The 70,364-nt window shown below is 50.0% G+C and overlaps 2 protein-coding genes across 3 annotated transcripts in view; one reads left to right on the plus strand and one right to left on the minus strand.

The window, feature by feature from the left end:
• The window catches only part of EN1 (engrailed homeobox 1), a 4,143-nt gene extending 371 nt beyond the window's left edge, over positions 1-3,772 (minus strand). Inside the window, exons 1-2 of the mRNA XM_063341364.1 lie at positions 2,772-3,772; positions 1-80 (exon numbers count right to left, since the gene is read on the minus strand). The exon at positions 1-80 is cut by the window's left edge and continues 371 nt beyond it. Of these exons, the coding sequence (XP_063197434.1) occupies positions 1-80; positions 2,772-3,447 (756 nt within the window). The 5' untranslated portion in view covers positions 3,448-3,772. The remainder of the gene's footprint in view (positions 81-2,771) is intronic.
• A 34,945-nt stretch (positions 3,773-38,717) lies between these two features.
• Positions 38,718-51,510, plus strand: MARCO (macrophage receptor with collagenous structure). Of its 2 annotated transcripts, none has more exons than XM_063341360.1 (15): positions 38,718-38,972; positions 40,944-41,045; positions 41,409-41,639; positions 42,060-42,095; positions 43,343-43,387; positions 43,754-43,861; positions 45,156-45,263; positions 45,382-45,426; positions 45,994-46,092; positions 46,188-46,241; positions 47,268-47,312; positions 47,461-47,568; positions 48,826-48,867; positions 49,211-49,387; positions 49,722-51,510. In XM_063341360.1, the coding sequence occupies exons 1-15, from the start codon at positions 38,792-38,794 to the stop codon at positions 49,850-49,852; spliced, it is 1,512 nt and encodes a 503-aa protein (XP_063197430.1). In that variant the 5' UTR covers positions 38,718-38,791; the 3' UTR covers positions 49,853-51,510. The 2 variants fall into 2 exon arrangements, with proteins under 2 accessions (XP_063197430.1, XP_063197431.1); XM_063341361.1 differs by lacking the exon at positions 38,718-38,972 and adding an exon at positions 39,685-39,879.
• The last annotated feature ends 18,854 nt before the right edge of the window (positions 51,511-70,364 follow it).

Genomic DNA, 70,364 nt, shown 5'->3' on the forward strand with positions numbered 1-70,364 from the left:
CTGCTCGGCCGTGAACGCCGTCCGCGGCCGCTTGTCCTCCTTCTCCGTCTTCTTCTTCTTCAGCTTCCTGGTGCGGGGGCCTGCGGGCAGGGCACACACACGCCGCTGGGCAGGGCCGCGCCGCCGACCGACCGACCGACAGACCGACCGCCGCCCCCGCCCCGCCGGCCGCCGGAAAAATGGCCGACGGGCGAATTTCTGCCGGTCCCGTGTGTGCCCCCCCCATCCCACACCCCACACCCCCCCCCACCTCAACCCCGGCACGGCGGAGGGAAGGATGGGCAAGGAGAGGGGAGGCCGGGGCCGAGCCGACACCCGCATCCCCCCGCCGAGCTGTCCCCGCCGAAGGGAGAGGCTCGGTCCCGCTCGCCCCTCGCCCCGACACACGTCGGGGCGCCGCTCCGCTCGCCCCGCCGGGACGAGCCGCGCTCCCGCTGCCCGGCCCCGGGCCGGAACCCGTGGGGTGGGCAGCGGCTCGGCCGGGAAGCGCGGGGGACGAGGGTCCCCGCGGCCCGGCACCGGCGAGCCGCCGGGAGCAGCAGCCTGCCCGGGGGCTGCCTCGGTCTCTTTTTGTGGGGGCAACAGCCCCCTCCGCAAGGCCAGCCCAGCCCCGGGGGGCCCTTCTACGCCGCCACCCCGGAGCCCCGCCGCTGCCCGGGTCGTCCGGGCTCTCCGGCGGCCGATCCTTGCCGGCGACCCCCGGCCCCGCCTGCAGCTCCCTCCATGAACCCCCTCCGAAAGCGGTGGCCCCCATCCACCCCGCCGCCCCGTCCCCAGGCCGGGATGGGGCCAGGTGAAGTGCCACAGGGCTCGCCAGGGGAAGAAGCCCGGCACCGGGGCGCGTCCAGGGGGGACAGCGCCCGGTCGGGGGGCTACCCCCGGTCCTCTGCACGTCAGCCCGGCCCGGGGGGGAGCGGTGAGGGGAGGCAGCGCTGGAGAAAAGGATCTGGCAAAATCCCCCGACAGCTGCCGGGCTCGGCGGGCGGCCCCGGGCCCGCAGCCCCCCGCCAGCAGCAGCCGCAGCCGGCGAGGCCTCCCGGCCGCCGAGTAGGCCGAATGCTCCTCTTCCCGGCGCAGCCCTTCCCCAGAGCGGGGGATTTTCCCCGCGGCTCGGCGGGGAGAAGGATGGGGCCCGGCGGGATGCTGCCGGGCTCGGCCGGCGGAGGGGCGGAGGGCACGGGGAGTGAATGGCTTTGCCCCGGCACCTTGCAGCGGGGAGCCGGCGCCTCCGACCGCCGCAGCTCGCTCGTCCCCGGAGCCGGGAGAAGCTGCCGGGGCCGGGTGGGCAGCTCTGAGCACAACAAAGAGAGCGGCCGAGCCCAGCTAGCCTCCCCTCGCCCTTCTCCCCTCCGAGCCGGGGCGAGCAGGGAGCTTCGGGGAGGATGTGCAGAAATAATCCTCTGCCCGAAGAAAGGGGAGGAAAAGAAATAAAGGCGCAAGTGTAAAACGCCTGGCGCACGGCGGCCCTGGGAATCGGTAGCAAAACACCCGTGGCCGGGCCGGCCGGGAGCGAGGGCCGCGCCGTCTGACAGCTCTATCACTCCATCAATCACCCGAGTCAATCAAAGTGGCTTTTCTGAGTTTCAAGTCGCTGGACGTGTCAATAACGGGGGATGGAGATGGCTCGAGCCGATCGCGCCGCGTTGACCGCCAGCGGGGAGCAGCCAGGCCGGGCAGCGCGGAGCGGGGCCGGGCACCGCCGCCTTCCCCGCGCCCCGCAACCGCCCCCGTGCCGGCACCGGGCAGCCCACCCACCCCGGCCCCGGGCCGCGCCGGCGGATCCCTGGCTGCTGGCCTGGGGTGTCGCGGGGGGAACCCTCTCTCCTCGCCCTCCGCTTCTTTCAAAAAAAAAAAAAAATTACAATTAAAAATAGAAACTAACGGTGATAAAATAAGGGGCTGCCGGGGTCGCTTGGGAGAGGGGAAACAGCGTGGAAAGGGGCGGCAGAACGGGGCCGGGGGCCGGCAGGGCCGAGCAGGCGGCTCTCACCCGGGCGGCCCCGGGCAGAGGCACGTCCCCCCCGCCTCGAGAGCCGGGCCCCAAACGGCGGCAGGGAGCACCGGCTCCCGCGGCAATGCGCGGCCTAAGGGCCTGCCCGGCTCTGCCTCACTGCCGCGGCCCCCATGAACAGCCCCTCCGCCACCTTCCGAATAAAAAACCCCTTTTTCTTCACCCTCCGAGAAAACACGCACCACCACCACTCCCCGCGCACCTCCAGTAGCCGCTCAACATGTGTCTCAGGTCTCTTCCCCCTCCCCCGCCACCCCCGAAAGGCCACCAGCACCCAGAAAAAAAATAAAAGAAAGGGAGAAAAAGCCCCCAAACGAGGGAACGGCCGAATCCACTGCCTATTTTTTTTTTCCTTTTTTTTTTTCGCAGCGCTCCCACCCCCGGCCGCCGCGCTGCGGAACACCCGGGGCTGCGGCAAAGGAGGGGAGGGCAGGGTGGCGGGGGGGGCACGGCAAAGGGGGTCGCTCCGCATCGAAACGCGGCCGAATCGGGGCCCGGCGTCACATTCAAATTTGGGAGAATCGGAGGAAGGAAGGAGGGGGGGTGGTAGGGTGGGGTGGGGGGGCGGGGTGGGGGGGGACGCGTTTCCTCTCGCCCCGGGTGACCCAGGACACCCCCCACACACACCCCTACGCGAGGTCCTCAGCAGGCCGGGAGCCAAAGCACGGGGTGGGGTGGGGGGGGAAGGGAAGGGGAGGAGGTGGGGGGGGGCGACCTTGTCACGATTTTAACAGCTCCCAGATGCGCCGCGGTTCCTTACCCGAGGACGGTCTGTCTGAATACCTAGTGCAGTAGACCCAGGCAGGCCACACCAGCGGCTGTTGCGAGTCGGGCTTTATAACAGGTCCTCCATTATTAGAGCCCATGAGGAGGATGGCGGGGCTGCCGTGCTCCCCGTACTTCGCCGGGTGAGTCTCGCCCCCGTCGGCGGGGGGCTTGGCCGCCCCCGACGCCGCCGCCGCCGCTACCGCCGCGGCGGGGCTGGCTTTGGCGGCGGCGGCGGCTGCGGGCGGCGGCGGCGGCGCGGAGCCGTCGGGACGGCAGTTCGAGTCCGGGCAGAGGAGGGAGGGCGGGTTGGGCGGCCGGGCCAGCAGCGGGTTGACGTTTTCTCTACCTGAGCTCTGCCCCCGGTCTCCGTCCCGCTCCCGGCTGCCTCCTCCTCCTCCGCCGCCGCCGGCCGGGGCGGGCGGCTCCTTCTTGCAGCCGAAGTCCGGCCTCAGGATGTTGTCGATGAAAAAGTTGGTGGTGCGGTGGGGCGGCGGCGGCGGGGGCGGCGGGTGGCGGCGGCGGGGCAGGGGCAGGGGGCAGGGGGCGGCGGGGGAGGCGGGCGCGGGGCTGGGGGAGACGGGGAGGCTCTCGCCATCGCTGCCGCTGCCGCTGCTCGCCGGGCCGGGCGCCGCGTCTCTGTGGCCGTGCCCCTCCGGCGGCTCTTCCATGCTCAGCCCCCGCCACGGAGATCGCTGCCTCTTTTCCCCCCCACCCACCCCGGCTTTTACGCCCACCCCACTTTGCCGGTGGGTGGCGGGGTGGAAATGGGGGAGGAAAAATTTAAAAAAAAAAAAAAGAGGAAAAAAAAAAGACAAAAAGAAAAAAAGAATAAAATCCACTTGTTGGGCTGGAGCTGAGATATTATTTTTTTCCTCTCCCCCTCGCACGGCTGGATCCAAAACCAGGGAGACACTCGAGGGCTTCTTTCCCCCTTCTCCCGATCAGCTTATATTTCCACCACCAAAAAAAAAAAAAAAAGAAAAACCAAAAAAAAAAAAACCACCAAACCCAAAAAGGTCTGCGGCGACACCGCGCCTCCCTCCCCCCCCCCCCCAAAAAAAAACCCAAAAAAACCCACCAAAACACCCGCCCCCCCGAAAACCCGTCAAAATCTGCCCATCTCCCGCCGGCGCGGTGGCTCCGCGCTGCCCCGCTGTCACGCTGCGCTCTGCCCACGCCGCGGGCTGCCGGAGCCCGTCCCCGCCGGCCCCGGTGCTGCACGGCCCGGGGAGTAAATTTATTTTTTTAAATATTTTTTTTTCCCTTTTTTTGGGGGGGGTGGGGGTTGGTTTGGTTTTTTTCCTTCTGAAAAAAAAAATATAAATTAAAAAAAAAAAAAAAAAGGCCAAATCTCTGACAGCTCCGGTCCGTGCAACAAACTCTCCCTAAAAAATCCCTCAGCCACACTTTTTTCACTCGCACCGGAAGCACGTGAGGCGGCCCCGCACGTGGGGGCGGCCAATGGGGCGCCGCCGCCGCCGCTGACGCCCCGCCGCCGCGCCCAATGGGCGCCCGCCGGGCCGCCGCCATAAAAACCCGCGTGGGGACGGGACGGGACGGGGCGGACGGGACGGGGCGGGCAGCGGCGCGACGGGGCGGGGGGGAGCCGGCGCCCGCACCCCCACGCGTGTCCCTCTGTGTGTGTCGTGTGCTCCCCCCACACACACACACACACCAGCCCCGCAAGCAATTTCTTCCAGCCACCCCGTGAGCCGCCGCGGGTGGCGGGGGTTCGGTCACCGGCCGCTTTCCTTTTGCCCCCCCCCCCCCCCCGCCCGGACCCCCAATAATATCCACCCTCCCCTTAAAAAAATAAAATAAAAATCAGTGGGTGCTCGTTTTCCTCTCTCTTATTATTTTCTCTTCCCCCGCGGCGGGGGAGATGCCGGGGGGTTGCCCGGCATCAAAACTTTATTTTTTGGACGAATAAAAAATAATAATAATGAATAAATAAATAAATAATAATAAAGGCAGGAGCCGCTGGCGGGGTGAGCTGGGCTCAGGGCTGCAGCCGCTCGGCTGGTTTATTCCTTTATTGGGGTTATTTGTTGGGTTTTTTTTCGGGATATGAAGCAGATCAGCCGCCAGCTCACAGCTGAATTCGTATCGTGTTTCCTCGTCTGCTTTTTGATGTCTGTTTGTTTGTTTGGGTTCGGTTTGTTGCTTTTTTTTTTTTTTTCTCCTTTTTTTTTTCCCCCTGGTATTTTCTTTTCTTTCCCCGGCAGAGAGCGAGCACCTCGGGACGTGTGTTGAGCCAGAAGGGAAAATTTAAGGATTGTAAAGGGTGGGAAGAAAAAGGCACTTTTTGAGGACTGCCGCGGCTTTCTAAAAAAAATAATTTACAGGGAAAAAAAAAATTAAAAAAATAAGACTGCGTGGCTGCAGTTTTGATTTTGTTGGACTGCTGGGGGCCGCAGCCCGGCGCCACAAGGCGGGCGGCTCTCCCGCCGCCGGTGCCTTCTCCCCGCCGCCCCGGGAGCTCCCGGTCTGCTCCGTGGGAGGGGAGTGTCGGTGCTCACACGAAGGGCCACGGTGGGGGGTGAAGGGCTCCACGACACCTCACGATTTGCACGACGTGGGGGTCCCGGCGGGTGCCCGGAGCCACGGCCGCTGCCCGGCCGGCCGCAGGCACCTGCTCCGGGCTGGAGCCGCACTCCAGCCCGCCGCCCTTTCCCAAGGCTGCGGGAAGGGGAGTTCCCGGCTTTTTCTCCTCCTGACCTAACCCAAACCCCTCGTTTTCCCCCGTCAAAACAGCGGCCGGGCCGCGGGGAGGCCGCGGGGCCCCGCGTACCGCTCCGCGCCGCTCCGCGGGGCCGGGCCGCGTCACGTGCCGCCGCCTATATCTCCTCTATATGCATGGGTGCGTGCTCAAAATAAACCTATAGATATCTATCTGCACGTGTCTATATCTGCGCCTCTCTTTGCGGGCTGAGCTGCGGTGCCGGCCGCGGCGGGGTGCGCTCCCCTCGGCGGCTCGGCTTTCGGGAGGCCACCGGCACCGGGAATGGAAGGAGACACCTCCGGGGGTGTCCGGCAGCAGCTCCCCGTGTGTGTGCCAGCACCTCCGAAGCACGCTCGGTTATTTTCCGTACCGGGGAAACGTTACCGAATTGTTACCTTCAGCCGCACAATAATCCCCTAAAATAATAGCTGGCGGAGCACAATCAGCCCTGGAATCAAGAGCTTCATCCGCAATTAAATGAATGTTAAACCCCCCCTGCATTCACAATATCATATCATTTACTCGCACCGAAATTGGGTTTATTTATATTTAAGTTAGCAAAATTGAAATCTTTATCCCAAAAGCGAGCGTGGGTACTTAATTAAATTCTAATTAGGACACTATCAATATCCCATTTAGCCACGTAGCCTTTGTGAGCCGCGGTCCCTTTCAGAGCTGTAAATGGGGGCTCGCTGCCTTATCTCTCCTGCAAGAGACGCCTTGAGAAGGGCTGCAAAAGATAATTTATAGGTTTTAATTACTCTTCATTCCGCCTGATCAGCTTGGCGTTCATCACAGGACGGCGAATAAAACCTGGTCAAAAGCACTGTCACTATTCCCTGGCAAGACGCTTAATCAAAGTAAGCAGGGCCATATTACACGCTGCGAGCTTCTTCACGTAATTTCCCAGCTGCTGATAAAGCTAGTTGAATAATGCTGCAGTCCTTCGGAGACACCATTTACAGAAATGACTTTATTGACGGCTTAACGTCGGTAATTCATTTTACCTTTCATGTATTGGGAGCCCGGATTTGTTACAGTAATAGGATGATAAATGTCCTGGCGGCCCTATAGCTTTTATTATTGAATACAATACACACACCCATCCTTAAATGTTCCAAAATTGGGTAACAAAAGGGAGAGAGAGAGAAATCGAAGCCTTTAACTATTTAATTTGCCTTCCTGAGCGCGCGGGGGGGGGGGGGGGGGGGGGGGGGGCGGGAAGTGTGTGTATATGTGCGTGTGTGTGTATGTGCGTGTGTGTGTGTGTGTGCGGGGGGGGGGGGAATTATTTCATCCGGTGTCCTCCCTTCTTCTAGAAACTGTTCTGGATTTTAAAAGCTTCTCTATAAATTGAGTAGGTTTGTGTTCGGAGGGGGTGGGGGATCGACTGGATGAATGAGGAGGGGTTAAAGGAAAAGACGATGTATATTTCCAGGCTGGATATTTTTTCCACCGCGACCCTTCCTATCTAAATAGATAAATATTACTCGCCGGCTAGCAGATAGTTACAGTAATCGGGGTAATATGTCTACACCGTGTCTTAAGGACGGAAGCTTAAATAAAAAATAAGCCTTTCTTAGGAAAAAGTTCCCTCTGCAGCTTGTGGGTGCCGCTGGGTTTGGAGGCGCCCGTCGGGGGGGCCCGACCCTGCCGAGCCCCTCTCACGCTGCCGTCGGGGGGTCCCGGTCCCGCCGAGCCGTCGGTGCGTCCAGCGGGGCCGGCGCACCCAGCTCTCCCCGGAAAGGGCTCCGGTGTCCGGGGCCGGTCTGCGGCGCTCGCTGCCCCTCGAGAGTGCCCCGGTGGGGTCTCTTGCGGGGTGATGTCCCCACCGGCTCTCGGCGCTGGGGCTCGGGTTCACCCATCCTGGCGTGGGGAGGGAGAAAATGAAATCCGGGAGGCGGAGAGCATCCGAGGGCCGGCGGGGCCGGGGAACCGTGCTGGGACCCCCGGTGCCCGCCGTCGAGCTGCGGGGAGGGCGCCCGCATTGCTCCCGCCGCACGACAGCAGCTGCGGCGCCCGCAACCTCTTCGGAAATCGGGGAAATAATTGCTCCGATTTCGTTGTATTTGCTGTCTTTTTTTTTTTTTTCTTCCTTCTTCTTTTTCTTCTTCTTCTTCTTCTATTTTTCTTCTTTTTGAGGAAGGCCACCGAAGGGAGGAAGTTTTAAAATTGAAATTAAAATTAAAATCGGATACAAAATCCTTAGCAATATTTTTTTTTTCCTCGGCGCCCTTATAGGAAGGAGGAAGTATAGAAACGTGGTTAATATACGCTGTGGTAATCCTATTTCTAGGTCTAGATCAGATCTCATTGGGGCCTTTGCTGAAGGACATAAATGAGTTGTTCTAATACAATAGATTTCATCCTTCCTACAGGGACTGGCTGACCAGAGGTTTTGTTAAAAGTGAATGCGAATAGATTTCTGCTACAAGTGCAGCATTATTATTATGAGCTGTAAGGTCAGACTATACATTCCGGGTCCCCAAAGCCTATAGACCCTGGGAAATGCGCGGGATATACCACGTCATTGTACCTGACAGTCTCTTCAATAGACTAATTCAATTATCGCTTGGGGATTCAGTCTTCATTGAAAGCAATAATAGCAGTGTAATTCGTTGGTAAATAGGTATTGGAAGCAGCCCCGCTCGAAACTTTTTTCGGGGCACAGGTTTACATCTCCGGGATTCCAAATCTCTCCCGCTCCAAGCGCGGGGAGCGGGGAGGGAGGAAGGGGAGGTTTTTATCGAAGAGGAGGGACGGGCTGTGGGGGGACCCCGGCGCGGGCGGCGCAGCGGCAGCTCCCGCACCCCGGCCCGGGCGGGCAGCGCGGCCGCCCCGCTCCCCCGAGAAGTTCCCGGGGCGCCGGGGATGTTGTGCCCTGGTGTCCTGGTGTACAGTTATGAATCAATTACCATCCAGGACCACCCCCACCCCAGCCCGGCAGCCCGGCTCGCAAGTCACAGGGAACTGCAGGAAAGATTTAGTTTTATTTACTTCATTGTCTGTCCCCGCTTCCCGAGGGGGACGGAGGCGAAAACACTCCGCAGAAGTTTCTGGGGAGGGCAGAGAAAACTGTCTTTCTTATTCTTAGTGGTATTATTGGTTTGTTTCTTTTCCTACAAGGAAAAAAAAAAAGAAAGAAAGAAACGAAAAGAACGGGAGAGATAAAAGGAAAAAAAATAAAAGGAAATACAAAAATGAAAAGCAAAAGAAAAGAGGAAAGGGAAAGAAAAAAGGAAAAGGAAAAGAAAAAGAAAAAAGGAAAGTGAAAGGAAAAGGAAAAAAGGAAAAGAAGATACAAAATGGAAAATAAAAATAAAATGAAAATAAAAAAGAAGATGAGGAAAGAAAAAAGAAAAAGGCAAAGAAAAAAGAAGAGGAAAAAGAAATAGGACAGAAAACCAGAAAAGACAGGAAAAATAGATAAGAAGCATAGAAATCAGGAAAATAAAAATGAGAAAGAAAAAGAAAAAAGAAGCAGGAAGAAAAAAGAAAAGAAAAGAAAAGAAAAGAAAAGAAAAGAAAAGAAAAGAAAAGAAAAGAAAAGAAAAGAAAAGAAAAGAAAAGAAAAGAAAAGAAAAGAAAAGAAAAGAAAAGAAAAGAAAAGAAAAGAAAAGAAAAGAAAAGAAAAGAAAAGAAAAGAAAAGAAAAGAAAAGAAAAAAGAGAGAAGGAAACAAGGAAAGAAAGGAGAGAAGAAAGGAGAGAGAAGAGCTCGCTTCTTTCCAGTGGCCTGGCTGCAAACCCCTTTCCATCTGCTTCCCAAGCCCCCTCCCGCCTCCCACCCACCTCTGCAGCCCACCCTACCTCTCTGCGAGCAGCACAAGTCACCTGGATCGGCTGCCTTAAAAACGTCCCGGCTCCCGGAGCTGTTTCTGGCTCTCCGGCCGGGGGAGGAATACATCCGAGAAGGGCAGCGACATCCTCTCGACAGGCGAGCAGTCCGAGCGCCTTGCTCCAGCCCTGTCTGCCTCCTGACAATCTGGTTTAAGTTACAGTGGATGTTTCTGAGCGCTGGTTTACCCCACTGCGGGGCAGATACTCCTGTCCCCTCGCTAAAGACGTTACCAAAAGGGGCTGAAAGTTTGTGGCAGGGTCGGGGTCCGCACCCGGCTCCGCTCCACCGGGCTGGTCCCGGCGTGCGCCTCCTTCCCCCCCTCGCAGGGTGTCGGGCTGGCTCGAACCCCATTTACATTTCTAAATATGTTTCCAATTTCCTCCGTCTCTCTCTACCTACGTCTCGCCCTGCTTCTGTCTCCGCTCGGGGAGCCGTGCAGCCCGGGGAAGTGTCGGGGATATTTTCGCCGCCCGGGGCCGGGGCTCCGGCGAGAGGGAGCGGGGCGGGGGGGGGGTCTCCCTGCCCGGGCAGGGTGCCGGGGGTCGGCGTTGGGAACGGCCCCCCGAAGACGTTCCCCACCTCGAGTGGGTGCAGGGTGCTTCATGGCGGCAAAGCCTTGCCCTTCCCCGGCTGTTGGATTTTTGGCTGACAAAGGGGCACCCGCGGGACGGCCGCCCACCCGTGGGTGTGGGTGCTGGGAGGGTGCGCGTCCGGCTCCACGCAGACCCGCCGTGTCTCCCAACCCACGCGGTGCAGCGCTTCTCCGCGTGTATTTGCGTGCGAGGGTTTGTGCGCGCAATTCTGCGTGGGTGCAGCGGGCGTGTAAGGGAATATTCCCCTGCACACACGCGTGTGCAAATAGATGTAGTTGTTAGAGGGTGCTCACGGCCACGACACCCCCCCCCCGCCCCCGTCCCCGGCTTCCCCATCAGCCCGAGAACCGCCCCGAGGGGCTCCTCCTGCGCCCGGGAGCAGGGGGACAGTCACCGTGGGAAGTTTGGTCAACTCTCTGCGTGGAAGGAAGGATGCTCCCCGGGGTCCTCTCCCCGGCTTTCAGGTGCACGCCTCCAGCAATGACTTGTGCAGATACAGCCCCGGGGTGGGGGGGGGGAAGAGGGAAGAGGATCCAGCCTTTATTTTTTTTACTCCGAGGTCTAAACAGCAGCACCGGGGCCGAGGGACATGGGTGTCACCATTTCTCCCCTCCCAGTCTGCGGGCAGATCAGGGTTTTCTCCTTACCAGTGCCTCGGAGGAGAGTCGGGCCCCGTTCCCCTCACCCCAGCGAGCCCTCTCTGTCATTTCACACCCCCGCCATCTCCGGGACATGGCTCCGGGCCGGGGCCCGGGCCCGGGAGGCGATGCCGGGGTGTGTGTGGAGGTCCCGGCCTGCGCCGGGCCAGGGTGCAAACACTGGGGAAGTTTAAGACAGGGAGAAAGAAGGGGGGGGGGGGGTGAAGAGAAATCCTTTGTGTTTTTGTCCTCCTTTGTTCCGGAATTAACTTGACCGGTGGGGCTGGGAAGCAGCACGATTTCGATTTGAAAAACCAAGGGAGCGGGGGGCTCTTTTGATGCTCATCGGGGAAAGCGATGCTCGGGGAGGTGGCTGGAGGCTCAGGCACCGGCGCCGGGGTCCCTCTGCGGTGACTCACAGCAAAAATTCGTTGAAGGCACTATTTCTGCCTTGCACGGGAACTTTCGGCGCTAATTAGCCATGTTGCTCCTCCGAGCCGGGCTTGCTCCTCTCTGCTCATCCGTTCCCAGGGAGAGAAAACACTGTGTGTAGGGCTAAAACGCAGCAAGACAAAATAATCATCTTTAAAAGTACGTGTTGGCTTGTGGGGGGGCAGGGAAAGGGGCAGAGAGTAGAGCAAAATAAGTCTATTGCCTGGAGAAATGATGCAATGTTACTGCTGCCCAGTGGCAGTAACCGGAATTGGGTCATTTTAGGGACAAACGTCGGCAAAATTCAAGTCACGTCCACTTTTGATATAAGGATGTGTCCTCTTTAAAAATTGTTATGCAAAAGACTCTCGTACGTGATCTTCTTGCGATAAAAAGCGGCAAGCCAAATATTGGAGCCCGAGTCAATAATGTATGAACAGATTAAGCAACCTTTCTCCCAGGCAATTATTTCAGCAATTGAAAACCTCGCTCGCTCCAAATTTCGAAAATAATAATAACAATAATAGCAAAAGTAAATAAAGCCCAGCGCAAGTGCTATGGTCTCTTGCTCTTTGCCCCTTGCTCGGGAAGGGTGGGCGGGTTGGTTGTTGGTTTTGGTTTTTTTTCCAGTTGGGGAGAGTAGCTGAGAAGGTATTTAAAACAGCAGCAGCCTGAAAATCACAACAATTCATAATTATCTATGGATCGCGGGAGTAAATAGGCATATCGCAGGGACACCGGCCTGCCTGTATTTATTTGTCTTTAAAGCTCCGGGTAAATTAAGTTTCCGGCTGTGTAATTCTAACAAAAGGTGATAGAAAACGCACTGGGGGAGTAATAGACGGTGGCACCAGGGATCAGAGGGGGAATGGGTTTAATGCTGATTTATCTGCCGAGGGCCGGGGCGCGCCGCCGCCTCCGCGGGAGCAAGGCGAGCAGCTCCGCGGGTGCGTGGGCTCCGCGGGTGCGCGGGCTCGGCTTGGGGAGAGGGGGGCGGCCGGGCCGAGCGGAGCCCCGGGCACGGCCCGGAGCGGCGGCTTGTGGAGGAGCCGCTGCCGGGAGGCGGCTTGTCCCTGCGCTCCTCCTCGGGGGGCCGCTTCCCTGCGTGGGGAGGGACGCGCGTCCCGTCCCCGACCCGTCGTCCCCCCCGCCCCGGCCCGGATCGCCTGGAGATCACGGGGGGGAAATGAATTCGGCTACAGGAGGCGAGCGGCGGGTGCGGGCAGGGGGGCTGGCAGGAGGGAGCCGGCTGCCTTTGCCCTCCCAGCGAAGGGCAGAAGGCAAAGAGCTGGGAGGGGTGGCCCGGAGACATCCTTGTCTCTGAAGTCGCCGCAAAGCTTTGAGAGAGAAAACGCTCCGTCACTTGCTGCAGGCTACTTTTTTTTTACCCCTCTTTTTACTTTGCATCCCTTGCCCTGTGGCTGCCGGGCGCTGCTGGCCGCGCAGCGGGCAGGTTGTCCTTTGCCTGCTTATCTCTGGCTGCATGATAAAAAACTTTCCCCCTTCTTCACCAGTTCTGATCTTGGTCTTGAATTTGGCCGATGGTGCAGCGGCAACACCTAGCCATTTGTTTCAGTTGCACAAAAGCAGAGAGCGGGTCAAAAGCAAATAAACCCAACTTTCTGGAGGCAGGCGGGCAGAGACTGGGGTCTGCACCCTCCAGGAGAAACCATGCCCAGGACTGAAGCGAGGGACAGGACTCTGGACCCATTTGGGGTCTGGGTGGCAGGAGGATGAAAAATTATTTTGGGAGAAATGATTTCTCCTGCTGCGTACAACTGAAGAGGTCTTGAAGAAGGACCAAGATGTAGGAGCACCCAGCCCCACCGACCTGCTACAGCCGAGAACCTTTTCCAAGACATGCCAGAGTACAATAGAAATACTCTGCTAGCATGGCACTTCACCTGCACACCCAGCCCTGCAGCCAAATCCCACATCCCTCTCCAGACAGCAGCCTTACATTCCTGAGCTAGACAAATGATGAAAAAGTTCCAGTTACCGTCTAATGAAAGGCCTCCATCTCCCTTCCCCCAGAGGTTTCCGATGCACATATAATTAGCTCTCAATATTTCATGAATATGGGGTTTTACTAATTCCTTTTCACTCAGGAGATTTCGCATTCGCCGTTTTACCCTCTCTGTCATTTTGCACAAAGCCGTGGCTGTGGGAAGGGTGGTTATGGGTTGGGGTGGGTTCTTCTAGCTGGATACACAACATCCCTCAGCTGCCCGAGGCCTCAGCCCAGACATCCTGAGAGACACAGATCCCAGATGAAGGACCACAGCTTTTTTTTTTTTTTTTTTGTGCAGAAAATTAAATGTGCTGTGGGATTTCGTTCCTTTGGGGCAAGCATTTCTTTGGATGTGTAGAGATTCAGGAACAGGCCTTCTGCTTCTGAGTTATAGCGTGTTTTGGAACGAGATTGGTATTTTCTGACCAAAGAGAGCAGTCATCTTAGACAAACCAGGAGGTAGAAGTCAATATTAATATCATCAAGAAATGTCCCACTAAATCTTGGTGATCTTCCACAATAACAGCTCCAAATCATCTGATTACTACACAATCATATTAGTAAGAACAACTCTCAGCTCCCTATCTGTTTAATGAAGGGAAAAACTAACCCAGCATCATCTTCTTTAGCATCATCTTTTTTTTTCTTTTTTTTTTCCCCACCTGGTTCACTGGCAAGCAGTGAGGTAAAGGTTCGCGTGTTCATAGTCTGCATGGAAAAAAAATTGGGAGTCTTATCTGCCTCCTCCAGTAGCAGACCTGCGACTATGAGGAGGCTCTGGGCGCAGATGCCGAGGATGCCCTTCGCGTTCAGTGCTGTAGCACGGTTGGTCGGGTCTGCCACGAAGCCACCCTTTCCATGGTGATTCCCCTACTAGAGCTGCCTGGGTGTTGCAGAAGGTCTGACCCTGTCACCCACGTGTCACCCTGGCATCCAGCATCCTCTTGCCTCTGCAAATAGTTGCACTAGGCAGAAATCTGCTGGCCTCTGTGTGAAAAAAAAGGCTTTAATCTTGTTCTTCAGAGGCTGAAGAGGACCTTCAGCTGCCGCAGGGCAGGCTTTGCTGGGCCAGTTGTGCAGCAATAGCCATCCTTCCTCTAATCATGCCATAGATATTGACTACATCTTTTTTTTTTTTTTTCTTGTCCTGCTCGGTCCGAATGTACGTGCCGCGAGTAAAGTGATGTAACAATAGCTTGGTCCCGTGGGAGTTTTCCTAAACACGCTGCAAGAACAAAGTTTGGTCCTTTCTGTTCAAGCAGATTTAGACTAATGGGCTTTTCACCACACCGCCTTAGTGCCAAACACTGGCATTTGCAATGCAGTAGACGAGTTTCTGTAAAGGCAACCCCCCAACCAGAAACAGCTCATTAAAATTCCCATTATCCCCATAACTTGCTTATTATTAATTTAAATGACTGTCTTGTGATTTGTAAGAAGGAAAACAAGTCCTAAAACAAACGATACTTAGAATCACTGAGCCTGGTGGGCAATGGATTTTATTTGCCACACATTTTTAGTTGGATGTTAAAAGAGGTTTCCCAGTTTACAGTAACTGCTGTCTCTCTATGTGGTCCATTGAAGGATAGCTTTGTTTTCTCACATTAAACTTTGTGAGTCACTAGTTACTGTGCTTTGCCTATTTCTTAACAACAACTTTACACTTATATGGGCCTTTTCCACCCTACAATTCTCTAGTCGTTTACTAGGAAGCCAAGGGGAGCTGGTGAAAGGCAGAGGTGTTCCCTGAGTGACTGACAAGGCTGCAGGATCAGGACCTGCAGGCGTTTTGCTGAGCTCTGAGTCACGTTCAACAGGATTTTTCCCTGTGTCAGGGACAGCCAGTTCATTCCCATAATGTCTGTCTGTGGGTGTGCCGCAGCGGGATTTTTCTGTACTCATCAATCCCTGGGGGTGTCAGCGCAGGTAGTGAAACTCCATAGGAGTCAGCACATTTGGAAGTATCACTTCCCAGGCCTATGCTGCCTACAGGGAACATCTCCGAAGCTGAAAATATCTCCTTTATCTCTCTCAGGAGTAACCTGCAGCAGAAGCAGGACCCTAAGGGAAAAAGGGATTATCCATGGCTGCTCTGGGCTGAGACGGCCAGCGCTGAGACCCTGGCCAGCTGCGGGCACCGCTGCACTGTGCCCCATGGTGCCCACGGACCCCGAGGGATCCAAAACCATGTAGACACTGCTCTGGTGTGCTGGGAACATATGGCAGAAGGGCTCCCAGAGACGACTGCTCCTGTTTTTACTGTTTCCTGCTGCGCTGTGATTATTCTTTAATCTGGTTTTCAGTGTGCACTCTTTGCCGTTTGTCCCACAACTTCAGAAGCCAACACAGTTTTTAATCCACTGGTGATTTACTGATCCACAGCTCTCACCCGTGCGGTGAGGAAATGCCACGGGTGCAACCTCACGGGCCAGATTCTCACCTGGAGTAAATGATAGCGAAGAGGGGGCTTCGGCAAATGGGTCCGTCCCAGCTCCGGTGCCCGGAGCACAGGCTCACCGGAGCGCACATCGCCGGGGCTCGGCGCTCGCTGCACATGGAAAGAGCCCGGCCCCGTTCCTGGGGTTATTAATGCCTTTTTTGTCCAAATGCTGGTTTCCAGAGACATCTTGTGGCTCTCGCCAGCTATCACAGCTGAACTGCTCCACATCCCAGCACGCTGCTCCTCCCGCAGTGCTGGGTAGCCAAGCTGCTCCCGGAACTGCTTGCTGTTTGCACCCTGATTAGACTTTTTTTTTTTTTTTTTTTTTACTCCTCGATGAGTATTTTCGGCTTTGTGGGACTCCCCTTCTCACATACAGCTCAGGTCAGGGTACGGGCGTAAGCATCAGTCTTGCAGAAGGGAAGACCTCTGCAGAAGTGTCACTGGTGTGAGAGCCCTCCCAGGCTGGTGTCACCGCAGGAGATGACTGTTTGCTCCCTACACAGCACCCAGTGGTGCTGCATCAGCAGCTAATCCAGCACAGGGTTGGTTTTGCTAGCTCCTTTGATGACAATGCTACAAAGGCAAAGAATTATAAAGCAAAAGTACTTTCTGTGAAAACAGGGGAAGGGCAGGGGCTGCGGGTTGGCTGTGCATCCCTGCGCACTGCAGATGGGAGGGCTGTCTCCAGCCCTTGCGGCAGAGACTTCCAGGAGCAACTTCTCAGCTGAAGTTGGAGGGACAAACCCCATGGGTGTGTGAAAGGTGATCCTTTTCGGAGAGGAGATGACAGGAAGCAAATCGTGGGGGTTGGACCCCATGACCATGAAGGTCCTGTCCATCCCCATGTTGGCTGCACAGGCGGCGGTGCAAAAGCAAAGCGCTCCCTGACAGCAGAGAATGAGGCACTGCTGGGCTTTTAAAACCTTTCCAGAAATAATGCATTAGCAATAATTATTCACTAGATAAAAAAAAAGGGCATTTAAACCAGTCGATGTCAACAGAACTTTTCCAGACCTGTAAAGGTCTACTTTAGCCAGCAAGCCCATCATTTTGTCTACCAGGGTGGCTTGTACCAGCAAGCATGGGCAGCCTCGCATCCCAAGCACATGCAGTGCTGCCAGCCAACTCCTCACTCACAGCCACACGGCGCAGGAGGGAGCTGCCAGGTTCAGGCAGGGAAATGAAGGCTGTTCCTCAAGCCTCAGGCACCCCAAGGATCGCTGCAGTGCCACGCTACGCGGGATCTGTCTGTCCAACACCCAGTTAACCCTCTTTCCTTTCGATGGGGAGATAGCAGCCATGGCTATGGTGTCTGAGCTGGCAGATTTCTTGTCTCCATCTAGCCGGGGATTCCCTTCCCATTGCACAAAGAAACCTTCATAGACGGGGGTGATTTTTAATGTGTATCCCACAGCCACACAGGCTCTTGCTGGGTCCAAGCCATCTATGCAATCTACACTTTCCCACTGGTGTATAATTTTCTTGGCACTTTCCTTGCAACAGGTGGGCTGCAATATAAGGAAACGTAATGTGACTGCTTCACTCTTGACTAAGAAGAAAGATTTACTGCAGAAGACACATTGCTTACAGTTTTATGGAGATTTCTTATCTAAAGCCATGTAACACCCTATGGCGGGGGTCCACAACCTTAAGAAAGTCTCAGACCATCCAAACAAATGTTTTCAAGCAGGAAAGGAGCCAAGTTACCATGTCTGTGTGCAACATCAGGACGCTGGGCTGGGAACCGTAACTGAGATCACATGGTGTTATAACCCTGTTTCGCCTGTCTGAGGTCCAAGGAACTTTACGTAATTCATCCAGCCCTGGAGGAGAGGAGATATCGCAGATGAAAAATGACTTCCCAGGTGCCCTGGACAATGTGCTGGCTGTGCTGGCTCAGACAGCCTGCTGCACTCTGTCCTCAAGCTAATCATCGGCGTCTCCATCCAAGAGGTGGTCAAACCCATAGCGCAGCCTCGTAACAGCAGCTACGGACTTGAGCACAGAAGTGGGTGAAGAGATCTGTCTCCTGGCCTCTTACGGATGCGAGACACCACATGGAGAGGAGAAGCAGCCTGGTAGAGACACGGATGACCTGCGTTGCTGCTTGAGATGGTTTTCCTGCAGGGGGTCACAGTTCGGTACAGTGGAAACGTCTGCAGCAAGAACTGGCCCCTCCGTCACGGCTACGGGTGCAACAGCAGCGCCGCAAAGCAACAAGCACGTCGTGAGTTACGACCACTAAATAGCAAGGCAACACTAATAAATCTTAATCCGAAGGCTGATAAACTGTAAAACACAACATAAAATATGATGCATGCGTTGGGCTTGAGCTGGCGAGCCTCTGATCTCTTCCCACGGGGGCAAATTCTGGCTGGGTTTTACTGACGGAGCTCAAAGCGGGCCAGCTGCAGTCACCCAGGCTAAAGCCGGCCCCATGGCTCTTATGTAAATAATTCCTAGTTATTAATAACTTTTATAGTTGATACACGGGACTGAATGGCGTGTGCTTTTTCAGTGAGGATAAGCCATTCAATCACATAAAGCCTTGCCTAAGAGATGTTGCTAGATGAATCATTTAGCTTGATTGAGGGCTGTGTAAGTGATATATTAAAGATGTGCCAAGCAACATTCCTTGATGGGGAAAATTATGTGTTTTCTGGCAGATTCATAAGCTGAGGAATTCATCTGTGGGTTGTTAAGGAGATTATTGTCTGGTATGTGTGTATATACGTGGGAATGGGAATACCAGTCAGTCCAGTTTAATAGACATCCGAAATAATCTGATATTCCTGAAATGAAACTGTCAACCTGGGCTGATGCTGGGTAAACTTTTGACTCCTCAAATCAAACTGATCCTTTCTGTAACTCTTATGCCAAGGAAGAATTTTGTCCGTGGGCTTCAGAGACTGGAGCTGGGTGGGACACAACCAGCAGAGCTGACTCTGGGAACATGTTCCCCTTAATGTCAAGAATATCGCTTGCTAGGACCGCTTAAAGAAATGCTAAATATTTCTATAACTGTAGCTAAGTTTAGGATCAAGCAAAAAGTGCAATAGTCATGGCGTCCAGTTCAATTCCTCTTATTTTGATCGATACATCAAAAAAATCCCAACAACAATCCTCTTTCATTTAAGGTGATCCAAGCCGGGACTTAACGCTAACTAACTCCAAGGAGGGAAAATTAATTCTAACTCCACAAGAAATGTTTGGTGCTTGTGATGCCATCCCAGTGCAAGCCCAAGTGCCTCCAGCTGCTCAACCATTCTTTCAGGAAGGTGTCCATCCAGGCTGGCAGGGCTGGGGACAGGGTCTGGCCGGGGGTGACATCCAACCTCATGCTGCCACCAAAACAGCAGCTTCCCGAGGGAAGCACAAGACAGCTGAACTGGTGGCAGTTTGCCATCCGCCAACACTTGCATCAAGGGCAGCTGAAAGGAGAAAAAAACATGATCAGAGAACACATTTTTCAAAACATACATCTTTTTAAACCTTTTTTTTTTTTTCTTTTCACTTTGCTGGAAATCCAGTGTGTCCCTCTGCCCCTTGCTCCCACGCTTTCTCTTTTCTGCTGAATTCTTTCTTTCTCTACATGCTCAGTATGGTCACGGTTTGGGTTTCCATTCAGTTCTTCGGGCTACCTTTTAAAAACTACTTGTTTCAGTTTTATGCAAATCTGTATCTCTGATTCTGAAGTTCACGTTTTAGACATTAAGACAACACTGAAAACAGCGGTGTGCCGTACAATCTGAGCTTCGTGTTTATCGCTTTCATCAGTGACCTAACTTCATATCACTTCCAAAGCAGAGTTGATTTCTTGTCTTGTGATCTGTTTTTTTAGAATTTCCTGGTTTATAGTTTTTACTTTTCCATGCCTTCACATCGTACTGTAATTTTACCATCCTCTAGTGAAGGATTTTAAGTCACTGCTTAGTTTCTGTCCTGTATCCTCCATCCAAGGACACACGGCACTCGTGCCTCCTCTGAACAGTCGGAAAACGAGGGGAAATCCCACTTTGGCGTGTTTCTCCCTAATATTTTGCCTCCCTGTTTTATTCTGCTTCTGCCCCCTGTGCCCGGGCTGCAGCCGATGACTGGAGGGGCTCTCCTCTGCTCTGGCTTGGAGAGTGCTGTTCTCCCCGGAGATGAGAGAGACAATAATTAATACTATTAACCATGTGTCACGGGCAAACCCAGCTTAGGAAGAGCCCAGAGAACTTGCAGATGGGGAGCTTATGGTCTCATCAATCAGCTGAATAAGCAAATGAGAGAGGCAGGCTCTTAAACCCATTTACTCCGTGACTCGGTACTCCGCAGTACTCAAGTACTTTGGCTGTCTCTCTGTGTGCTTTATAAGGTTATTGTGGCCATTATGTATCTCACCTTCATATCACCCATTATGGCTTTGAGAGATTTTTAAAATGAACTTCAAAGAATGCCTAGAGTTGCTTAACGCTGCTGAGGAAACTTTAATAGCCTGTAGCTTATGCGAGGTTTAATCGGCAGGGAAGCAGGCTGCGCTCGGGTACGGCTCCCAGACATCTCGCCTTACGCCAGGAGGATGGGCATGGTTTGATACTGCTCCAACAGAAAAACAAATCCTGGTATGGATGCAGCCATGGCCACCGAAGGGAAATTTTTCTGGCTTATGGCATGGAGAGGACGCAAGGTGCAGATAACAACGTTGGATGTGCCTGGCTGCGGGCTGTCTGCACAGGGCTCTGCCAGCTGGGGGTGGACAAGCCTTAGGTGACAGGTATTTCTTTATGGCGATATAAATATAAACATACTGATTAAAGGCTTCATGTCTGGAAGGCTATGACTATCTTAATGTCTTCCCAAGCGATACTTGGTCCTTTTCCACCATCACAAGGGTGATGATGCTGATGCTCCCTGCACCTCTCTTCCCAGCAGAACATAACCCAAAGGACAATCAAGTTCAATTAAACATATCAAACTGCCCAGCGTTCAACTTGGTAAAGAAACTAGTAGTACTGTCCCAGCTAGTCTCCAAAAAGCCTCTGCTGATCTAAGGAGCCCGAAGTCCTCAGCTGGCTGAACCAGATAATATCTTTCAGCTACTTGTTGGGAGCACGCATTCCTCGGGAAAGCTATGATAAACCCAGCACTTAACAAGGCTCACAAACCAACTAAACAGCTGTGGGAGACATTTGGTGCGTTCGACAGTAAAGACAGGAATGCTTTGAAGACTGGGCTTGTAAGGCAGAGCTCTGTCAAGTAGCTCCGGAGCAACCCGGCGAGCGGCCGAGGCGTATGGAGCAAGCTCAGCCTTTACGACTCCGCAGCCCCGCGACTCCCCTCCCGGCCGGCGTGCCCGTGATTTATCCACCCCACACCCCCGGGCTGCTTTGCTCCTTCTCGCTCCCTGCATTTTCCAGGCCTCTGTTTCACATTAACTCATCAGCAGGTTGCAAAGTCAGCGTGCCCGGGGAGAAGCTTTTTAAGAGAAACCCTGCAGATCGTCATCTCTTTGCCACAGAAGGAAGCGGGAGGGAGGAGGTCGCCTCCTGCTCCTTCTAGCCTTCAGCTTCTCCATCGAGTGGATGAGAACAGCCTTCTTTCCTTGATACACAAGGAAGAAGCACAAGAGAGAAGGGGTCTCTGGGCTAGTCAAAGTCACTGATGGCTTTATGTTTTTATAAATTGTTTCTGTTATTCAGAGAATGCTGAAGAGCACGGGAGACAACATAGCCCCGGCGATACCAGGCATCTACCTGGATCTGTCATAGTCAGTGAGTGCAGCAATACACAATTTTTTGTATTTTTTTAAATATTTTTTTTTACAAGATATAGTATCATGCCACCTTCCCTCAAAGATCAAGGACTGAAACCGTTTCATCTTAACACAGGGCAGGAAGACGCTGGGTTCCCACCCACGTTCCCACCTTGCCAGGTTTCCATGTCTGCTGCTGGGAGGTGATGAGCATTTTCTGTGCCCACGGCCATGGGGCACGTGCCAGGGAACTTGCAGCATCAGAGCCGGAGGGGAGAGGCTGGGCTCGGGTTATCCTCCTGCAGAGGCTCAGAGACTGAAGAACATCCAGGTCTTTCAGAAAAATATCTATGTTTCTCTGAACTGTTACCCCTAAAAGGAGGTCTTTCACTATCACCTCGTTAGAGGTGATGGATTAGTTCACTGAGCCGATTAGTAATCAGTGGGGTTTAGAAATATCTGTTTTTTCCGAAGACTGGTGACGACTCACAGCACTAACTGAAGAATCACAAATGGCTACACCTTTTTCGTTTGCAAAATACACTTTCAGTAAAGCTCACAGATCACCTCTGAGACCCTTTCCTGCAAAAGCAGCAAAGAACGAGATACTGGTCGGCTGTGTAACACCTCTGGGAAATCTTTAGCAATATTTGGAATTCTCATGATACATAGTTAAGCATCAGAACCACGAATTTCATCTTTCCAGAGGGAAAGATTTAAGCAACATCACACAAAAAACAAAAACCCAACAAACCTTTCCTCGTCTGTCCAGGACTTTTTCCATACCTTTCAGCACCTGTCTAGCGGAAGAGGCAGGGCGCACGCTTATGTACCTGTTTGCAACGAAGGTCTACGGAGGGCCTGAGGTGGGTCCACACTGCAGCCTGATGGCCGAGTGTCCCTAAAGCCCCGGGGGACCGCAGAGGGGACGGGAAGCTGCGCAGCTTGCAGTCAGTCCAGCGCCGCACCACAAGGTGGGGATGCTACAATGCGGAATGGCAGGCGGCTCCGGGCAGGGCTAATTGCATTCATCTCTGTATGATATGAAGCTTCTAATAGCCAAAAGCCAAGCCGTCACTCCGTCACTTAGCCCCATACACCTTGCTCCGCGCCCTGGGAAGTTACTTTACACAGCATCTCCTGCATAATCACAGCAATAAAGGCTTTAGAAAATGTTGGTGCAGGTACAATTTGGTCCTGGGGGCCCCCAGAGCTTTTTCTATCGCCTGGAGAACCAGCATCAAGTCTGCTGCTGGGCTGGGGTGAGCCGGCAAGACACAGCAAGGCTCAGGGGAGAGAGGGAAAATCAGATATTCCTCCTTTTTTTTTTCATGCAGGAGCAAGGTGACACCACCGTCACAGAAAGGTGATGGATTTCAAGCAATTAAGGGAACCTCTTGCTGTAGAGGCTGAGCTGGGCTGGAAAACTCAGCGCTTCGTGCTCCCGCTCAGTTTTACCCGGTTTCCAAAGAGGCAGATGCCACAGTGAGAGCAATTCCTGCACAGGGGCAGTGGATGATTGCTCCTTAAAAATTGTAAGACAAGTTGTGGAGCCCTGCCCTGCAGGGCAGGGTGCTGCCAGCGGGTGACAGGGAGGTGTTTCCCTCGTGTGCATTGACCGTCATTGACCATTCCTGCTCTCAAAGACCTGCTGCCGGGACTGCCAGCAAAAGTGAGGCAGGTTCAGGGCTCTGCCTGGGATTTTCCCCAGCAGCGGTGGGCACCCTGCCCTGCCTTCACCCCCACAGGCATCACGGGCTCCCCTGGATTTCAGGCTGGGCGAGCATACTTCCCACCAGCTGGGAACGGGACGTCTGACATAACAAACATGGGCAAACAGTAGCTGCGATGCTTCTTGGATCTAGCAAAGTATTTGACAGCTTAGAAAAGCGAAGTGGGAACTTGATTATAGCCTTCAAATAGGCAAGAGGTTATTATGAAGAGGGCAGCAGTCAATTGCTCTCCATAGCTACCAAGGGGAGGACAAAAGGAATGAGCTCAATGTCTAACAGAGCTCAGTCATAGGCATTTGGGGAAAAATATATCCTCTCTAACCGTGAAGGTAATTACACATTAGGACAGGTTATCTTCAGACGGCTGGAAGTCTTTGAGCTTTAAGAGTAGATCACACAAACGTATGTCAGGAATCATCTTAAGACTTCCCCAATATTTTTTGCTTTTGTGATTTTAAGGTTGCTCTGCCCCAGGTCTTGCCTTCCCATCTCATATCCCCAGGGACAAAGCTTGCCAGAGAGGATCTCTGTGTCTGGGGAGGGTTTTCCCTTGTCACCACCCATCTAGACATGGTCCTGGGAGCCTTTTTGACATCACTGGAGGTGTCTCAGCCTCTCCATCCAATTCTGTTAGTTCATACATTGCCCCAGCCCATCCTCACTTTGCTGCCCAGGAGTTCCCTCTGCTCGGAACATCCCAGGTCCTTGCCCCTCTACCTGCAGGCGCAGGCTTGGGTTTCATTTCAAGGTTTCTCTGTACAGACCTGTTCCTTACTGGACTAGGAGTGCATAGGGGAAAGCACTAAGCCTTCGTCTTGTCTTAGTGCGGCCAGTGGGGACTTTGCTTTTGCTATAAAGGAGCACAGGATGGGGCATGGCCTTCCCTAAGCATCAGTTTAGCATCAGCCTCGGCCACCCCACTAAAGGTGTGAGGGCGAGTATGATCCCCCAGCTCTGCGTAACCAACTGATTTCAGCCCAGGGTTAAAACAGGCTTAGGAACAGTGAAAACGTTCCCCGAATCAGAGCTTCATGGAGCAGATGGGCACCCCCAGGACCATGGGGACAACATCACCCTGGGGCAACTGGACTGGGATTGCTCAGCCAAAGGAAGTAGATGGTGAAAGCTGGCAGGATTCAAGCAGTGACAGCGTGAGTTCATTGAAAAAAGAAATATGCCGAGAAACAGCAGATACCTGTCAGTAACATCCAGCCAGATCAGGAAATCCCCGAGCTGAGAATGACTAGATGTTCAGAAAATGGTTAGGAAACATCATAAATACATTTTTATAGCCCAATCTTCTACTCTTTCCTAGGCACACGCTTTTGGCAAACCTCAGGCAGGGTAGTGGGCTACCTAAGGCTTTAGGCCAATGTGTCCACTCATATCCTTCTGTCAAGAGGGGCGCTGAATGGGACTGACCCCTAGTCAGCAAGTTACAGGATTTATTCCTCTAAATGAGCTGGTTTTCCTCCCACAGGCCCCAGTGGGAGGTGGCTGTTTCACCCTTCTGACAACACATGATCTTTGCTTAGTTGCCTTTCAGAGATGGTAGGACGTGGTCCACAGATCCCCAGGCTGAACTCTGCAGGAAAAGAAAATGGATGAGCGCTGCAATAATTTACTACTGTCCCTGGCCATTTTTAACCCAGCCGAAGAGCTGGCAGCTGACATTCGACAGTAGTGGCTCTGAAGAGGAAGGCAGTGCTCTGCCGAGGGGAAGCGAGCTGAGTTACAGCCCAGGGTGAATCAGACGGGGTCAATAAGGAGAGCTTGAAGGCACAAGAAATAGGATGGGGGATGTAGCAGAAAGGTCATGAATATTTTCACACTGATAAAATGTCCATAGTTTGGGTTTTTATTGTTGGGATGTGATAGAAAAGTTGCATTCAAACAGCAAGGAAGAAAGTTAGCTCTACCTGCAATTTTATCTATACACAGCTGAGGAGATGAAGGTGTTCGTCTGTGACTGCTTTATCTCTGGGTCCATCCATCCCCAGATGAAACATCATGTTCAGCGGTTTATTCTTTATCTCTCTATTCTTTCTCTCACTTGTGTGGTATGAAACAGTAACGTCATGGCTGGAATTAGTGTCATTGGCAGGAGCTGGAATTTCTTTGCCATATCGCTGTAAAGCTATCCCAGGCAATTTATATAGGTCAGAAAATTAAAGGTACTTTTTCAACAGAGAACTCTGCCAAGGAGGGGCTCCTGTGAGCATGTACAAAGAAAGGGCACCCTCAGGTTGAGGGGCACTGGCAGGTCTGAGCTGCACCTGCCTGAGACGGTCGCCATCCCTGGGAAGTCCTGTCCCACCCAAGGCCAGACATTGCCACGAGGGGCCACAGGGCTACAGCTCATCCCCTCCAGAAACCTGGGGCTTGCGCAGATCCCAAACAGCCTGGTTTCCCCCAGCCCTGGTTCTATCCCACAGTGAGCAAATCTCTGAGGAAACCTGACAGGAGCGGTAGGACTTTGCTTCTGGCTCGACCTGGCCAACTGAGGGAAGAGGATGCTGAGGGCAGAATGAACCCATTTGCGTGGTGACTGCTGCAGGGCTCTTGTCATTGTTATAAAAGTTCAATTATTGCTCCCTTCCTTCGAGCTGCCATGAGGAGGTTTTATTGTTAAATGTACAAAAAATCAATAATGGAAATATGTCAGGAAATATGTCCGCTTGCACAAAGCAGAACATGACTTGATGTGACTTCCTTACAGCTGGGCTGGCCAAGAGACCAGCAGCAATGTGGTGGGTTTGAAGAGCTTCCTCACAGCGGCCGGCCATGGCCGGGCAGCACGTGTGGGTGGATGTGAGTAACCACCACCCACTGCGGCAGGAGCGGAGCTCAGAAAGTCATTTTCACTGAAATGTCCCTCATGCCTCTATGCCAACCGTGGCCAGGTCCACTGTGGCTTCGTGGCTTCATGCCAGGGAAACCCCAGCCCGTGGAAAGCTGCTGGGATGTTTCCAGCCTCCGTGTTGCAGCCTCCCACCCTGGGCTGCAAGATGCGGCAAGTGAAAGCCACAGCTTCAAGCCATAAACCCAGAGCAAATCTCAGCATGGCAGCTGCGCGGACACGAGCAGGCTGAGCATTTGACAGAGAAAGAGACAAGCTGCTGCTGAAAAACAACGGCAAGTTCAGTTCTCCTTCAGCTCAGGCCAAGTGGCACCGAGCTAAATCGCAGTTAGAGACCGTGCTGTGGCCAGTGCTTTGAAAAGTGCCTGGCTGTAACTTGTGCTCGTGCCTGAGTTTGACCTAAAGGATATAAAATGGCAAGTCTGAAGACTGTGCCTCAAGGCGGCCATTTGCAAATGAGCCCAAATTGTCACCTATGGCTGAAAGCAGTTGCTGGTGTTCAAGAGTGTCATTTATGAGGGAGGATTTATGCTATGAGGTCACCTTTTTTGGTTTGGGGTTGTCTTTTTTTTTGTTTACAAGACAGCCTCAAAAAGCCAAAAAATAATCCTTCAACTGTGCTGCTAGTTTATTTTCAATTCTTACCATTGTGGCACTGCAAAACTTACCAAATGCCACTGCATTGTGGCAAAGAGCTCACTGTGCGTCTGTGGATTTGTAAACCTGCGATGGACTTTCTCAGGTGTCCTGGTTTCAGCTGGGATAGACTTAATTTTCTTTCTAGGAGCTGCTCTGTTTTGGGTTTAGTAAGAGAATAATGCTGATAACACATATTGTTTTAGCTGCTGCTAAGTAATGTTTACATTAAATCAAGAGCTTTTTCAGCTTCCCATGGAAGCTGAGAGGGAGCACAGCAGGACAAGCTGGCCAAAGCAGTATTCCATACCATGGGTGTCATGCTCAATATATAAAGGGGGGTTGGCTGGGGGCAGGAATCCACAGTCACTGCTTGGGCTGGGCAATCAGGTGGTGAGAGTGACTTGTGTTGTATCACTTTATTTTGTGTATTATTATTACTATTATTGTTATTTTCCTTTTCCATTAATGTTCTATCAAGCTGTCTTTACCTCAACCCATGAGTTTGGGTTTTTTTCTTTCCTCTCCTTTTCTCCCTCTTCTCCCTGTCGTTCTGGGGCGGAGGAAGGGGGAATGAGTGTGGTCCAAGTTGCTGGCTGGGGTCAAACCACGACACCAGGGAAACAGCGTTCCAGAGCAGCCGCTGCGCTGTGGGAGCCTGGCAGAGGTCTCCTGTGCTCCCAGCTCGCGCCTCGGACACTCACGAAAACTTAATGATGTGAAGGAGCACAGAAGGAAAACGAATCTTAATTGCTCCAAAGAAGCAAAGGGCTGCAGAGCTGCTCAGAGGAGCCACTTACCCGGAGGTAGCACCAAGCAGGTGCCACGCTCACCCCATGTCCCGAAAAGAGAACTGTTTTGTGTTTTTTTTTTCCTTACTTCTCGCTATCTCTTTTTTTCTGACGGAAAACAAGACTTTAGCGAATGTCCCACCAGTGACTTCTGCTCATCTCAGCTCTTTTTCTTCCTCACGCGGGGCCCGAGGCCGCTCAGGACAGTGATCACAGAGGGTTTCCTCCTCTATCAAAACTCTCAGCAGCTAAACGGGGAAAGAACAAGGAATACCGGCAAAATGTAAATTTTACTTATTTCTTTGCACCCCAAATCCTTGTCCTTTCTGCAGCTCCAGTAGAAATGCTTTTCTCCTACCGCCTTATTGATTATCCCTGCAGGACTGAGGGATACCCAAACCGCAGCCACGATCACCCGGTCAGCATCGCACTCTTGCTGTCCAGTGACAGACAGAAATGCCCATCAGACAGACCTTGGTGTTAGAAATCCAATGGGACTTGCTTTGTCTTTGCTGAAAATTGGATTATAAATTATACCCCTTTGTAGCCAGATTTTTCATGGTGTGCCTGTAAAGGTGCATCTTCATCCCTTAGCCTCTTTGTGCCCTTTGCACCTAACTAAAATGTATTTCAAGGAAGTTTTCTATTTTGATATTATTTTAAAGCAAAAAGGGTCTTGGCAGGGCAGGCAGTATAAAAAAATAATAGTGTACTAATGAAGAGTGGGAGGGAAGGTCATTCGCCTGTTATTTGTAGCACAATACTTGATAAGAGGTCGTTAGTCATTCAAAGCCACTGAATGACTTTAATTAAAATTTGAGCTTTAAGAGCTGGGTAGAGTCTACTGAACAGCCTTTCAGGGCAAAAAGACAGAGACAGGGAGGGAAGGAGAGCGGGAGTTGACCAAAATGACAATGAGCTTAATTAAAGCCAGGAGGAACGCTGGCAAACTCTCATTTCCGGGCTCCCCGGTTGTGTTTTTATCCTGATGCTCCAGACCTGCATCTTCCTCTGGTCCACCTGGCGCAGAGGCCACGGGTCTGGGCACCACGGGCTCTGGGGGCACGTTCCTGGGCTCTTCCCCATGGGACTGTGTGATTCAGCAGTCTGTGTAAGACACATTTTTTTTTTTTCCCAAAAAAATATTCTGTATTTTTTTAAAGTAATTGCATTTTTTAGAATGATTTTTCATTTGGAGACTTTATGCTTTGTCCCCAGCCCAGGACAGAGCTGGGAGGTATAATTGAGCCTTTCACTGGGGAAAAATAAAGACAGGAGAACAGGAGCGTGTGCCTGGGATGCTCAAGGTCAGACTTCACAAAGGTGTTGAAGTTTCCTGGCATTTTTCCCTTCATTGTCCACATAATCCTGCCTGGTGGCCATACAGCAGCTGGTTCTCCTTGCACCAGGTCCAGGATGGTGACAGGGCAGAATCGGTGCCAGCGCAAAAGGGCAGCTGGTGCAGTAGGGGGAAAAACCTTGCGAAGAACTATAACCAAATTTAAGTTTAAAGAGAAGGAAATCAGCTTTTGAAAGGAAGAAGACAGTTCTGCACTGTTCAAGGGTAAATTTGGGACTTCCCCGCCCCAGCTTCTCTCTCTAGGGTCACATCTCCAGCACCTCTGCTTGCACTGGGGTGCTGAGACCTGTGGACATCTGTGCTCTGAACAGCCGCGAGGCAGACACGGCCGCGCTAGACTCTGAGAATAAAGCAAGGGGTTTTGTCCCCCGCTATCTGGTATATTCAACATATCATACTTAAGTAACGTGAGCTTGCTGCCAGCCTGGGGCACTGCCACAGGACTGGGATGTGTTTATGTCCTAGGACAGGAGATATTTCTACATGTTTTTTCTAAATATTTCTCTTTTGTGTGTGTGTGTGTGCGTGTGTGACAAATGAACCTCAAAGGCACTTATTGGTACATCGAGAACCCAGTCTTTGCGTGGAGGCTCCACACTGCATCACCCACCGTGAGCTGCCAGCTGTTGTCTTCTCCCCGCACTGGGTCACTGGTGTGACGGAGAGCTTTCCAGGGATATCATTTATGTGTCAACAAGCTTTAGGGCTCGCTGAGGGCTTTATCTACACCAAACAAGACAAAAGGGCCCATGTCTTGCCCCATCGCCCCTGTTGGTACCAGGGGACAGAGCCGAGAGCCAGGTACGGTGGTGTCCTCCCTCCTCCTGCCACCAGCTGCTCAAGCTCATCCCCAGCTAGATGCTGCGTGCGGACCACCAATGAAGAGCTTGTTGGCGTGATGTATCCTCTCCTGGTGAGGCCATGCCACTGGAGACATCACATGAGACATTGCCATGTACCAATTTAGGATTTTCCTTGCCAGCAGTATATCATCTCTACTAACAACGTTGCTAGGCTGACAAAACACTATCTGAAACAAAAGTTTTCTTGGCTCAGGTTTCCGTCAGGAGGTGCGATGGCTTTTTGCTCTCCAGCCAGCATATCTCCACCAGAAACACATTGCACTATAGACCAGGCCCTACTGCTATTACAGAAAGCAGCCAACTTAGACCAGTGCCTAACTTTCCATCTGGTTGTCATTAGTCTGGATCTTCATGCTCTCAAGCTGGAGAATGAAATCTGTGACCTTGATCCACTTTCTTTTCATTTTGCTTTAGGATTTTGCTATTCTTGTTGGTCTGGGGAAAAGTTTTGGGACAAATTCTCAAAGGCTGCTTCTAATTCAGAGTTTCAGGCTCCCTAGGAAGGGAAAGCAATGGACAGTTATAGAAAAATGTACACCCAAGTCTCTACGCAGAGTTGAGATCCCCCTTGGATCATATTCATCAAATATCTGGCCCTTGACTGGTTGAGGGAATGAACTCTGAAGGTCAGACGACATTCGGAAACTTGAGCTCATTTCTGCTTTGGTCATTTTTTTCCTTAATGATGTGAGCTACCGGACTGCCTCTCTCCATAAAAGAACACCTTTCTCTAGCTTGCCCTGTCGGGCTAACATATAATGCATTTATTTCTGGCACATACATTTATTGGCATGTTGACCTCTTTTTTAATATTCTTCCCACCTCAAGCCACTCCATCAATCCGCAGTCCTTAAGCAGAGACTTTTCAATGCACCACAAAAGAGAAGTCAGGTTATTTTTTTTTCTTTACCTGAAGCGGGGCCATCTCTCCCAGGTTTCTTCAGCCCTATTCAAAGGTTCATGCCAAGCCAATCTGAATTCCCTTTCAAAACTCAAACTGTGTTTAATGGGAAAGGTATGATTTCATAAGCAGATCTGTGCAAGACTGATGCTGTGCAGACAAAATCCTATAATGATTAACATGTGGCACCTTGGTCCAATTCTCTCAGCTATGCGCTTACATCGCAGTGAGAACTGCTTCACCAGCTTGCTCGCTTGGTGCAATTTAATTAAAAAAATTAGGATAGCCAGAAACCCACTGTAATTGTCACATGCTTTTATTGACACCGGGATCTCTAATTTTTCACTTCTTTCTAACATTTTTGGTGAGGGGAGAGTCTTGAAGCCTCATCCCGAGGTCTCTGCAAATCCCTTTCAGATGTGGCTGGGAGGGGAGCGGGAGCCAGGCTGCCTGGCTCAGCCTCCCACCGGCTGGGCTGACCTCCCTTATCAACCCTCGCCCAGCCCAGTGCTGGCAAACACGCCAAGCCCCCACACACGAGCCCGTCCGCTTGCTTTCAGCCATGAAATGTGGGTGCCGAGTCAGCCAAGGATCCCACTGGAGCCTCACCAAGAAGGAAGGGGCATCTGAGGCACCAGCCATGTCCTTCAGTGGCCCCCAGGAGGGGGCTTTGAGGAGCATCAAGGAGGGCTTTGGGGACCACCACAGCTCCAGGGGGTCTTCTAGTCAACATCCTCCAGCTCTTAGAATCATAGAATCATAGAATGTGTTGGGTCGGAAGGGACCTTTAAAGGTCATCTAGTCCAACCCCCCTGCAGCAAGCAGGGACATCTTCAACTAGATGAGGTTTCTCAGAGCCTCATCAAGCCTGACCTTGAATGTCTCCAGGGATGGGGCATCTACCACCTCTCTGGGCAACCTGTGCCAGTGTTTCACCACTCTCATTGTAAAGAACTTCTTCCTAATGTCTAATCTAAACCCACCCTGCTCTAGTTTAAAACCATTGCCCCTCGTCCTGTCGCAACATGCCCTTGCAAACAGCCCCTCTCCAGCTTTCCTGCAGGTCCCCTTCAGGTACTGGAAGGCCACTATAAGGTCTCCCCGGAGCTTTCTCTTCTCCAGGCTGAACAACCCCAACTCTCTCAGATCTCTTCTGCCCCATCAACCACAACGGCAGGTACAGAAACACTCCACATCGGTTCCGTGACTGCATCTCCTCTCACAGCTTTCTCCAGTCCTGTCTGACGTCTCCCAAAAGCTGCCGTTTGACACCAGCACCCTCTGAGCGAGGCCCTGAATCTGCACATGCCTTGGGAAGGTTAAACAACCGGCCGCACGGACATTTGCGCTCGCCCAGATCATTCAAACACAACGGTGAATTAAAATCAGTGGCTCCTCTGTCGAATTTCTTGCCGCCATCAAGAGTGCTGCATTGAATTAAAGATATCTGACTCATTAATAACGGCAAATAATGACAAGTGGATCTTATTATTTTATTGGACTAGAGTTAAATATTTGACCGGTAATGAAAACCTACTTTTAACTGATTTCTCCCTTTCCTCCTCAGTCTGTTTCTGTTAAAGTACATATACATGTGTGGTTTTGGTGTTTGTTTTTGCTTAAATTGTGCCTTCTGCCAGGTTCTCTGGTGGATAGAACAGAAGGAATTTATTAAGAACCATGCATTTTTATTTCAGTGATTACCATACCTTTATTGAACCAGCCTTCAATGACACTTGGCTGTTCTTTGCTCTACCACCACTGCCCACCACCATCGCCATATGGACCTATCTTCCTAGGCAACACGTAGGGGGCACGGAGAGGCTGTGGCATCCAAAGCCCTTTTGTTTCTGTCAAAACTCTGCTCAAACACCCTGCGAGAGCAGCAGTACTCCTGAATTAATGGTGTCGAAGGCTCCAGCCGCTCTGCCCAAGCCTTTTGGGTCTTTAACTCTTGTGTAAATGTGAGAATCCCAGAGACCTGCTGCTTCCAGTTACTTTTGAAAAAAAACCCAAAAAAACAAAGAAAAGGCAGTTTAATGGGAAAGGTTGGAATTAGAGAAGAATCAAGGCCATGGGGCAAATTCTACTTTTATTCGTCAAAACGCATCAGCTCTGCTTGATTTGTCATTGGCAGTGTAGCAGCAGGAAGGGAATTCCCAGCTCGTTCCCAAAAGAAGCTGTGTGTTGATTATGGAAAGAGGCACAAAAGCCTGAAGGTCAGTATAAAAGAATTTTTTTTTTGCTTAGTAAGACTTGCCCACGCCTCTGGCAAGTTAGCCACTGGCAAGATCCAAGCATCGTGTACTTCCCCAGGCATGTGGACACTTGTACCCAGTTTCTTAGAAAGAAGAAAAGAGTGCAAAGAAAAAGCTTCAGTCACTCCTGCTACTAGCATTAGTTTTGCAAGATGCTCAGAGGAGAATGCCAAATCAGGGCTTTGCTTTGCTTCCTGTGTGGGAAAGAAACGGTGACGGCACTTGCACGGTAGCAAGCGTGAACTGTGAGGAGCACCATCCTACCACCGGCACGTGAGAAGGAAAGTCCAAATGTTTCACGAGCGCCCCAGTCCTACCGCATCACCCGTGACACAGCCTTACTGATGGCCCCGCGTACACCGACACGTCCCAGGACTGACACGCTAAGCCAGCAGCACCCGCTGCTCCGTCCTCTCCCAGCCCCTCGCCACTTTGACGAGGATCCCTGCTCTGCCCGGGCGGATGCTCCACCCCACTCTCGCCATCCCTCACCGGTTTCTTGCTCCCTTTCCCCGGGATATTTCCTGAGGCAAACACCTTCACGCTGAGAAATAGTGGAGAATCAAAAGAATGGATTAAGAATCAGTTATTGTTGCTGAAGACAATAATGGAGAAGCAGCAATCAGTTATCAGCCCTAATTAAAGCAAAACAACCCATACTGGTCTCAAGGCGAGATCTGTGGGGAGCAATGCACTGGTTGCAAACTGGCTGCGGTTTCTTGTTGGTGCCTTGGAGGATGGCAATAAAGCTCCCAGTAAAGTGCCTTTTCCTTTTCTGTCGCTTTCTTTTTTTTCCTGCATACGCTGATGCTGGGGGTTTCACACTCGAGCTTATCATTTCCTAGCAAGAGATTGAGCAAGCTCAGCCCCGCGTAGCTGTTACTGGCAAGCAGGAAAGTCACTGAAAGGTAATCAAGGTTTTTTTGCAGAGCCGTGCTGAGCAGACGGGAGCAGCGCGATCGTGTCAGCACCCAGCGACGCTGCACAGGAGGACAGCAAAGGGACGTGAGAAAGGAGGGCAAGTGATGGAGGAAGGAAATTCAAGGGAAAAAGCCCTGACTTTGCGTCTCTGAAACACCCAGTGTCACCATAGCAATTACGGGAGATGATTTGAAGAGCAGGGCTGGTTGTTGCTCTCTAGGGACAGCAGAAAAATGGGAGGCAGGGGTGTCTGGAGCATTTTCAGTGGCTGAGCTTTAATGCCTAGCGCTGCACACATGTTTTACAGGACAGTTGCTTTGAGTTAATTCTGTATGGACTGCTGTCAGTGATGGTTTCAAGTCTGTGTACGTAGCTGCTCACACATGTGTTTGCTCTCCGCATTCATTGCATAAGGGGCACGGGGTGGTTACAGGTTAATGGATTTTCAAGCTGAAGTGTTTGCCAGTAGCATTCAGGACATGGAAATTTGGGCCAGAAACCTTATCGGAGACAAACCATCCTGTGGCGTCCTTCAGTGGAAGCCCAAGTATTAGCTCCTTAATTTGTTTACCTTGAGATAAATCCAGAGTAACGCATCGATGTGCAGGCAATTAATTGGGATGTGCCCCAGTGCAAGGACAATACTCAATAATAAACCTCTTTAGGAATGTCCTTCTGAACGATCTGCTGACTACCTGCCTAGCTTAATATCTAAAACTACAACGACCCTGAACCTCACATAATCCCAGAGATTTTCCTGAAAAATAAAGGAGATGAGGGCTGGTTGAGGAGCTTCCTGCCTGGCTGGGTTGGTTGTGGGGCTCACACCTGGGCAGAGGGGACCACAGCAGCGCTTGCAGCATCATTTGACGTGGCTGATAGCTGCTTAGCGAATCTAAACTGACCCTGGGATTTTAAAAGCCCAAGGGATGGGGGAAAGTGAGGACGTGGCTACACTACGACCTGTGCTTAAGGAAGTCTTTCGACCTTGTTGAAAGCGTGGGCTGAACCAAAGGGTCCCAGCTACGAGGAGCATTAGGGAGCAGCTGATCTCTCCCTACGTGCAGAGCGAGCCCTGGGAGATGCCTCCTTTCAGCCATAATTGCGCTGTTTATAGCAGACCGTTAACAGATCTAACCCTTTCTTTGCAAGGCTGGCTTTTGCACATCTCCTTATCCTTCCTGTTTCTAAGCTGGTTTGGGATACATCCAGTCTCTGGGATCAGATCTTACTTGAGCAGGGGACAACTGTCTTCAAGGTGAGGAGCAAGACACCATACGGGGACCTTGAGAACGGAGTTGCCTGTCAGGAACAGCTGCCTTGCAGAGCATATTTTTTGGCTTTGAGGGTGGCCTGCTTAGCCAACCCTGACTATTTCACCATGCTGCGGAGGCTGTCCTGGTATTAATTCACCTCAAAGAACAGGTTGAAGTCATTAAAATATTTTGCAGGTGGTTCCTTGAATTCATGGTGCAGCTGGATCCAGCCTAAAGCCGGGGGGGGAGAAGGAAAGAAGGAGAAGAGGCAAGTTCTGATGAAACACAAATTAACATAACTCATAGAAGGGAAAGAAAATCTGGTTTCAATCTCTACAACAAAGCCAAGCAACACATCAAGCTAGAAAGGAGAAATGTCAGCCAGGCAGCGCTGGGGATTTTATTGCTTTAGCACAAGTGCTTCTCCATGGTCCCAGGAGTGCCCAGGTGCTACCGCAGCAGCCGGACCCCCTGAGCACGGCTCTGGGCATGCAGGGACATGGCAGGCTTCCCAAAAAACCTCCTGCTCCCGTACGGGTCCGGGCTCAAGCTTTGTTTTGATGTCCTGGGACAAATCACAGTCGTTTATATCTTGTGTATTGGTCTCAGTCTCTCTTCTGTGTGGAAACTCTCCAGGTACCACATCATTTCTTGCCCTTAGAGCTGGGTTCACTTTTTTTCAGGGGTGCCGGCCAGGGCTGAGCTGGGCAGTCAGTGGGACACTCACAAGGGAGACCCCAAACTTGGCACCTCCATGAGCTCTGCTGGCAGGCAGATCACTCACAACCTGCTTTGGCATCCTCTGAATTCCTCAGTGCCTCCCGATGCCCACAGGCATCAAAGCCCTCGGTCTTTCCTTGGGGAGAACAAGACATTTTAGCATAAACACCAACGTACTGGAGAGTTGTACTGGGTCTGACTGGGATGGAGGTAGCGTTCTCCACAGCAGCCCATATGGTGGTGTGCTTTGGATTTGAGGCTAAAGCAGTGTTGGTGACACACCGATGTTTTGGCTCTCGGTGAGCAGTGCTTGCACAGCACCAAGGCTGGGAGTAGGCTGGGGGTGGACAAGAGGCTAGGAGAGGACACAGCCGGGGCAGCTGACCCAAACAGACCACAAGGATATTCCGCACCATATGACGTCAAGCTAAGCAATAAAAGTTCAGGGAAAGAAGGAGGAAGAGGATGTGTTTGTGGTCAGGGCGTTTGTCAGCCCAAAGAACCATCACGCGTGCTTCCCGTGAGGCCCTGCTTCCCAGGAAGTGGCTGCCTATCTGCCTGCCAGTGGGAAGTGGAGAATAAATTCCTCTTTCTGCTTTGCTTGCAAGTGCAGCTTTTGCTTTCCCTATTAAGTTATCATCATATTGACCCACGAATCTGCTCACCTTCCTTTTATTTTCTCCCCATACTTTGGGAGAGCGGACTGAGTGAGCAGCTGGGTGGGTTTTTAGCTGATGGCCAGGGTCAACCTACCACAAGAACTGACCAGTATGTCAAATTTCACCAACCTTGTTCATTCCAAAAAGAGAAAGAGACTGAAAAATCAGATAAAATAGGAAAAACAAACAAACAAACAAAACCAAGCTAGTTTACGAATCAACCTACCCCTGCAGAAGCAATTGTACAGCTGATGGCTTTGTGGTGTGCATCTATCAGCTGTGTCCCTGGTCAAACCACGGCTATTTGTTTCTGTGGAAGAGCAGTGTGGGCTGTGGGCAGGATTACTTTCTGGTTTTTTGAAGCCAATCTGCAGAAACATGAGTGCAGGTGTTGGGATAAATGGTAGACTGTCACCTTTTCTGGTTGCCACTCTCACTTCAGTCTAGAGGCAACAGCAGAAATGGAGGTTGCTGCCCTGACTTACCTGACATAGGGCTTGTTCTTCTTCACTTGTTCACTTCTTCTTGTCCTTGGAGGGGCATCAAAGTCCCCTGAATCTTCTGTTCATTTGTGCCTAAGACAGTCTGCAATCAAATAGATGAGTTTGGAAAAATTACCATAAGATAAATGGAGAAACACCTCTGGGCTAGGATGTCATCTCATTTGGGAAAAAAAAAAAGACTTTGAAAAATCACAAATTCAGTTCTTTCAGGATAAACGCTTGTTCTGAAGAGGATAACATCTGTCCAAGCTCCCTGGCAGTATCACTGCTGGGGAGGGCTGTGTTTAGCTAATGCCAGGTTGGCGTTTGGTGTTATGTCTCTTTGTTCTGTCATGAGCTTTTGGTGGTGGCAGATGCCTGCAGCTGACAACTGCAGTGAGAGGAGATGAGAAAGGTAGCGGGGATATCCAGGGACCAGTTGCTTCCCTTTCCCTCCCTCAGCAGTTACCCACAGGCCCGTGACTTTGAGGCAGTTGCGGTCTTTTTATAAAACTTGGTTCAGATGGGGTGTGCCTTTGCAATGAGAGCATGAGGAGGACCTTCTGCCTGGCACGAGCCGCCAACACCAGAGCACAGGAAGGGAAGGGCTGCGATGAGCTGGAGGACTTCAGATTCTTCATCAAGATGTTGGCAGAGCATTTCAGGGGAGGCAGAACGAGCAGCAGGAGGGAGAGGGGCCAGGGCTTCCTAGCAGAGAGCCCGGGGGGTGAGGCTGATGGCCCACCAGACGCGCTGCATAATGTGCTGGAAACCACTATTCTATTAATAATCCCATTGTTTCAGCAAACCATCAACCTAGGGAGACTGCACTGAATCAGCGCTTTCTTTTCTTTTTTCCCTTCTTGATTTAGTAACCCCGATTGCACAATCCGAGCGCAATCAGAGCTGCAGCCAGTGATGCTGCAGTGAGAAATGAAAGACGGCAGAAAACAGGGTGGGGGCAGCGTCAGCGGGCGCACGCAAAGGCTGAGCCAGCATGTCGATACACGATCTCTGACATCCACGGCATGGCCGAGACCCCCGGCAACGCGTGCACGGGGAGATCTGCCGCCTGTTTGCAGAGGCTGACATCCAGATGGAAGCACACCACGAGGCTCCCGGGCAGCCAGATGTTCACCTGACTGATGGGAATGTGGCAGCACGTGGAGCTGCACGGGGCTACATCAACAAGAAATAAGGGGAGAATTAAATTTAACCAGCTGTGTAGGCAACTGCAGCTGGCGGGGAAAGTTGGGTGGGATCATGACCTTCCAAAAATAGCTAAGTGGATTTTGAACTGGATTTTGAACCCTGAAGCAGTGCAGATCAGGACTGTCAAAACTGAGGGTCTCTCACCCCTGCTTTTGCACCCATGTCACCTGGGCCATTGAGAATGGCATGACCATGAGAGGTGGGAAAACATAGCCCTGAACTTCTTTCTCAGGGAAGGAGGGCACAAAGATCTCATTGAACCTTTTGTCTTTTAGAATGGCTTTTGAGAACTACAGCTTCCATCTTCTTTTTAATGCTTTTGAAGTAAAATGGATTTGCCTGCAAGGGTTGTTAAAAGCCTCTCTGCTGTAAATCTACTCTCTGCGTGCACCTGAATCACATCCATCCCTATAAACATCCACTTGGCAACAAAAGTGCAGTCATGCCCAGCTCATCACCTGGCCCAGCAAGAGTAGATGGCTTCAGGCTTGCACAGAGTGGTCAGCTGAGCCACCCAAACCATTAGAAATGGGCTGGATACGAGCCCGCACCCCAATGGGGAGGCGATCCATGAAGGGACAGGACGCACAGGTAGTTACTACGGCTCGGCTGATGCGTGGAGACCTCTCAAGCCACCCTAATTCAAGGGGGTATCTGAGCCCTTCACAATGAAGTTAATTATCCTGATTCCTAGGCAGTATGTAGAAGAATATATGATAATGAAGGACTCCTCTTCCTCCCTGCTGGTGTCAAACCAAATCACAGCTGCACAAGCATGTTTGAAAGGAGAACGCAGAAGTGGATTTAAAAATCCCCACACGTTTTTGGTTTAAGCCCTTAAGACATCTATACATCAGGTGCAGAACGGAGCGCTTCACTCAGCGCTGGGCTGTCACAGCGTGGATTTCCAGCTCACGTCTACCTGGAGCTTACTCCACGCGTCCTTCCATGGCCATGCCAAGTGGCGAGGACCCAGCAGCCCTGCCGATGGGCACAGACCTGCAGCCCAGGAGAAGACCGTGTGACGGGGACTGGCCTGCACCTCAGAGAGGACAGCACACAGCGGGGGCAGCGTGGGTATGGAGGGCTCTGCCCGGCACCTACCGACGTCTCTCGCCTGCGGGCTTGGGTGAGTCATTTCGCTCTGCAAAATCAAAATCCACCCTGGCAGAAATGGAGATGCCAAAACACCAAATGAGGTGAGGTCTCCATGGGTGGGTTTTACAGAACGCGAGCAAAGAAGTGGTGAGGTGATAGGAATTGGGTCTGTGGAAAATGGGTCAGGGAGAAAGCAGGGGCTGGAGGGAGTCTCGGCAAGGAAACTGCAAGTGTCTTTCTCCATTACATCCCAAACCCATTCGGGCTTCAGAATCCCCCACCTCACCATCATTTGCTTGTCTTTACAAGTAGTCCTGATTCTTTCCTTCCCCACACTTCAGTCACGCACCACCACCAAATCGGCATCTTGGTGCAAGTTAACGTGTTTTTCACTACCATGCAGTGCTTCACGTCCCTCCCAGGGGATGGATCTCCAAACTAATGTTGAACCTGGGATCTTCTTGGCTAAGTGAGAGTGGTTTACTTGTGTTAGGAGCAAAATGGCCACCAAATGCCCAAGCCCACTAAAGTGCAGAGATGTGGAATAACTCAGGGTTGAACCCCTTGCAGGATGCTGCCTGAGGCTCCGTGGACACGGTGTCCCCAAATGAGCGCACAAGAGCAGCTGAGCAACTTAGCTGTGGGATTTTTTTGAGGAACTGTTTGAATTACCACATCAGAGTTCTCACAAGTCTATAAAAACTGAGCAGATAGGAAAAGCATATCAGAAAGCATATCAAATCAGGAGGCAGATAGGAAGTCCCTTCATTTCTCTATTGTCCATAGTCTGACGAGGCTTTAGATCAGCCACAAGAAATTTGTCATGAAAATTAAAGACAGATATGGGGAAGATGGAAATTCAAGCGATATGAACACTTTCAGTATTTCAGACAAGATTGGGTTTGCCTCAGCTACTACTACAACCTTTCAGATAAGTGGTAAGGTTTCTTTTTATTAAATGGATTGATATGGATTTTATCTGGTCTACGAAGAAAGCAGCGCATAAAAATGAAATACTGTATTTATACTGTATATTAAATGCTTTTTACAGTGATTTTGCTACTAAATTAACTGACCATTTATAAATAGAAGTATTCTAGAAAGTGTCCTTTCTAGCCCAAATCTGATGCTGAGCATCAGAAAAAAATTAGTTTTTTCCTGTTTTAGAGAATGCCTAATTTCACTGAGTAAAACTTTCATGTCTTAATAATTAAGATACCGAAATCAACAGATCAAACAAAAAAATGTAAGTTTATGAGTTTTTAGCTGAATATAAATACTTCATTGCTGACTAAACCATTCTACTGTAGAACTAATTAAATCATTGTACTCTTTAAAAGCTAAGACTTGAAATTTCTGATTACATTACTTTGAAAAAAACTCAATTAAGGGTAACTTACTGAATGTCTGAAGTAGGCATTAATGCTTCTGAAACACTTTTTTCTCCCTAAAAGCCAAAATTTGACAAAGTGGTTTATTTCTTTTACACTTGCTGGCGACAATTCGTTTTAAATGTTACGACTTGTTTTCATTTGTTCTGCAGTTCAGTTTATTATTGATTTTTCATTTGTTTCGATGTACACGTGCCCCGCTGTTGGAATCACATGTACGCGGCGCTCTGGATGGAGAGGGCACGCGCTGCTTTGAGCAACCTTCTTCAAAGGTGGCTAAAAGCGATGGGAACAGGGAGTTCGTTGACGCGGAAAGGGAAGAGCTACCACATTCCTGCTGCTATAGGCTGGATTAAGGCTTGATGGAAGGGAGCTGGTTAAATAAGCTAAGGAAGAGAGGGCCAACTGAGCTGCAGTGCAAAGGCCGGGCGGGAGGAAGGCAGCTGCCCTGCCTGCAGGACCTGCCGGTCTCGCAGAGGGACCTTGTGGCTCCCCGTCGCGGGAAAACACCGCTAATTTATCATGGCCAAGCCTGAAACACCTGGAAGCGACCAGAATTTGTAGCGGGAGAGATGTGAGAGGGTGTCTACCCTGCTTCTGTTGTTTTTTAGAGCCTCGAAGCCAGAGAAAGCCATCCCCGTGCTTTGCCCGGGCGGTCCTCGGCGCCTACCTGCTGCTGCTGACGGCTGGCCAGGTGCTGCTGGCGTACAAAGGTAATGCTGCAACCTGACCGCGGGCTTGCCATCGAACGGCAGCGTTGCTGGGTGCTCTCGAGCGGGGATGAGCACACCAACAGGAAACCTCGGGGGGAGCGCAGACACTCCTCTGCAGACCACAAGCCAAAGCAGCCGCTGCAGGAAACCGTTCTCCCACCCTCTATGTGTGCTTTGCATTTGCAAAAACACTCCTGGCTGCGGCAAGGACGGGCACATGAAAACCACCTCCCTGGGTCAAACGGTGGTGGTGTTTAATCCCAGGTGTCCTCCACAGGTGCCGAGGAGCTGCTCTGCAGAACAGGCATTTCCAAGCTGGATCGGGCAGGGAATATTCACTGCATGGGCCTTTTGTTTCCTCAGTGTTTAAGATGCAGAGAGAGATATTGAAATTTCAAGAACTAAATACCTCCTATACAGAAGAGATTCTGGAAAGCTCATTTGCCAGCAAACTGCTTTTGGAGAGAAACTCTTCAGAGAAGGACATGGGACATGAAGAAAACTGGAGGAGAAGCTTAGAAGAGGAAATCACCATAATTAAAAGCAGCAATGCAAACCTGATGATGATGATGAACAACATCACCCTGATTGCAGGTATGGTTCCATTTCTCCATGCTGTTTGTATAGCAGGGAGAGCTGGTTCTTCAGCACAATGGCAAAGCTGGGCCAAAAACATAGTTCAGATGAACAAATAAATGAGCCAAGATTTGTTCTTGCTGTCAGTTACTGATGCCCCAGTGCCCAGGGTTGGATGCTGGTTCCGGTGTCCTAGCTGGGGAGCTGGACATACCTGGAGAAGCTGGAATACAGCCCCACGCAGCCCTCCCAGACCCCATTGCAGCTGCACACACAGCTTGGGCTGCTCTCCCCTCCCACAACTTGTAGACTTGGGCTCTGGGTGCCCTCTGAAAGGGTGGTGTCTTCAGTCCAGACCTCAAGCCTATCAACCCCAAACTGGTATGTCCTTCATCAAGTGCTGACTACTGAAAAATATCCATTAAATATTTATTTCAGGACGTCCTGGACTCAAAGGAGATCCTGGTCCACCAGGTATGTTGGTAAATGAGCCATAAACAACTTTTCCTCTTTTTCTCTTTCTTTTTTTCCCCTAAGAAACCTGAAGTCAGGATATGGGATTTCAGTACTTAGACCCAGATCCTACCCCATGTGCAGACACCTAGTGCCCTGGCTATAGGGAGACTTGCTGCACCTTTTGATTGATCCCCCAGGAGCCTCGGCTTGCCCAAGTGCTCCAGCAGAGGTCAGTGACCACCACGCGAGAGCATTTTGGCTTTGCCTCCTCAAAGCTACCCCACCAGAAAACCTAGGGGTGATGGAAGAACTGTACCTGGTTGTTATCCGCAATAACCATCCCAAATCCCCATGTGAGACAAGAGAGGACCAGTGAGCCGGTTTATGTGCATCCCACAACCAGTGGATAGCTGGGCTTTCTGCCCCAGACATAGAAAGTCCTGCTGCCCAGCTCACTCCAGGACAACTCAAGGCAACCTCCCCAAACCTTGCTCTATAGGACCCCACCTGAAGAGTGCGTGTAACAAACACTGACAGATTTGGGACCTTTTTCCACCCTGTCACTGGGGAAATGACCACACAGACTCAGGAATGAGCTGCGTGCAAGTTCTCCCCTCCACAGCCATGAACAAGCTGTGCCCTGGGTACCTGGGGGTTTGGGGTAGAACTACACCCGCTGCAGGAGATAAATGTCTGCCCGCTGTGAGGATGCAGCAAGTCCTGATCTAACGTTGGCTCTGCTTTGAGCAGAGGTTGGACTAGGCAAAGTCCAGAGAAACCAGAGTTTCTATGAAACTGTGATGATGATCTAAGATGCAACCCTTGTTAGGTCAGGTCTGTATCTCATCCATCCCTAGTTCTTGGCTACACTGATGAGCTTTTCTGAAGAAAAAAAATTAATACTTTTTTTTTTAAAAAATCATGTTTTCATATCTCCCTGGCTGCACTTACAACATTGAAACAGCACCTCCCGCCAAGCACTGTTATTATACATCAGAGCCCAATCGTTTAGTGCATTTTCAGGAAAGATCTCCCGAAAGGTCCCCACGAGCTGGGCTTGGCTGGAGGACAGCTGGCCCCTGCCCAGCCACGCACTCCATGGACTTTGCTCAAGCGGTTGTGCTGGTCCCTGCCAGCTGAAAATTGGCCTCAGTGGTGACAGAAGGCACATGCACAAAGGATGATTAAAAAATTCATCTCTTCTTCTTAGCCATTACCGCGAATAGATGATGTGTGTCAGCTGATATATGTATTTTACATCTCAGGGCTACAGGGACCACCGGGGACAAAGGGAGACCAAGGAATCCAAGGTAAGGCTTTTCTGACACCTGAATTACTTCTGTGGATGAACATAAAGCGGCTTTATGGATGGTTTTATGGGCAATCTTGTCCTCAGTCAAGGTGTAAGTCAGTAGGAACGTCATTGGAGTTGAAGGAAATAAGCCTATGCAAAATTGATGTGAACAAAAGCAGAACTTGGCTGGAAAAATTCTTATTTTAAAAGTCAACGTGCACCGGTCATGGTGGTCCGATTCCTCACTGCCCCCAGCACCACTTTCAAGTGCACAGAGAGCAGAGTGTGGCTCATGCCTGCAGCTGAGCTGCGTGGCCTGCGGCTGACGTTCACTAGACACGACACCCCACGGGGCATCAGAAAAGTGGTGCTGTTCTTGCAGGCTTACGTGGACTGCAGGGTGAGAAGGGGAGCAAAGGAGATCCTGGTCCTGCCGGCCCACGTGGTGAACCAGGGGTGAGAGGAGAAAAAGGAGAAGCGGGGCTTGCAGGTAAGACTTCTTCACTGTCTCAACATTTTTAAGATTCTCCCATGTATTCTTGTTTAAACTCGTTCCACTTAAAACACCAGAAGAAGTCTTTATAGGTCAGATATTTCATAAAAATCCAGCTGAGTCAATGAGGGAGCTGATCTGAAGGGATTTCATTTTGTGCCATGCTCCAGCAAAGCTCCCAAAGAAGGTCTGGGGGAAGAGGACATGCAAAATGTTGCACCATGGAAGTGTCTTTATAGAGCAACCTTTGTCTAATGAAAGCCACAGGTATTCAATTATCAGCCTATCCCAGCTTATAGCAGCGATGTTTGCAGTGGGATTTTCATGGTATAAAATAACACAATATAATTTATATGCACAAGCATGTGGATGTTAGTCCTCACTTTAGCAAAACCTATTTCTGAGAGCTTTGTATCTTATATAAGCCTTTTATACACCTTAAGTAGAAGAGTTAGGCACCGTGTTTCTCCCATGTAACGTTCATTAGTGGCAATCTCCTGCATAGTGGTTATTCAGTGGTCTCCCGAGGGCTGCACCCAGAGAGGAAAGGCTGAAAGCGGGATAGCAAAAGAGGGTTTGTGTGGTGCAGACCAGGGAGGATGGCTGGACAGGCTGATTAGAGCTTCCTCAGATCTTCCATCAGATCCCACATGCTCCAGTGCGCTCATTAGCACAAGTTGCTCCAGAAGAGAAGCGTGAAAGTAGGAGGAATATCAAAAGGTGAGGAGATTGGGACAATTCTGGAGCAGAAAGATGAAGGAGATGTCACTCTTTAAATGAGTCACTTTCAATTCAGCTCTTTTGGAGCATGCTGATCACCTGTTCAAAGAAGAGAAGGCTACGGGGAGATGTGGGAATTCCCCAGAAGCATAGGAGTGGGATATGCTGTCCTTGTCTCCACTGTGCTGAGGAGAACGGAAGGGTTCAGACTGCAGTAGGAGATATTTAGCTAGAGAAGAAAACATTCTAGAGGTAGGGATAGTTTGGGGAATAGACTAGGGAAGTATCACGGCACCACTGCAAGGCTTTAAGAGCAGGTCAGGCAAACATTTGGCCAGACAGTCTGGCAAAGCCAGTGGTGGTTCAGACAGACTTGTGAGGTACCATCCAGCCCTGTCCTCCTACAGCTTTACAGGAACGGTACTAATGGTAAACGTGGGTGTGAGGCCAAGCCCTGCTACTGCTGCAGCTAGACGGAGGTGCTCCACTGGCAACAAATCTGGTTTGGTTTTGTTTGCTTTTGTTGTTTTTTTTTTTTTAATTTACAAACATGTGCTGTGCTGTTTGGTAGGTCTCCAAGGACAGAAAGGCGAAATGGGCAAGCAGGGAGACCCTGGGCCTCGTGGACCCATGGGTCCTCAGGGACACCAAGGAATCCCCGGACTGCCGGGTTTCAATGGTAAGTGCAGAGGACACTGCGCGAGCCACCATCAGCACACACGTGCCGTGGTGGAGGGCTGCCCTAGCTGAAGCGTTTGGCTCAGCCTCTTAGCACAGATGTTGCGATGTTGTTACAGGTAGCACGGGGGAGCCTGGACATCCTGGGCAGAAAGGAGAGCCAGGTAAGCAGTACAGAAGGTGCAGTTTCTTCTATACATAAGACACAAATCTCTTTTAGATGGTGCTTCATGACAAGAAAACTGCAGCCAGTCTAGATCCCAGCATGGGTGAGAGAAGATGATGATAAGATGAAGAAACCATGCCAACGTTATGCAAACCTATCCCACAGCCTTGGCTGTCTCATCTGGACCCCATTCACTGTACAGGAGCATGAGAGGGAAAGAAGGGTCCTGTACTGTGGAGGTCCCTGTCCTCCTACCTGACATGTCTGCACACACAAGGGCAGAAATTGGCTGCTCTTTTTGGAAATCCCTTGTGTCTCTCCAGGTTGACAGTCTTCAAGGACCTGGGTCCTTACAGCCTTTCACTTCAGGCCATCACTCACCGCACTGCTAAGATTAGCGCTGTCAGGGGAGGATTGCACTTCGGAGAGACCCAGCCTTTGTTTTGCCTTCAGAGGGTTAACTCAATCTGCACAGTGCAGGGGACGGTGATTGCACTGTCTTTCTTTTTTTCTCCTTCGTATGTTGTGTTGCATTTCACATGTGCTGCTTTTGCTCAACCTCAAGGCGTAACTGGACAACGTGGACCCGTGGGAAGTCCTGGTCTCGAAGGCAGACCTGGTCAGAAAGGTGACAAGGGGGACCACGGGCCCAGTGGTAGTCCAGGTACAACGCTACTCAAACCTGTAACTCACTGACCTCCTACTCTGGCCTCGCTTTGTGTGATAGCTTTGCCCTTACCGATTTGTTTTTAATTTTAGGAATACCAGGCATTGCGGGACTCAAAGGTGAAAAGGGAGACAAAGGAGTAACAGGTACTTTACATATAATATATGTAAATAATAAATTAAACAGGTTTGGGGTTGACAACACACACCATGCAGACACTGCAAAGGGAGCTACAACAGCAAGGAGATTTGTTGAGTCCTGTTCTTGGAGCCCCAACACATCCCAGTGTGCCATGGTGGTCCTGGCCCTCTGCCAGACTGCCGAGGGGGTAGCTGCTCACTGGAGGGGCTGTTTCAACCGCCTGTGACGTGCATGAGGAGGTGATGTTGCCTGCATTTTTGTATAAATAGAAAATGCACAAACAAGGCAGCAGTTTAAAATGAAACAAACAACAGCCTCCCTACCCTGGAGCTAAAGAGAGTTTTACTGGCTGTAAATATGATGGGGAAGGATATTCACTAGCAGGCATCTCTCCTGGCCTCCTCTGTAGCCTTGCAGGAAGAGGTATCTTCAGAGGTCAACCTGGAGCGCGTAGCCTAGGCTTTTTCTTTGACCTTCTGTCTGAAGAAGTCCACCTGTCTGTCCCAGGCACCCAAACGATAGGGTGACGGGCTGCAGTACAAGCCTATTCCGGTGTATCTCTCTTGAATCAACCTTTTTAACCCTGAATTTATATAGTGCACACAACCTCTGATCTCCATCAGGAGGTGACAACAGTTCAATGCACCCTTCTGCATTCACTGATACCTGGATGATAGGGATGGGAGTCACCTGGCCCAACATTATGTGCTTACATCTCTAGGCTCTCTATATGGTCAGTAAAGACCCACCTGGACGGTGGTCTATCCCATCAGTGGAGTTTAGGATATGAAATAAATGACCAGAAGTTGACCTCCAGGAGAAGACGACTCTCCAATGCCCATATTTCCTGTATTGACAAGGTCTGCACTAAGTATAATGGGAAACAAGACACCCGCTTCAGAAATAGATGCCTATAGTGTAGATAGCTAAACAAGACAAGTAGAAACCCATCATAAATACTAGTTTGTATAACCTTTTATAAATTTACAAATATCTGTCACACTTTTGTTTGTTTGTTTTCATGTTCTTAGGTCCTCCAGGGCAAAAGGGAATGAAGGGAGACCAGGGCCTGCCAGGTAATCCCTCGTTTGACAACATGACTTACTCTGATGATGCAAAGCACTTTAAATGCCACGTTCCACCTCTCTGCGTCAATGTGAAATGCTCATCATGGTCTTTCCTTGGGAAGGGACAAAAGCAATGACTTTCTTGCTTTCCACTCAGGCATCCCAGGCCTAACTGGTGCAAAAGGAAGCAAAGGTGATAGTGGCAGTCATGGTCCGAAAGGAGATCCAGGAGTAAAAGGTGCCAAGGGAGACCCTGGATTACCTGGTAAGGCTGTTTGCCACGGGCTCTGTGGAGCTGATGGTGCATTTGAGTTTGGCACTGTATGTCACAGGCTGGCACAAGATGCTCTGGGGCACGTTTATGCAGCTCATTTGGAGGAACTCAACAGACAGATCAGTCTTCCCAGGAGGTCAATGTGCAGAGCGTCACATTTTACACCTTGGGAGCTGTGCTAAAAGACACGCAATTGAACAGATGCATTAGGTTTTCTCAAGTCCCTGATCTCACAGAAGACTGGAACAATCCACGCTCCTCTTTGCTTTGTACAGAGATGTCCTGCAGCATACCACGCCGCTAGGATAAATCCCATGTAAATGTGGCAGTCAGGAACACAGAATCAGAAAAAACAGGGCTATTTAACTACACCTGTCTAATTGTAGGACTCAAGAACAGATAGTTCAAAAGAGCCAACACTGCACCTACTCCCCATCCTTACTCCCCCTCCTTTCCAGTCACAGAATGCTTCCAAAAACCCTAAGACCTGCAGTGAAAAAAACCCCAAACTGTAGTTACAACAGGCCATGGGAAGCAACCAGTTCTCCGGATACTTTTTAATTGTTCGCACAGAAGAGTACAAGAGTCCTCAGAAATAAAATAAACTAGAGCCTACGTGGGGCTCCTCCCTGCACTCCTCTTCTGGAACTTTGCCTATGGAGGAGGGGAAAAGTGTAACTGGGGTGACCCCAGGTTAGGGACTGCCCTCTGGGTGGGTCTCATATCCTGTCCCCACAAAGAGACAGCAATGTCTGCTTTGTGGAGGTAGCTTTTGGGGGAAGAGCTCATTGGGTTTTTTCAAACACACCTGCTCTCAAGACCAGGAGGCTACACAGAAATGTGTGGGACTGTTGGGAGTGGCTTTCTGCTGTCCTGTGGCAGCACCTAGAGAACAAGCCCCATGATGTAGATCTTCCTGCAAATACTTTAGGAGATACCTTGCCTGCTTCTGGAGAACCCAAAGGCTATAGGTAGTGATGGGAATAAGATACATTTCCCATGAGTGAGTGGATGGGATTTTGCAAGTGGCCCTTTTCTTGGGGCACATGTAAGGAAGCCTTTGCTATATGTTATCTAACTTTTCTTGCCATGTTTCTTTTACATACTCTTAGTCACTTCAGAGGGTCCATTCCACAAGGGGATGGAGCCCTCGTATCTCTGACTCACCCAACTATTCAGGAAAAGTTAATAAATGGATTTTCCCCCAAACAGCTGACAAATATTCACTTGTGTTTTAATTTTGAACAGGTTCCCCAGGAACAAAAGGGAGCAAAGGTGAAAAGGGACAAGGTACTGCGCTTTTATTACTTCTTCTCTCACTTGCTTTCTGGCACCAAAACTATCTGAGATCAGGATCAGTGTGCCCCCTGTGCACATTGTGTAACCCACAACACAGCTACCAGAACCAAGGGGTCTGTGTGCTGAACTGCAGCCTGGTGTCTCCAGACCCAGAAGAGAACCCTGAATTGTTCCAATTTGAGCTACCAGTAGCTTCTGGTCCCACTCTGGCTACAGCTGTGGACATGGGAACATTCATCCAGTTTCAGTGGTCACTGCTTCCATCTTTCACTGTGCTTTTTCCCTCGTGCCCGTATGACCAGTAGAGTTATTTTCTTCTCCTCTGAACTTTCAGGCAGCTTCAGTTCTCTTATACGAATCGCAGAAGGGGGCAGGAGGGGCCGCGTGGAAATCTTTCACCAAGGGTCCTGGGGGACAATATGTGACGATGGCTGGAGCACGCAAGATGCGACTGTGGTCTGCCGAATGTTGGGATACAGCCGTGCTCTCTCTGCCTTCACAGCCTCACCAGGTGAGTCCACAACAGCCTCCCACCTCCCCGGGCCTGGCATGGGAGCTTATACACACCCAGAAAGCACCACAGCAAGGTTCTCTACACAAGCGGTATGAGAGCAAAGAGGATGTGCCCAAAAGGGCAGCTCATTCCCTTTGGGATGAGGGAGCTGCATGTCAGGTGCTGCTTGAACTGTGCCCAAAGACTTGATTTCCAACAAGCCAACCATGCAACCCAACGCACACCTGCTATCCACAGGGGTCTCTAGAAAAAAAAAAGCATATTCCTCTTTCTTTTGTCCAACATTTGTTTGTTTGTTTGTTTGTTTGTTTGTTTAATTCACCTTCCAAAGGCTCTGGACAAATTTGGCTGGATGACGTGAATTGCAGAGGGAGCGAATACTCAATTTTGGACTGTCCAAAGCCCAACTGGGGTGTGCACAACTGCTCGCACAGCGAGGATGCTGGGGTGGAGTGCGAGTGATGGGACACGGAGGCTGCCCCGGGAGCCGCTGCCCCCCTCGCTCTCTACGGGGCTCTTGTTCATAACGCAAACCCAATTTTGTCAGGCTGTGCGTGTAATCTCTTTAACAGGTCATAAAAGTATTGACACAGAAAGTTGAATTTTCCATAAATCGATAACGGTTACAAGAGCCACGGGTAACCTGAGACATCCCAGATGTCATGAAACAACCGTAGCTCAGGCACCTGAGCCAGTTCACAGCTTTTCCAGCTACCTGACATCAGCTCATCTGCAGTAGCTCACATGTGTGTGACCTCTAACTCCACAGGGGCGGAGAGATGGTCCACTTCAGCTTAGTGCATTAAGAGAGAACAGGATAAGCATGCAGAAATGGGCAGTTACTGCAGCTGAGCTGAGTCTTCATCACAGTACAGTTCTGAACCTGAGCCTAAAACCCCCAGTGAAGTGCATACACCCAGTACAGGAGACGCTCAGAAATCATTAGATGATCTCTGTGTGTTCAAATTAAATGTTCTCCAGAAACAATGCTGATCACAGGTCAAAGTGCAAAAATAAGTGCCTGGGATCTAGGTGCCGCACTATCCTGGTTTAGCGCAGACCTTGTTTTCGACCTTGGCCAAGTCCCCTGGCTTCTCTCTCAGTGTTTCCTAACCTGTCCCCGGGAGCAACACCCCTGACCTTTTCTGGTGTATAAAGCTGAGCTTTTCATACCTTTAGAAACTCGATGCTCCAGTAAAGTGAAGGGATGATGAATAAAAGCAATAATGGGAAAGTATCAGCTAATTAAACTTCCAGAGTGAAAATATGGACCCTAAACCAAAGGTTTCTACATTGACTTAGTCTTTTGAGTCCTAGGTTATAACTACTTCACAGGGGCTATAACAACTGAAAGGCTTCTCTTTCTTAAGACCCAAGTCTTCCCCTTTTCCACCAGCTCTGGACGTTCAGCAGGTGATAAGCAGCCTGTGTTCATGTAGCTGGGCACATCCCAACAGCCTGCTTACGGACATTTTATTTGAAACGTCAGAAATACATGTAAGCGACCCCACATCTCCGCCTTAATGTGAGTCATAATTGCCTTTGTCTACATGACTTTGAAACTCGATTTTAGTGCTTAGAAATCCAGATATAAGCGGAAAAACTAAGCAGTGCTGGTAAGAACTGCAGGCGACGGGGCATCCAGGGCCAAAGTGAGAAGACCTAGGAGTGTGCAGAGTCTGGTAGTGCGGTCTGCAACAAAGTTCATCGCTGCTTTGAAAAAGAGGAAATGTTTGTTACGGGGTCGCAGGCCTCAGAAAAGAAGTCTGGAAAATCCCAAGAGTTTTCCAATATCTATTCTGATGACTTTGACAGAAGGAAAATGAAGGGAGCCTCTTACCATTCTTGGTTCTGGTTTAGAGGAGGTAAGGAGCACCTGCAACAAACCATGGGTGAAACCACACGAATGACAGCTATTTCAGAGCTGGTGGAAAAGGACAGTGTTTCACCTGCACAAAAAGAGGCAAAAGCTTTCTGTTCTGGTCGGGAGCCCCACCGTCACTAACAGCATGCTGACTACCGGCACTTGGGCTAACACAGCTTTCTACAGGGCTCCAACGGGCGGTGCTGAGCCTGCACACATTTCCTTCATCTTCTTTTCGTGTGTGGCAGTATGTAAATAAAGCATTTCCATTGCTAGGAAATAAAGGATTTACAAGCTGTGTTCGTGTCTTGATACATCAATCGGTGCCACTTATACTCTCATTTTCTCACTTTCCTTGCTAACAAAATATATTCCTCAGCATTTTTCAGGCTAAATGCTGAGACATTTGATTTTTTCATCAGGCGAAACTACCACTGAAGGGAAAGTCACCATGACCCCATGGTGACACTTTGGCTGGACTTAAATCGCCCCAAATCTCCTTTTTGGAGAATGGGCATCCAGAAAATAGCAGTTGTGCCAGGATTAAGGTCAGGACACCAGGGGCTGGATCTGCAAGCCCAGGGCAGAGGATGCCGTGGCCAAGCCCATCTGCTCTTAAGAAAAGCAGAAACAGGTTGAACCCAAGCTACTGCCCAACTACGTGTCCAGAAACCAGAGCATGATGTGGTTACCCACCCCACCCCGCCCCGTCACTTCTACACCCTGCGGTACAGATGTAAAATCTGCAAAATCTGGTGTCAGAGGGATTTCCTAACAGCCCGGAAGAGCCCATGTCGACACTGCAGACTTCAGGGCCAAAGTACACAAAATGGCATTTATCTTGCCGGGACTAAAGGAGGAAGGAAGATACGGGTAATGGAGGGAGTGCCTGGTTTAAGCTCGGTGGCACCACGGTCATGCTGCAGCACAGCCCTGGGCTAGGGCTGGCAGTGGCTCAGGCAGGCAACACAGCCGGTGGCTTCAGAAATGTCAGATGGCTTCAGGGGCTGGGAATGCCACTGCTAAAAAGGAAAGGGCCAAAACATGCAGCTACCTGCCAGCATTCACATAGTCCCCTCCATCCAGCGGGGATGCAGGAACCAGTACAGAAGTGCCCACACCAGTACAGTTCATTCTGCTCTGGGAAGCAGGGGGCTCAGGAGCAGGACGTGTGTTAATATTGCTGTGCTGGCAAAACCACAGCTTGGCAGGAAAACAATCCTTGCCTTCATAAAACCCCTCTGCGTGCCCAGTCCGGAGAGGGAAGCCCAGCCAGCTGGGAGGAGAGCTGCGGGCACAAAGCTCACACAAGAATTAGAAACACAACTGTTTCTGCTAAAGCAGAGCACGTCTGAGCTGCAGCAGAAGAACCAAGCCCAGTGCAGCGTGTTCCACGTGCGAGAAATAGCATCCATTGGAGGGAACCCTCGTGGCCAATTTGTGGTGCCCGTGACTTCACACTGCCTGACTCTGTCAGTCCCGATCGATCTTCTTGGAGAAGCACTGCCCAGCTGTGAATGAACAGCAGAGGATGCTAGGTGGTGGTAGCACAATTTACGTCTGATCTTCTTCTGTCCAAATCAGGGTGAAACCAGAAAGAAGTCACTAATGTGGTCATTGAATAAATTCTTCCCTGTTCCCATAAGAGGTAGGTAAACTGAAGGAGTCGTGGAGGCTGTGAGACTTAGGCTGCAGGCTCACTTCCTGCAAGAGCCAGGAGTCCAAGTGACAGAAATAAAATTTCAAAGTTCGTCTTTACCAGATTCAGAAGTTCACGCTAAATTCCACACTTTTAATCCAAACGACAGATATTTGTGTCAGCTCTCACTTGGTATATATACATTGCCATACTCACTCCTATGTTGTGTTTTGGTAGAGGTAAGAAAAGCCCTTATTTAATTCCAAAAAGGAAAAAGAAAACCAACCCACAGAGTTTTTTTCAGAACCCTGGGATAAAGCTAGCATGGGGACGGCTGGGCTTGAATTGTCAGTTCTTGTGTCAAATAAACGTTTCCCAGCGAGGGCAATGGCTGGACCCATAGCTAACGGCGGTGCCACCAGGGCGACGGGACCCGCGGGATGAGCCCCGGGTAGCTCCCCAATAACCCAGGAATAGCGCTGAATTTTCGGGACACACCACAGCGAACTCCACGGACGACTTGTATTTATTAAAAATGCTCCTTCCCGACACTAAGGGGAGCTCAAGGGCCGCCACCCGCTCGGCGGCGCCGCACCGGAGCGGATCGATGGGATCCGATCGGAGGGTCCCAGTGATGGGGCCGAAGGGTCCCGGTGATGCCCCACCTGTGTCACGGAAAAGGACAAAACCGTGGCTGATTCTGCTCAATGGACCGATGGCACGCGCAGCGAGAGCCGAAACCCAAGAGCAGGGCGCTCGGTTGTGGTGGTTTCCCAGTTCTTCGGTGGGTCCAGCTGCGGTCAACCAGTCCTCCCAGAAAGGGATTTTGAAAAATGAGAGTGGAAAATACCTTTGTGATTCACTCTCTTGTGCCTGATGGTTTGTGAGAGACTGCCAGGCGGTCAGGACAGTTTTACACACTTTTCTCTTCACTCTTAATAGCTAGAAAAATAACTATTTTTAAGGCAAACCCCCAGATTTCGCCAGTATATCAGAGGTGTCCCCTCAGAGGGACAGAGGGACAGCTGTACAGCTCACCCCCAGCCTCACCGCTGTGAGGGCAGGACACAAGTCACAGCAGTGGCACTTGGAGCCTGACACCCAGCACCACGACCCAAGGGCAGCAGGTTTGGAGGGTACTTGTGCCCCACGCGTCCCCTTCTCCGGTCCAAGGGAAGCTCCACTGGGGCAGGAAGAGTGCCACGAGTCACCGCAGGAGAGTCGGTGAGCAACAAAAATGCCTCTTGCATCTACAAAAATGGGTAACCCTGAGATGTAGAGGCTGGCTTGCGTGCCCACACCACCTCTCTCCCCAAATACCCAGTCCGGTGCTATTCGACCCCAGCTTTTAAGTCTCCCAACTAACTGTCCTGTGCTGCCCTAAAATAGCTATCTGTAATAGCTAATAAAGGATTGTACAGCTTTGCTTATCATTCACTCCCAGCACCAATTAAAAAGATTTAGTTTAGCAAAATGCAATTACACTCTCATGGATAAAAGGGATACAATTAATTAAAAAGGAATACTTTGCCTTAGGAATGCAGTTATTTCCAGATGTTCCCACCCCTGTCCCTGACCATTCCTCGTGACCTGAAGAGATTTGGGGTGGGGAGAATTGGGGGCAGTTCGTGTAGTTCATCTCCCCATTTTGCTGACTCAGATGTATTTCTGAGGGAACTTAGCAAGATGCTTGAGGACACAAATCTTCTCCAGAGGCCTAAAACGTAATTTCCAACATATCTGACACTGTTCTCCCTGCTTTTCCAAGGAGGTGAACATTTCATAGAAGTTGTCTGGCACCAAGATGGGACTTCTCTCCTTTCGGGGGGAAAACTGGGCTTTCTGTTGACTGTGAAGGAACGGGGAGCAGCCAGGGACTGCGAGATACATGCTGTGGCTGTAAGGATGTACCAAAATCCTCAGGGAAGCAGCTGAAGTGAAGTTTTCCATCTGGTGTCCCTTGGGAAGGGAGGAGACACGTGTCACCCCTCCCAGGCTGTTGGTTCCCCAGCCTCGTGGTGAGGAGACACTTGGTCCCAGCCAACACCTCTTCCATGGACCGTCAGAATTGGAAAACTCTGCAGCGAGGTGCAGATTTCCCAGCCCCAGATCATGGAGGATCCTGCTGAGACTGTGTGTTAATAAATAAAGAGCATTTACCTAATCATTGCCACGTCTCGGTATTGGCATTACTGTCAAACCCCAGAAAAACAACCCGGCGCCAAAGGCTGCAGGGTGCCCGTGGAGGCTGATGAGAGGCTGGATGCAATTTTCATCGCCTCAACAGGAGCCACGCACAATTCGAAGCACCACCCCGGCACACAGAGGTGCTGAAGAGCAAAATGTTTACTGGCTAAAAGCCGGTTTGCCTGGTTTCCAAAGCCTGAAGTTTGTGTTGAATGCATTCATAGCACGCCTTAGCAAAATTATTGATGATTCCAGTTACAAATGTAAAAAAGGCAATTTCATTTGGCTCACAGCTAAGAATTTGTTCTGTCTGAGGGTTGTTGTTCTTTAAAGTACATTAAAGCCGTCACATTAAATGTCAACTGTAATAAAGGAATGACTTCTCTGCTCACATTACAGACAGGTAAAAATTTTAATATGCATGCTGGCCGTATCTAAAGATTAAACTCATCATGTAATATATGGGTCGCTAATTGTATTTTCACCCCTCTCTTCTGAAGTCTTCTGTTGTTCGCAGAGTGAGATCACATCACCACGAATCTGCTGATACATGTCTTAGCTTTTTCTGCTAAACAACACGATGGACGGCAGCGTCTGGCCTCAAAACCCTCAGATCTATTTTTCTGTTTCACTTGGTGTCAGAACCGGTCATGCTTTGCTCGGTTAACTCTCTTCCCACTGGCATGGTCCGGCAAAGGTCCAACCAACCGTCCAGTGCAGCGCACAAGCCCCAGCTACGAGTGTTTCTGATCGCAGCAAAGGGACCAGTTTGGCTCTCGCTGGCACCGGTACGAAGCTGGAGCATGCGCCGATGCAGGCAGCTGCTCTGCCGTGACACAGAGCTGAATTTAACCCAAAGGATTTAAACAAACTGTTAGTGGTAGCTCCAAATGATTATCCGTTTATTTCAGTATTTGTCTTTTTCAAAAGTGACCCAAAATCTATAAGTAATTAGTTATTGTACTGGCTACAGTATTGCAAAAGGCTTCCCTTCATTTTTTATTCAGACTCTGAGCTGTAACTCCAAAATCATTCTAGTCACAGCAGCCTTCAAAGGTCTAAATGGGGAGGAAGGGGGGCTAACGCCTTAATATCTTCAAGATTTGCAAGAATATTTGAGGATTTTCTAGGGATTCGGTGTGAGATGAAAAAAAAAGGGTTTGCAGGCAAATAGAGAACTTGTGCCTCCAGTTCAAAAGCGAAGACACATCCAAATGGAGAAAGATTTAAATGTTAAAGTGCTAAATAAACATTGCTATTCAACAGCGCTCTTTGTCTTTTGAGTCCTAGGTTAAAACTACTTCACAGGGACTATAAAAGCTCGTTACTCTCCTTTGCTGAAGCTAAATGGATTTCAACAGTACAAGTTCCAGAGTGAAGAAGAATTGCCACCGAAAACTCCTCCCAAGTCATCTAGGTGCCACAGAGGGGAAGGCAGCAGAGGACTTTCAGAGTTGTTAAATAAGGATGCCACGTGAATAAGAAAGTAGTAAACAAACGGCATTTGTTCTGGGGCCACTTTGTGATGTTTTGTGTAAATCCCAACAAACGAGTGGCACTGTGAAGGTGCAGGTTCCACGCCAGCAGGGTACCAGCAGCACAACAGAGCACGGCTCTGCAATGACCTTGTACCTCGCTGCCTTCGGAAATCCCACCGGACTCAATGGATTCAGAGGGCTTTCAGGCTCAGGCCGTAAATCATTAACGATATGAATTACTGCCTTATTAGAGCAGCTTCATAACTGTAATTCCAGATAAATGCACAATTAGTCTGATCTCTTCTGATAACATGCCAACAGGAAAAAAAAAAAAAAACACTTCATCTCCTACTAAGCTGGGTAGTTATTCAAAGGAACTGCAGCAAAGTTTCACAGATGTTAAGGCCAGCAGGACCATTATAATAATCTCATCTGACCTTCTGCGTGGCGCGGGGCAGACAAACTCACCCAGGAGATTCTGCATCAGTCTGAAACTGCGGCTTGTTTTCCAGGATAGTGCCTCATCTTGAAGATTTCTGAAAGCAAAGATAGCATCGTGTTCCTGAAAATCCACCACGATCTTGCCACGTTAATTATCCTGCCAGCTTTCTCCTGGTAACTCCACTCTTAACCTGTGCTGGGACATGGGGAGCCAGCTGAGGTCCTAGAGCCACCGAGTGCTGTTGCCTTAAATTTGTTCAGACCAAGTTCAAGAAAGGAAATAAGTTTTCCTTAACACAGTAAACTCCACCTGGAAGGGACAAGCCCACAACCAGGTTTTGGAAGAGCTACTGTACCGGGCAAGCAGCACACCTATAAAGAGATGCTAACGCCCTTGCTGGAGTTAAGGGAGAAGAGGAATGCACTGCATAGTGCCAAGATCAAACCAGAGGTGACCTTGGTGGTTTTACTCCTTTTCAGCATCTGAAAGGGAATTTCTGGAAGGTTTTTGCCGGGGTAGCTGGGGCTCACACAGGCACTGGGACTCTGCCATTGCTCTGATTGTGCAGTCACTCTGATTTTAAAGGAGATGCTTTGACTTCACAGAGTAGATGGAGAAGCTCGGTGGGGGTGGAAAGCTCTCAACACACTTCTGAGGCCCTCAAATCCTTTTTCTGGGTGGAAATGAGATCAAACTAAACTTAAGTGGCACTGTTTGCATGAGAAACTGTTAATCCTGATTACCCAGGGCTGCGAGATGAGGATCCCAGGGCTAAAAGAACAAGGGTGGTTTTTTCCACGGGTAAAGACTGTTGACTCAACTTGCACGGCTATAAAATTTCTCCAGTAACAAGCAGGGACAGAGTCCTACAGCAATGCTGGAGGGAAGGGAAATACCCTGTCTCTGAGAATCGAGTTATTTCAATCAGCCTGGAAGAGCTGCACAACACTGTAAACGGAGCTGGCTGCAGTTAAGGGATGGATGGGCGGAGGATGAACGCCCTTCGCTTTTCCTGTGTTTATACTCCAAAATGGCAAGATTAAGAGTGGGGAAGTCCCCTGCTCCTGGTCTATTTGCTTTAGAGGCCCTTTTGAGGACCCTGTACGAGCTGGCGTGGGGAGGGCAGAAGAAGGGAGAGAAGCACCTCTCTTTTCCAAGGGCTGTGGTGACCACGGTGCTCTGGGACAATCTGACTTTCCATGTCTTGGATTAGGAAATGCGGAAAAAACGTCACTTTTTCAACATTTTCCTTTTGTTGCTCTCCGATGCACGATGCCACTTCCAATTACAGGCCAGCGTGTCAGCTGTGACCTGCTCCGGTGCGACGCGCTGTGACCCCGTGGGGCAGACACAGCGCACTGGGGATGTGAGGATAAAATGTACAGCTTTGGTAAACATGTGGGGCCACGCTTGGTGAGGGGGTCCTGGCTGATGAGACTTCAGTAGAAGGCCTCCAAGCATCACCCAGCGCGGGAGAAGAAGCAGAGAGTTGTGACCTGGGTCACGTCTGCAGCTGGTATAAATCAACATTGCTCCGTTGATATCTGGGGAGCTAGACAAATTTGCTGCTGCTACAAATTCAGCTCTTTTTTGGTTTATTTTTGTTTTGCCCAGCTCTTTTGAATGCTGCTTAGCTCCCATAAAAGCTGTTATAATAATATGTTATATGCGCTCCAGTGGTTAAGACATTTTATAAGTGCCAGTCCACTCTTTTTCTCCAGTATCTTCTATAACACACCTACAAAAACTGTTTCTGTGGACTGAGGCCACTTCTCCAACGGTGATGTGATTCCTATGCATGGGTTTGGGTGTAGGTGTACCCTAGCAATGGCCACAGACACACTGACAGCAACCAAAAGGTTCATGCAATGAGCTGCCGAGGCTCACACAGGGCAGCGATGAGAGGAACATGTCCAGGTGCTGCAGGTTTCCAGTCTCCAAAATATCCTAGAGGAGTTCGGTATATGCAATCCCCATTGTGTGCACTTTTGTGACCTCCCTTTGGCATGTCAGCACACGGTTACTCCTGGCCCATCAAACAGCAAAAAGCCTGTAAATACTCATAGAGGGAAGGCTGACCCCTTTCCTTTTACAGCAAAGCTTGGCATATAGACCAAAAGACAGCCTTTGCGTGGTACATCAGAAGATAGAAACTCACACTCTATATATGACTCAGGACAAATCAGACAAACTGTTGTGCAAAGGAAGAGGCTCTAGAACAAACATCCCTTGAGAGATTCACAAAGTTTCCTCATCTAGAGATGGATGACACCAGAAAATTAAGGGGTAAAATGGATTTTAGCATCCTCCCACGCTCATTAGACTAGGTGAGCATGTCTTTAGGCTACGTTTGCTTTATTTCAGAAAGCCCAGGTGAAAATCCCACCAGGATGTGCCTTTCCAACTAGCTCTATGCATGTAACAGGGAGAACAGCATAAAGGATAGGGGTGTTTTAGAGAAAAGTTCATCAACTTCGTACCCATGATCCTCATAGAGACACTTTTGTGGGTGTTCTGCCAAATGAGGCATCTTCTGGCTGGGATGAAAAGACACAAACAGCTTCCTTATGTTGAATTTCACCCAGTCCTAGAAATCTGAGATAAGCGGAAGAAAGAGGAATGACTGTAGGAAGGCCCGTGAACACGATATCTGTGCTGGTCTGCAGGTGTTTCATGGGATCTGGATAATAAAATGACGACTGCAGTTTTATTAATCCAGGATGGATCTCTGCCAGACCCAGAATTGCTGTTGTTTCAGACACAGATTTCAGAGCACCTTCTGTAAACTCGAATTCCCCTTCCAGGATCCCAAGTGGGAGCTCCAAAAGCCTGGAGCAACTTTCCTTTGCTCCTAAACTAGAGCTGGGCTGTGCGCTGCCCCTCACCTCCCTCAACACCGGAGAAAGGGGGGAAAAATTAAAAGAAACCTTTAAAGAAACATCATCTTGTGGAGTCTCTCTGCAGGACACATGGGATAAGCTCTGAAGGTGGCAACACATGAGGCCATTGTGCGAGGGTGAGATGGAGCTCTGTCTTGGCTGACGAGGTGCACGTTTCCCCCACGTACCTGCAGAAGGGAGGCAATGCAGGGGTTGTTTGTTTTCTTCAAGGAACTCATTTAGCACTTCTGATGCCAGAAGTAGTGGCACTGAACTGGCTGGTTCCTTCCCTGACATTTACTCCGTCAAATTTGGAGCTTCCCTTAGAGGGTCTTTCTGGAGTTTAGCCCAGCAATGTGTCAGAGGCTAAGTGCCTCCCAGAGACAGTCTTTTCTGCTCCTTTGAGTCCCTCTCAGCAGTTACTTCACTCCTAAAAGAAATCCCATTCCAGTTCTTTACCTCCCCTCGCAAACACAGAGACCGCCCAGGGACACATGCCTCCCGTCCGTCACTCAGCGCAGCTCCCATCGGCTTTATCAGCTGCTTATAGCCCAGAAGCGGAAGCCACGGCTGGACATTGCCAAGGGACTTTCTGGAGTCTGTGTGACATTTATAAATCCTTCGCTACCTCCTTTTCCCAGCCAGTCGTAACCCTTTGACATGATTTCCTGGTGTGGGGCTCATGGAGAAGCCCACCCAGTCCCCGTTTCCCAACCCGCTCCCCATATAGACCCATCCGAAAGCAGATCTGAACTCCCCAACCAGCTGCCTCCTAAATCCCGAGGGTGAAGATTCAGGGTGAGACAGGAGCTAACAAAAGGTGCAAGAAATAACGTCACCCTCTGGAAAACAGGTGGTACTACCCAGAGCAGAGAGGACTTGACTCAGGACTGAGAAAACCTCAAGGCAGATGGATTAACTAACAAGGCGTGGGATGCTTCAGGAGTCAGGAGTCACAACCTCGGGCACGTTTTTCCTGGTTTCCCAGGCATTTGAGGAGGGACTGACTGTTCCCACTGTGTGCAAACCTGGGGGTCGGGTCTCTCGCCTTCCTCTCAGGCTGCCGGCAGCACACACAGCCCATCCGCAAGCCCAGCAGCGGACTCACCCACCAGCTTTCTAACGCAGAAAACAGCAGGGATTCTCCCAAAATGGTTATTTAAACAGGGTTTTTTAAATTGAGCTGCTCCAATTATTAGAAAGCGCAGTAATTTTCAGTCTCGTGGCACAGAGGCACTATAAAACTGCGATGAACACCACTTCTTCAACGCCTCGAGTTCCAGCTTTCTCCCACCTTGATACTCCTGCAGTTTAACCCTCGTTATTGCCGTTTATCTGTTCACCCCGTTACGATGGATGCAGTCCCAAGGCGTCCTTCGGCTCTGTGCTTTACAGCATCAAAGGATCCAAGCCCTTCTCTTCGTATCAGCGCATCTAGTGATGAAATGGGTTCTGACCCAGCACAGAGCAACACAGGGACAAAAAGTTAGAAAATTGCCCGAAAAGTGTGGAAGCATAAGCATAGAAGAGAGCTGCGTGGAGTTTTCATCCAAATTTCTTTAAAAAGACACATTTGGACGGAAGAAACTCCTACCGCAGCATAGAAGGGCTTATTCCCCAGCTTACTTCAAGTCCCACAGCTAAGCCTATCTAATAAGGTATTTGTGGATCCTTTCCCCTATCTTTAGGGTTTTTTTCCTCCTATTCATTTGTACATCTTCTGCTCGTTAGCTGTAAACTGCTCCAAGATGTACACATGATATGAATTTATAAACCAGATGATAGCTATCATTTTCACTCTAAGGAGGCAAACTCATGTACTGTTTCTAAGGCTTTAACTCTTCATCTTTGTTTTCAGAGCCGTATGTACTGCTCTATTGATATTTCTGACCTTTAGTTTCCAAATATTCAATCTCTTTCAAATGAGATCATGGTAGCTGGCAGTATCTGAAAACACTGATACTGCTAATCAGCAAGTCTTGCTGGATTGAAAAACACCACCTGGTCTGTCTTGCATGACAAAAGACTAAAGCTAAGTTAGCCCCAGCCCACACGATCAAGTGTGGAACAGAGAGCAGGCCTTTAAGGTTCGTTAAGACAGAAAATATTTTAGTCACAGCTGAGAAAGGAAGAGATCAATGTCAGGTTTGCATAGGCTCAGGCAGCTCCTCAGCTGGTGTAAATAAACTCAGCTCTGTTGAGGTCAAAATGATTTACACCCACAGTTATTTTTCCTCCATAAGGTGAACATGTAAAACCCCTTATCGAGTCATTTTCAGCAAGCTTGAGCAGGTCAATTCTCACTCAAATCAAGAGGAATTAGCAGCCTGAGAAAGGACCGCCCAAGTTATTGCAGGCTATCGGTAGGTTTCAAGGGAAAAAGGGCTGTAAATCAAAGAACACAAGTTCTTCCCCATTAAAGGCACGGGTTAAGTATATAGCTGAAAGGAGCTCAAGCCTTTCCTTTCTGCATTTGACACAGCAGCAGAGTGTTTGTTCTGGCAGCAGCGTTTCAGGTAGGCTGGGAAAAGTCAAGTGTGTAAATACTCGGGCTGAAGCATCCCATCTGTCACTTTGAGGGTGGCTAAGAGGGTTACCCGGCAGGCAATAGGACCAGTACCTGGATGGAAAAGTGGAGAAGTACAAAGATGAGGAGAACATCTAACTTTCAAAATGGACAGAGGAAAAGAAAATCCACACTGAGTCTGTAGGAAAGAGTAGAAATATAGGGAACCTTCAACAGACCATCAGAATTGTCCATTATATGAAAGCAACAGGATATTTTCAGGGAGTCTGGGGTCAGAAATTAGACTCTGGATTTCGGAAGTAATCATACCACAATCAAGTCAAATTTGAGAAAATGAAGAAAGCTCACACCAAGTCTAAAAAGTCTTGGCACTGCAGGTATGAGAACTGGAGCAGCAAGAGGCTCTTCTTCTATGGCAAGGTAAAAAAAAATCAAAACCAAACCTTGAGACTGAGCCAAAGTGCTAGTTTCTCTGTTTTCTTGCCAAAACTAAAAGCAAAAATATTTCAGTTTTTAGGGGAAGTGAGTGTTAAAGATCTCACCAAGTTTGCGTACCATTTAAGTCAATCCGCACTTTAGAGGTGGTCCCAACAGCAAGGAGAGCGTCCTTGTGCACACCAGGCAAAGGTGGCCAAAAAGACAAGTTAAGCCCACCCAGCTCAGTGTTTATTCGTGCCACATTAACACCGATTTAATCCTGGTGTCCCTGTACCCACGCTGCCAGTAAGGACTTCTCAGCTACTTTCTAGAAACTTTGTCAGTGGCAGCCATCTGTCACTGGGAAAACACGAGAAGGGGGATTAGTAACAGACTGGCAGGGAATACTGGAAAACTGGCAATATATTTTACCGAGGACAGATGTAAACACAATGAGGATATTGTTTAGAAATTAAGGGAAGAGCAGGAAATTTCACAGCGTTCTCCTGAGGTTGGGTTTTTTTTTTTTCTTTGCCACACCAGTGGAAAAAAAAGCTGGCAAGCGAGAAGACTAATTATAGGGCATAAATCTACCATTTTGGGGAATCTCCCCTCGGGTCTGCTCCTCCTCCGTTACTGCTCAGTTGCCACCATTACTGCATGTGAGATGCATGTATCCGCTGCTGCTAAATGTCACAGATGCATCTCTATTATCCTTGGAAGCATAAACTACTTTTTCTAACAATCAATTGCCCAATTCAGAAACAACTCTAACAAGCTCATTCTGCCTTATTTGTTGGAATCCAGCACCATTTCTGCTGGGACTAAGATAAAAGGGAAAGCGCGCAGAAACCGCTTAGAAAAGCTAAGTGGGGAACTTAATTACTTCAGTAATTTTGCTTCCCAAATTAAAGGAAAAAATGTTTCACAGATGAGAAGATTTTCAAAGTGTTTTAATCCCAGTGAGAGAGATTTCTGTTTAAAACGCTGATGGTCGAAACATCTCCAAGGCCGTGTTCATAGCAGAAGGGGAAAATATTCAGAAAACTGCCAAAAATGTCATCCAGGGAGGGAATCTCTCCCCGGATCTTGTCTGCACTAATAAGAGTTTGCTGGCACTTTTGAAGGCAGATGTATCTTCTGCCGGCAAAAGCCTTTCCCGTTCCCTCACTGAAGGAAGAACACGCTCTTCGGCTGGCGTAAATCCGTATATTGCCGCTCCTGCTAACATCAAGATGTCATTAAAAATCGCAGTCCGAGAGGCATTAGTGTGGCAGGAGAAGTCTCCAGCACGGGGTAGGCTTTGGCTGGGGGCTGCCGCTCGGGAAGGGGTCCTTGTCACTGCTGAGGCAGACGTAGGGACCAGCGAATCCCCCGGAGGTGGGGGGAAAGCATGAAGACTCATTAACCAGCCAAACCTGCAATTAGCAGGGTAATGTTAGGTGAGGAGCGTGATCCATAGAAGCGGTGGCTGGCTGAGATCGCTCCTGTCCTGCTCCACTCCCCCCTCTTTTCATCAGGTCTCCTGTGGCTTAGCCCGAAGCTAAACGAAGTGATGGAAATACTTCACCAATTTTGACAGAGTTTGGATTTGGCTTTTCATGACATTTTATCCTCTGGTATTGCTCCAAAAGGCCCTACACGATGACCATGCGACTGAGATTTTCAAGTCTACTCCCATCACTTTCAACAGAGACTTTTCTTCCACCTGCCGAGACAACCCTGAGCCAAGCGCATTAATAATTAAATAAGAGCCGAGCACCAGGGGAGGGGAAGTGACAAAGCTGCCAAAATCCTTCCGAGATATTTTGACATTCCACAGCCTGAAAAGATTGTAAATGAGGGTCTGGCCCCTTGCTACACTCCCACTTTCTCCTGCGTATCTTTAAACATCACACGGATTACGCATCATCCATCCTGGAGATGCATTTTGATGTCACAACAATAGATCCGACGCCAGAGCACACAACACCGAGCTGCAGGCAACGTGATTAACAACCGCTTTTGCCACTGTACCTTCTGGGCTCCCATCATAGTAAAATTTGTCTCAATTAATCAAATCCAAGCGTTTTTTGCTGCAACGCTCGTTTGTATTGAGAAGATCTCGAACGTTCATCCCGGATGCCGTGCGCGGCTGCTAACCTTTCGGTGGAGTCCTCTGGGAGCTGCTGCTCATTTGTATACAAAGCGCGGCGGATAAAAGGGCAACTAAACATAATTTACCTGGAAGTGAGGTTAAAAGTGGTTTACCAGCTTGATGGCGCTTGGCTTGCGAAACAAGACATTAATTAACACCTACCCATTGATTAATATTGATCAGCTTTTTTGCCTTCTGCAAGTTTTAAGTAGGCGATTTTTAAATTTGCTTTTAGCTATATTTTCCCCTTACCAAGAATATTTTGACAAAACTTTGGCAAAACGTGAGCCTGCTTCTGGTCTGGCTGCCTGATACGGAGAAGACCTGAACCTCCACTGAGGACTGCAAGCGCTGCTGCTCCGAGAGGTCCTCCTGCCCCAGGACATCCTGATCCAGCACCACTGACGCTAACGAGCCTTGTCACTGCCTCCAAAGAGCCTGCGTCCAAACCCGCACAGTCAAATCCTGCTGCCCACAAGGCTGGGACTTGCTGACGTGCCCTCCGTGCCTTGGGAGCCACGTGCCTAATTTCGCTGTAGGCATGTTAGAGAAACCCAGCGGAAAGACCCAAATCCTTGGTCTCTTTGAAAGACGTTGTAGTGGGTTTGCAGTAGAATCCTCCTGGTGTAATTGCAGCTGTGACACACGGTGTTCGTATGCCCCGAGCACCCCGAGTGCCCCATTGATCCCACATATAGAAGTTGGGTTTTTTCACCCCAAATAAGAGCAAAGATCTGCCCCGTGCTTTGCTGCTGTCCCTGGACATTTGTGACGTGGGTGAAAATGTCCCTATAGCCAGGGCACTCCTCATGGAACAGGAACACGGTCTCAATTCATCCTCTGAGAGTGCTGCTTTTACCACTTCTTGCCCACCCATGACACATTTAATTTGGCAACACTTTTGACGTTAAAGGCAGCTATTCACCTACCTGAGATGGGAGGAAGCCTGGGTTCCCGCAGCTAACAGACATCGCAAGCGGTGAAACTGGCTTCCACATGAATCTTTCAAAAAAAAAAAGAAGCACGAGACTCAAAATTCAGCCATAGCTGGGACCTCTCAGGTCCCAGGAGAGCCCATTTCAAGCAGGGATGTATTTCGGGGGCCGTGGTGGGGATGTTAGCACATAAGCCTGATCTTCCTCCAGAAATTGTCCTTCAGGCTGGCCAAAGCCCATGGAAGTGACTTCTGCAGAAACCAGAGCAAGTGGGAAAAGCCTTCAGGGAGCAAAGGCAAAGCCTTAGAGCTGTATCTGCCTTGGCAAGCCTCGAAACAGAGCCTTTTCCTTGGATTTTTTTTTTCAATAGCTCTTTTACTAGTGTTTATTAAAAAGTGACCACTTTTGAAACGTAAAAGATCTCTTTCCAAATGCCGTAATTTTTCTCATCCTCCAAAAATCTGTGTTTGCCTCTCAAATTGAATTTTCCATAAATAAAAGACCCTCTGCAACTTTGAAAACTACTTTGATTCAAAGTTTTAATAAAAAACGTTTGAGGCATCTTATTGTCCTTGCCTAGAGGGGAGAATGCTTGTTTGTTTGTTGGCAGGGTGGGAAATACTGACAGTAACGGCAGCTTCAGGAAAAATTAATTTTTGGGTAATAAGCATTTTTTTTGTCTTGGCATTTTCCAAACGCTTGTATATAGGGGTCTCTACCTTCAACTATACAAACACTAAAGCAAGTGTTTGTTTAGATTTAAGCTATTAAAAGATTTCAATGCACTGAAGCATCAGCCTCTTCATTTTCTGTTCTCACCTCCCGTTTCAAACCGGGACGACTTTGCACTCTGGCGCGATGCTTTTCATTTCGAAGTTGACCTGACTTTTACAGGACAGGTGAAACGATCCCAGCTGCAATGTGATTTGAATCAAACCAAACATTCTGAAAACATTTCAAATACTTCAAATCACTTTTCCTTTTTTTTTTTTTCCTTTTGTAAAAGAAAAAAAATGCCCATTTCAATTTGATTAAAGCCAAATTTCCCCTTGGCTTGCTTAACTGACAAGAAAAAAAGTACTTTGCCTAAATCTGACTAGGAACAGAAGATGCGCAGAGCAGCTTGTTGGTGAAAGACCATTAGAGCATGCCCTGACTCCCTCCAGCGAGCCTGGCTAACCACTGCTGATGGGCACCATTTGGTGAGTTTGTTTTCGTCTGGTTCATTGGGTAGTTGGGGTGTTTTTAAGAACAGATCAAAATAACACACCTTGCCCGTCACAGAACAGTAACCCAACGTAGCCTTGGCCTGTGTCCTACCCTCCAGCCTCCTAACCACCAAACGAGATCGACCGCTCTAGGAGTCCGAAACCAGCCCTGGCCCAAGAAATACGCGGTGTACAGAGATCTCACTCCGGGCTGCTTTGCAGAAGTGCATTTTGCTCTCTGTGCTCCAGATCCCCCTCAAAAGCACCTTTAAAATCATCCCTCCAAGTATCCTGCGGCTTAAACTTAAATGCTGGCCACAAAAGAGGCAGCTTCAGCCTTCAGGAGCTGCTTCGCAGCTGGAGCTGTCCCAGCATTCCCATTATCTGCCAAGGGCTTGGGATTTGCTCACATTTATGGCCATGCCCTAGGGAGAGCTGGTCTTCTAGTGCTCAGATGAGAGATGAGGAGTATCCCTAGTCTGTACAGGTAAAGAGAAGGATGAAAATTGTTTAGATCTGTGGTTTAATGGGAAGAAGTCGTTTCCTTGCGATCGAAGCCTGGCCTCCCCAAAAGGGAGGGAAGGCTGAATTTGCTGCATCCCTTTCAGAGCGGCTCTGCGCATCAGGCTGCAGCCACTACTTGACTGACACAGAGATTTAGGAAACTCTGTGAGTGATGAGTCACATCCCTGTGGGAGCCTCCCTCCGCCCCAGCGTGGGCACGGGGCAGCCGGTCTCTCCTCCAGATGGATGTACAGTCATACTCATCGCGTGATCAAACTCCAGCTCTCCAAGGCTCATAACTCAGTCAAATCAGTCCCGGTTTTCAGGGGAGCGCCTGGCTGCACTCATCAAGGAGACCCATTCTCCTGCGAGCATTCGTTTGCCTACTCCCAGCTGCTTTGTCCATACGGATGTTAAGAATGAAGTTGCGATGACCGCTTGCTACAGGAAAAAATACAATTTTTGCACTCTCGTATTGCAGACTGAGCAGGCCAGGTCTGCTAGCAACCCCACGTTCTCCCCTAGCTATCTCATTCCCACCCATATAAAAAAAAAAAATAATGAAAAAGCGAGAGATCAGCTAGCCCTTTTGTCCAGAGAGAGGCCAAAGTTTGAAATCAACGCTCTGGAAGGCAAATGCAGAAAGCCTCTTTAATCGCCAAGAGACCCAGACACCTCTTTAACTAGTCCTCAGCCAGGGCAGGGGGGCAAACGCCCTGTTGAACCCCGGTCCCAGGTGCCCTTGGAGGATACCTGCCAAGACCAAGCATCTTTGGCCCCCGCCAAAAAACTTACTTTTCTGTCACTTGTTTTTTACGAACTCCTACAAGCTGCCAAGAAAGAGATTTTCTTGCATGGAGAATCGACTAAGACAGCAGGAAGACAAGAAAAATGCCCCTTCTCCCCCCACTTTCTCATTCATCACTAAATTAATGAGAAGCCTTTGCAAAGGACACAGGCGACCCAGCCCACGCTGAACGCCGGGCTCCCCACTCCCACGTAACCCCACAGGTAAGCAGCATCACCAAGGGCTGGCTTTGTGACAAAAGGCGCCCACCATGGCCAGAGCTGCAAGTCTTTAAGAACTAGTCTTCAATTAAATTAAAAACATTTCTTGCAATAGTGTAATTCAGAGCCTGGGGCTTAAGGGAGGATTTCTGAATGCCAAATAATCCATTTATTAAAAATAAAAAAACCTCACCCTTACTTTATCACCTGCTATTCTGAGGTGAGAGACATACCAAACCTCTGCAGAATGCAACGGTATTGACTACAAATGGGATTACTCACAGGAGCTTTTCATTTATAAGTTTTCTGTAGAGCTTGAAGGTCACGCGTTAAAAAGGGCTACAACCTCCTTCAAAAACAGCGAGGGAGAATGCATTACCTTTGCTGCTGCTGCTGCTTATGCAAGGAAACAATAAATGTCTTTCTTAAATGGCATAAATTGAGCTGTGCTGATATTTCACGAAGACACAAATTGCTTATCTTATTTAAGCGTCAGGTTTTTTGCTCTGGGATGAGATCCATGCCACTCTGCCACGACAGACAAGATTAACTCAACAGCTCTGAAGTGGGAAGGGCCAGGTCAGAGCGCCCAGCACAGCTCGTCTGGCCAGTTAAAGGATATCCCGCAGGGGGAAGTCACTCTATCACACACATGCATTACTTTACCATTTATAGCCCAATGATCTGCTTCTCTGGAGGTTGAGCTTTAACATGGTCAAGCCAGAAGAACCTTTGGTCCCTTCAAGGGTCACTCTCGAGACCCCAAGGTTTGGAGAAGCCACCACATGTTTTCTGTGCCCAACCGAAGCGCGGCAAGGTGGGCAGCCATGTCTTCCTGCTGGCCCCAGATCCCCCAAGCCCTGCTTAAGGGCTGCAGGCAGCCTCATGGGGGTGACACAGGTCATAGAATGGCTTAGATTGGAAGGGATCTTAAAGATCATCTAGTTCCACCTCCCCTGCCATGGGCAGGGACACCTCCCACTAGACCAGGCTGCTCAAAGCCCCATCCAGCCTGGCCTTGAACACCTCCAGGGATGGGGCAGGCACAACTTCTCCAGGCAACCTGTGCCAGTGTCCCACCACCCTCAGAATAAAGAATTTCTTCCTGATATCTAATCTAAATCTACCCTCTTTCTGGTTAAAACTGTTACCCCTCGTCCTATCACTACACTCTCTGATAAAAAGTCCCTCACCTTCTTTCCCTTTTATGTACTGGAAGGGGCTATAATGTCACCTTGGAGCCTTCTCTTCCCCAGGCTGAGCAACCCCAACTCTCAGCCTGTCCTCAAAGGAGAGGTGCTCCAGCCCCCTGATCATCTTTGTGGCCCCCCCCGGACTCACTCCAACAGGGCCATGTCCTTCTCATGTCAGCTGTCTACCTTGTTCCTCCTGGCAACAGCTCCAAACTTCTCGCAGCCGCGCAAGTGCTGCAAAGCCAAGGCGACGTGCTTTCCCGGCTTCCTTCCCCAGCCCCGGGATGCACACCACGTGCCGGTGGACTCCCCGCTCTCAGCGGGGACACGGTGGAGCTCGTTTAGGAGCAAAATGAACTCACCTCGGTCTTGCCTCTGGTCTCCACAGTAATTAGTTGTGGCTCGGAGGACCTCTGTGCCAAAAATGACACATCTGAAGAGATCCTTTTATTTTGAATTAATTTTCAGATTTTTTAATTGTCTCCTTCAGCACATTTCAGTGACATCTATCTTTCAAAAATGTCTTAATTAGGTGCCAGATTTTCAGAACTTTGAA

This window comes from Chroicocephalus ridibundus, chromosome 7 (assembly GCF_963924245.1).
Source record: "Chroicocephalus ridibundus chromosome 7, bChrRid1.1, whole genome shotgun sequence".
Taxonomy (NCBI): domain Eukaryota; kingdom Metazoa; phylum Chordata; class Aves; order Charadriiformes; family Laridae; genus Chroicocephalus; species Chroicocephalus ridibundus.

Coding starts and splice junctions, on each gene's coding strand:
- MARCO (XM_063341360.1), top strand. CDS start 38,792: ATGGCCATGCCAAGTGGCGAGGACCCAGCAGCCCTGCCGATGGGCACA. Junction 42,096..43,342: donor AGGAGATCCTGGTCCACCAG/GTATGTTGGTAA, acceptor TTTACATCTCAG/GGCTACAGGGACCACCGGGG. Junction 45,427..45,993: donor TGGGCAGAAAGGAGAGCCAG/GTAAGCAGTACA, acceptor CTCAACCTCAAG/GCGTAACTGGACAACGTGGA.